This window comes from Vigna unguiculata, chromosome 1 (assembly GCF_004118075.2).
Source record: "Vigna unguiculata cultivar IT97K-499-35 chromosome 1, ASM411807v1, whole genome shotgun sequence".
Lineage (NCBI taxonomy): Eukaryota > Viridiplantae > Streptophyta > Magnoliopsida > Fabales > Fabaceae > Vigna > Vigna unguiculata.
The window spans coordinates 2,293,219-2,365,307 of record NC_040279.1 but is presented as its reverse complement, the minus strand read 5'-3'; the positions used below and the strand labels follow the sequence as shown (position 1 = coordinate 2,365,307).

At 29.1% G+C, this 72,089-nt stretch overlaps 7 protein-coding genes across 9 annotated transcripts in view; 3 read left to right on the top strand and 4 right to left on the bottom strand.

The window, feature by feature from the left end:
• LOC114178778 (telomerase reverse transcriptase) overlaps positions 1–9,742 on the top strand; it is a 13,264-nt gene extending 3,522 nt beyond the window's left edge. Inside the window, exons 5-13 of the mRNA XM_028064870.1 lie at positions 1–80; positions 1,436–1,562; positions 2,027–2,171; positions 4,123–4,261; positions 4,518–5,636; positions 7,096–7,640; positions 7,961–8,233; positions 8,487–8,769; positions 9,514–9,742. The exon at positions 1–80 is cut by the window's left edge and continues 312 nt beyond it. Of these exons, the coding sequence (XP_027920671.1) occupies positions 1–80; positions 1,436–1,562; positions 2,027–2,171; positions 4,123–4,261; positions 4,518–5,636; positions 7,096–7,640; positions 7,961–8,233; positions 8,487–8,760 (2,702 nt within the window). The 3' untranslated portion in view covers positions 8,761–8,769; positions 9,514–9,742. The remainder of the gene's footprint in view (positions 81–1,435; positions 1,563–2,026; positions 2,172–4,122; positions 4,262–4,517; positions 5,637–7,095; positions 7,641–7,960; positions 8,234–8,486; positions 8,770–9,513) is intronic.
• Positions 9,743–10,735: 993 nt separating this feature from the next.
• On the bottom strand, positions 10,736–14,568 carry LOC114192015 (ATP synthase subunit O, mitochondrial). The gene is made up of 6 exons (XM_028081551.1): positions 14,338–14,568; positions 14,129–14,179; positions 13,487–13,730; positions 11,567–11,679; positions 11,177–11,263; positions 10,736–11,080 (listed from the first exon to the last, which is right to left on the bottom strand). The coding sequence occupies exons 1-6, from the start codon at positions 14,449–14,451 to the stop codon at positions 10,952–10,954; spliced, it is 738 nt and encodes a 245-aa protein (XP_027937352.1). The 5' UTR covers positions 14,452–14,568; the 3' UTR covers positions 10,736–10,951.
• A 6,053-nt stretch (positions 14,569–20,621) lies between these two features.
• On the bottom strand, positions 20,622–23,244 carry LOC114178969. The gene is made up of 6 exons (XM_028065135.1): positions 22,993–23,244; positions 22,675–22,733; positions 22,489–22,547; positions 21,920–22,396; positions 21,528–21,705; positions 20,622–20,973 (listed from the first exon to the last, which is right to left on the bottom strand). The coding sequence occupies exons 1-6, from the start codon at positions 23,144–23,146 to the stop codon at positions 20,827–20,829; spliced, it is 1,074 nt and encodes a 357-aa protein (XP_027920936.1). The 5' UTR covers positions 23,147–23,244; the 3' UTR covers positions 20,622–20,826.
• Positions 23,245–26,677: 3,433 nt separating this feature from the next.
• On the bottom strand, positions 26,678–31,329 carry LOC114177597 (E3 ubiquitin-protein ligase BIG BROTHER-like). The gene is made up of 7 exons (XM_028063011.1): positions 30,521–31,329; positions 29,380–29,608; positions 29,088–29,122; positions 28,764–28,808; positions 27,822–27,949; positions 26,970–27,078; positions 26,678–26,892 (listed from the first exon to the last, which is right to left on the bottom strand). Exons 1-7 carry the CDS (start codon positions 30,662–30,664, stop codon positions 26,842–26,844), a joined length of 741 nt encoding a protein of 246 aa, XP_027918812.1. The 5' UTR covers positions 30,665–31,329; the 3' UTR covers positions 26,678–26,841.
• A 9,145-nt stretch (positions 31,330–40,474) lies between these two features.
• LOC114192141 (ADP,ATP carrier protein 1, mitochondrial-like) lies at positions 40,475–43,907 on the bottom strand. The gene is made up of 4 exons (XM_028081761.1): positions 43,842–43,907; positions 42,178–42,688; positions 41,598–41,969; positions 40,475–41,108 (listed from the first exon to the last, which is right to left on the bottom strand). Exons 2-4 carry the CDS (start codon positions 42,676–42,678, stop codon positions 40,812–40,814), a joined length of 1,170 nt encoding a protein of 389 aa, XP_027937562.1. The 5' UTR covers positions 42,679–42,688; positions 43,842–43,907; the 3' UTR covers positions 40,475–40,811.
• Positions 43,908–55,863: 11,956 nt separating this feature from the next.
• On the top strand, positions 55,864–60,933 carry LOC114175281 (protein N-lysine methyltransferase METTL21A). 2 transcript variants are annotated; one of them, XM_028060065.1, is made up of 8 exons: positions 55,864–56,062; positions 56,165–56,232; positions 57,552–57,653; positions 58,631–58,704; positions 58,793–58,853; positions 58,929–59,030; positions 59,475–59,586; positions 60,262–60,933. In XM_028060065.1, exons 1-8 carry the CDS (start codon positions 55,977–55,979, stop codon positions 60,380–60,382), a joined length of 726 nt encoding a protein of 241 aa, XP_027915866.1. In that variant the 5' UTR covers positions 55,864–55,976; the 3' UTR covers positions 60,383–60,933. The 2 variants fall into 2 exon arrangements, with proteins under 2 accessions (XP_027915866.1, XP_027915862.1); XM_028060061.1 differs by having other exon boundaries at positions 57,534–57,653.
• Positions 60,934–62,143: 1,210 nt separating this feature from the next.
• LOC114177853 (Holliday junction resolvase MOC1, chloroplastic-like) lies at positions 62,144–66,863 on the top strand. 2 transcript variants are annotated; one of them, XM_028063435.1, is made up of 6 exons: positions 62,144–62,593; positions 63,724–63,835; positions 64,825–64,877; positions 65,170–65,301; positions 66,062–66,134; positions 66,646–66,863. In XM_028063435.1, exons 1-6 carry the CDS (start codon positions 62,195–62,197, stop codon positions 66,732–66,734), a joined length of 858 nt encoding a protein of 285 aa, XP_027919236.1. In that variant the 5' UTR covers positions 62,144–62,194; the 3' UTR covers positions 66,735–66,863. The 2 variants fall into 2 exon arrangements, with proteins under 2 accessions (XP_027919236.1, XP_027919243.1); XM_028063442.1 differs by lacking the exon at positions 66,062–66,134.
• Positions 66,864–72,089: the final 5,226 nt, after the last annotated feature.

The following is a 72,089-nucleotide window of genomic DNA, read 5'->3' as shown; positions in this document are numbered from 1 at the left end:
AAATGCAAAAGCAGTTAACCCTTGAAGAAAATAATATAAATATACAGCCAGACACCAGCAGCTTAAGTTATCATGCAAAGGTGATTAATTGTTTTGATGAAATATTGTAGAATGCCACATACAAATATATTTCCTAAAATTTTGGTATGTATTTGATTAATTTCTGTATAAAACTTGTATTCTTCATGTACCCCACACTTTTTTTTACTAGCATCAGTGCAAAATATTGATAATTTTTGTTGTAATAATTTTTATAATTGTATGGATTGATAAGAATGAAGGAAATCTTTATACTGTGTTGCTTCTTTTAGATTCAGTGCATAGTGCAATAGTGATAGTAATTATTTACTCTTGGCAACCATTCAGCCTTTAGAGTAAGTTAAACTTCTGTAGACATTTCATCGTAATTTGATATTGTAGGTGTTAAGATGTTCAACATTGACTAGGAATATGAATATAGTGCTCCTTATGAGACTAGGGAAATATCCTTCGTTTAGCTAATGTTTTAGTTGAGTACTTGAGTTGGCCCAGTTCATTTCTAACTGGAGGAAATAAAATCTAATCTATTTCAATTATAGTTGATATTTTTTTTTATCTTTGGTCTTTGTTGATGGAATCACGTCATATTTTTACGTATGGTTCACATAGTCTGCTACATAATCTAATCTATTTCAATTATATTTGATCTTTTTAACCTTTGGTCTTTACTGTTCATAGAATCGTGTGATATTTTTATGAAGTGCTAGAATAGTTTTAATTGTCTGCTTCCAATAACCATTTGCATCAATAAGTGGTATTGAAAACAGTAATTCTCTGGAGCTAGAATCTGGCTTGTAGCAGTTTGTACTGTGGTTGAAGCCATGAGAAAAAGTAATTAATTACAATGACAAAACATGCAATAAATGCCCTCAAAGTCAGCATTATCTACCATAGACACAAGGTATTTTTTCTTCAAAATAGAAAAGTTCATCAAGATAGAAGGGAAGCATACAAATTTACCTCAGGTTACAAAGTAACATCATATAGGGGAAAAGGAATTTGCTTCGGTCATAAGATCTACTATTTTTCCTAGCATATTCTCTATTTTAAAATTCACTGAGCAAAATCTCACAAAAAAACAACGGAAAATAGCCTGCTTGATAAAAACTGTTGATGGACATATCTTCATTTCAGATTCTAGTTACTCTACAGTAAATCCTTTTTCAGAAGAATGCAGAATATAGTTTTGGAATATGTTGATGACGGAGTGTTGAGATGTTGATGGTCGGTTACAACTACGTTACAAAAAATATTAATGCCGAGTTACAAGAGGACCATGGAGTTTATTTCAATCTTCACCAACAGTAATCTATTAGTTCAATGCTGATTTGGCATAACTTATCTTCCAATAATTTTTTATCTTATATTCACATGCTCTTTTCATGTTTAGCTGCAGATGTCATTGCAATGTTCTTGCTGTTTAATCTTGCAATCTCTTCCAGCAGTTCCTAAGAGAACCAATATCCAAAGGCAATCTATTTTTTATAGTCTGGAGTCTTGTCGTTCAGTTCTTCCAAAGAAAAGTATCCTCCATGTTGGAGATATGATTTGATTACATTAAATAGGAAAATATCTTAGCACATTTCTCATTATTAGTTATTGTTTTTGTTTTTTATTACTATATCTCTTCATTATAAATAAGAGTACTCATGGGTACAAGACACACAATTACCAGCATTCCTCTCTATACACCAAAGCAAAGACCTTCAATGTTTCTTGTCCTTCCTGGAATGGGGTTTTTTGGGTTCCCTTCGTCATTGATACTTTCATAATTTATATATGGAATTGCTCTATATTTACCAGCTCGAACGTGAACTGTGTCATGAATTCTTACACAATTACTTGCTCTTCAAGTTCCTTATAGACATTGTTTTACCCTAGCATTATAGACCTTATTTTACCCTCTTACAATATTATCATAACAGCCTATTGTGTTGCTCCTTCTAATTCAAAGTTAGTATGCTATTCCTTCACTGATTATCTTCAGATATTTTATATTCCTTAAAGCCAAATTTGGCTAGTTCAGAGTATCTCATCGGCAATATTTTTGGCTTCTCGGATGTAAATGCCAGTGCTCAGCCAATGTCGTGTTTGCACAGCAATGACTCATGTCTCATTGACTCTGAATGCCTGTAAGTGCAGGCTGGCCCTTTTTATTTCACCACTTTCTTAAATGTGAATGTTATTACACTTTAAATAATTGATAAGGTCCTGTGTTATAGCCATGTAATATGTGATCATAATATCTTTGAAGTTTATTTTACTCTGCTATCCAATTATCTTTCTACTTTGCAACTTGAACTTCAAGATGCTGCAGGCATGATTTAAAACATTCCTACAATTATTTTAGAAATGATTTGATTTCAAGGTTCAACATTTTTCCTGATAAGTTTCTATCAAAGGGTTCTAAAAGTGTAAATGTTGTACCACACTTTGTTATATTTGGGTGTTTTCATGGCTATAAAAGAGGGGACCTCAAACCATTCAGCAGCCTACTTGGGCCCAATTGTTCTCTTTGAGTTCTCATGGCCTTTGTGGCCATACCATTCTATTATTGACCGCATGGACAGAACTATCACTAGTGGGTACAATTTATTAGGAGAAGCTTGAAGGGCATAAAATGGCTGAATCACATTGAAGGGAAGGCCTCAAGTGAGAGCAATCCAACGTTTGACATAGGACGATGAAGAATTTTAAATTATATCTTGGTTCATTTGTTATGGGAAAGGTTGTCAAACTCTAGAATGTATGTAAAACTTGCGTAGTTTGTGTATTGCAATAGTTTACTTAATATAAAGGAACAAGTCTACATCAGTTGATAAGGAAAGGAATAAGTCATTCAGCTTTAAGTGGAATGGAAAAAGGACCTTGTTCTAACCTATTTTGATGCTTGTGGTATTAACCTAGATCACTTACCAGTTGCTTTGAGGAAATCAAAAAGGTCTCATGCCCCTATTTCTAAATTGTCATCCTCTACACATTTCCTTTTAGTTCCATGGCTTCATTTCATCTATTGATTTTGTTGGAATCCCATCATTGTACAAGATGCACTTAAATATGACAATTGGGTTTCAACCATGTATGACTAGATGCAAGCTCTTGATAAAATTGGGATGTGGGTGATTGTTGAGAGGTTTTTATGAAAATAGTTTTTAAGTCTAACTCAACTTTGGAAAAACCGACTTGTGTGAGGGGACTTGTTGGAGATACCACGTCAATTAGATATATGGTCAAATTATAATATATAAGTAGGGTGCAAAGCTCATCTTATTTAGTTGGTTTTGTAAGGTTGAGTTAAATTTAAAATTCACTTTCATAAGATGGTATTAGATCCTATTCGAAAGAGGTTTGTTAGGTCAATCGTGTCACTCTTATGTTTGTATGTATGTATATATGCGAGTATGTGTGTTGAAGGGGTGTTAACCTTACCAAGCTAGTTTTGTGAAGTTGAATTAAGTTTAAAATCCATTTTTTAAGGGACACTGAAAGTTAAAGGACTAGTGATGTGTTTAGATGAATTTTAAAGTAAGACAACACTCTTTATAGAAACAAAACATAGCTAGTGCCAAGGGATACATCAAGAAGTATGACACTGATGATGAGATTTTGGTATTAGACATATCTTTAGGATATCATGGGATATTTATTTCTCTTTAGGATATTATGTGATATTTGTCTATCCTTTATATATAATGAGATTTTTGTTTCCCTATCGTTTGTTATTTCCTTTTTTAATCATTCATTTTGAAAATGAGATTGTAATTTTATAGTGCACTCAGTTAATATATAATAATCATTGTAAATATTACACCTGCCATATAAAGATTGAAGAAATTACTGTAATCATCACTCTAGGGTAGTGCAACTCTATATACACACACACGCACACACACACATGTACACATATACATCCTCCTGTACTGGTTTAACATAAATCAATTAAAATCATATTCTTTTTTACTCTCATACTTATTTTATACCTATGACTTGTTTCTCTGTATTAGAATTCAAAGTCAATGATGAAAGGTCTAATTTCTTATAAGTTGTAATTATTTGAAAAAAATTTAAGTTCTTCTTTTCCAGGTATCACTCTCTTGTTAAGTGGTTTAAGCATGTCATTCGTAGGACTCAGTGTTGCCAGCATACAAAACTCTTAAGTAAGCATTGTGTTTCTCCGTTATTGAACAAAAATACAATTAGAAGACCAAGCTCGGGACTTAAGGTTAGGTTTCTCTCCCTTTTAGATATGTTGGTCAATTCAACAAGTTTCCACTTCCTTGGTGAAGTTATGTATAACTTTACCTAGAGTTATAAGTTAATGTGCATGAGTACTTTTTTATTCGAGTTGATGATTCACACATAACTCTGAATCTCTAAAGTGCTTGGCAGTTTCTAGGTTTTTCCTAATAGTTATAATACTATTACTTTTCTATAATCAAAGAAATTTTGTATGTATTTGAAACAAAGTTTTATTGCAGGACAATAAACAATGTATTAATTCTTTGGAAGAAATGTCACAATTTGATGGGTTCAAGTTGTATTGCCCAAAAAATCAAGTGATTTCTTTTATATGGGCTGTCTCGAGAAGTTTAATTCCTTCAGAATTGCTAGGTGCTCCTCCTACATGGAGAATACTTAGGAAAAATCTTTCAAAGTTTATACACCTAAGAAGATACGAGACATTCCCCCTAAACCTCTGTATGCACAAACTTAAAACATCATTATTTCCTTTCTTATCAAATAAATATTTCTTAAAGAATAGGAATGATGTTGTGCATATTGTCAAACGCAAGTTGTTGGAGAAGTGGATCTTTTGGTATTTCTCTTATCTGGTTGTACCTTTACTCCAAGCAAATTTTTATATTACTGAGAATGGGAAAGGGAAACACGATATTTATTATTATCCGAAACCAATTTGGGAGAAGTTTATGACCAATACTATTGATCGCTTCGGAGACGGGAGATATAGTCACCTAAATGATGTGGATGTACATAACATTCTAAGAGCTAGACCATTTGGGTTTTCGAAGCTCAGACTTCAACCGAAAGAAAATGGTGTAAGGATGGTGGCAAATTTAAAAGGTTTTTCAACAATGCCATTGCCTTTGTCTAATATAGGAGTTCGGAAGTACAGAACTGAAGGAAAGGTAAACCATCAGAAAGTCAATTATAAACGTTATCCATCTGTAAATTCTGTTCTTCGTGATGCTCATATTATTCTCAAGAAAATTCTATTTGAGAAGCCTGACAATCTAGGTTCTTCGGTGTTTGATTACAATGGTGTTTATAGAAAACTATGCCCATATTTGCTTGGCCAAAAGAGAACACCAGAAATTTCATCTAAGTTATTCATCGTTACATCTGATGTGTTCCAAGCATTTGATTCTATTGATCAGAACAACCTTCTTGGCATAGTTAAAGATGTTCTCCTGAAAGATGAATATTTTCTTAAGGAATATGAGCAAATTGTTTGCACAAAGAAGTCTCTTTGGGTTCAAAAGCAATCTACGATGTTGGATGAAACAAGCAACAATGGTGTCACACAATTCACTTCATTTGCATCCTTTCATTCTCGACATTGTGTCTTTGTTAACCAGGTATTATTTTTCATAGAAGAAAGTCAACAGGGTGTGTATAATTCTGTTTCAAGCATAACTGTATAAATATGATCTTTCTCTTCCTCATATATATCATTTAACATGTGGATTTGGTATTGGAGATGTATATTAATTTAAACTGTGTTTTTCATACCATGTTGTATGTATGCGCATATTTTAGCTGAGAAAGGCAGATAAATTACTCCTATTTTAAAATGACATTTTGTTTTATTTAATTAACTTCATATACTAGATTCCATGGTCTAGGTATTGGCTTAGACACAAGACAACTTGAAGCATCCTTTTCTATTTAGTTAACATAATTAGTCAATTTGCCTATTTATTTATACATTAGAAAATTGTATAAATTTCTAGTACATAAATATAAATTATTTAACTTGTATATAAAATTTTGTAATAGTGATCGTCTCACCATTTGCTATTCCATTAAAGTTGTTTTGAGATCAGCTATTTTGTAACGCTATTCAAGATTGATAGCTATGATATTACTAGAATTGTAGGTCCCTGCCTAAAACTAATTAGACTGAATGCATGTTTGGTGTTGCCTTCTTTTTCTAGGAACCATTCTTTTCTTTAATGCTCTCTCAGGATGCTGCAAGTAAAAGTAAGCTAATCCAATTGCGTACTAATAAGCAATAACCCTATTATCATTTAATGCTCCCCATTCAAATCATATTTAAAAATCAAAGAATACCACAACTTAGTCATCTAGTACTTCCTGCAAATTTATGGAAGCATCCTTAGTAAATAGTTCCTTATTTCCCCAAAATACTGTTGCATATCATACCCCACATTAATGACCTTTAGCCCAGTGTAGGAAATTTTACTAGTGTTGACAGTCTTTTGTCAAAGTCTCAGCAGGAAATACAGTTTTGGAGAAAAAAATTTATAAACACCAATGCACTTGGGGTACCCAAACTAAAAAGCTAATTGTTAAAGGGGGAGAACCAAAAGAAACAAGACCTGGAACTACTAGAAAGGAGAGAGCAGACAAACAATTCTCATTCCCTCCCAAGAATGATAACTCAAATTTCTCATAGATTTTAATTATAGTGCAATCTCATGCATTTTTTTTCATGTCTTTAGTTTGCCTTTTCTTTAGACTTTGGTACTCTTGTCCAAATCTAGCGAAACATTATCATTAAGTGTCTATTGTTCTAATTTTTACTCATCTATCATTCAGAACAATAAGAGGGATTGAGATGTTTGTGGGTTAATTTAATTGTGTTTCAGGAATATTAAACGTATATGGTTGATATAAATATGGGGTAAGCCGGCCTAGTTGCCAAACTGTACATATTGCTCAAGCTTTAATGTATTTGTATTGCTTTACTTTTAAAGAAATTGTGTTAAATTCTCAAAGTACATGATTATTTATGCCCCACAAAATACTTAAAACATTCCTTTACTATAACTAATTTAAACTATGTTATATCAGGAACGATGTAAGCTTGTGAAAAAGAAAGATCTGCTCTCATATCTTACGGAGTATGTGAAGCACAATGTGTTGCAGTTTGATGGCAAATTTTACTTGCAAAATGTTGGTATTCCCCAAGGAGGAGTTTTGTCATCTTTGCTTTGTTCCATGTATTATGGACATTTAGAGAAATGTCTAATATTTCCATTTCTTGAAAAGATTCTTGAATCTGGTTGCTGCAAGGAGAATAATGATGAGCAAACCAGCAGTCATGATAAAGTCTCATCTTCCTCTTACATGCTAATGCGTTTTCTTGATGATTTCCTTTTCATATCAACCTCTAAAAAGCAGGCAGATAGCTTTTTCTCCAGGCTACAAAGAGGGTTTCGTGGTTACAATTGCTACATGAATGAGAAAAAGTTTGGTGCGAACTTTGATGTAGAATCGATATCAGGTTCCTCATTGAACAGGGTTTATGTGGGTGAAGATGGTGCTACATCATTTCTTCGATGGAGTGGTCTTCTTATCAATTGCTCCACTATGGAAATTCAGGCTGACTACACTAAGTTAATATTCACTCAAAGCTTTTTGATAGATCTTATTGTCATAATTAGCATTTTTGATAGATAGACATCTGCCTCTATGTTTATTTATCATTAATGTTAGTGTGTGGAGTTTCAAATTGTGATAAGATTGAGTTCTATTACAAAATTACATAAACAGATACCAAAGTAATTTTTCAGTTGATGGAAGAAGACATGTAGCAAATAACTATATACATCTTTTTTATTTCTACAGAAATGTGTTGAGATGTTTATTACTTATACTGTTAAACATGTTTTGGTTCTTTCCTTGAAATAAGTAGTTCCATGTGTTTGCCTAACAGGTACTTGGGTAACCATTTAAGCTCTACACTTACTGTTCGGTGGCAAGGTAAACCAGGCATTAATCTTAAGGAGAAGCTGTGTCTCTATCTAAGACCTAAATGCTACCCGATATTCTTTGATTCGAAAATCAATTCCGCAGCTGTTGTCAGATTAAATGTCTTTCAAGCATTTTTGTTGTGTGCAATGAAATTTCATTGTTATATTCGGGATCTTTCATTCGTCTGCAAACTTCCCAAACGATATTGTTCAAACATTATTCAGAGATCTTTGAGGTATGAAAGTAATATGATGATCTTACCTGACTACCTTTTCTCATTTTGGTTTGATTGACTTTTTCACTTTTCAGAATCAATAAAACATATTATGTAGTTTTCTTTCTGAAGTGTCTAACCTTTTTTCAATCATCAAACTAATGCTCTACAGGAGTTCTCAATCAAATGATTTTGTATTTCTTTCTGAATACTTAAACTCTATGAAGTACAACATCATTAATCAATTATGCTTTCTTTCATGATCAACTGCCAGATATATGCATGTGCTGATAAAGAGAAGGATGCACACCGTGAGACTTAATTCAGATGTAGAGCCGATTCTGGAGTTGGAGAAGGAAGAAGTGGAATGGCTTGGATTTCATGCTTTCATACAAGTACTCAAGAGAAAGGAATCACGTCATAAGGAGTTGCTGGCTATTTTGAGGTCAAGGTTGTTATCACATACAATGTCTGGGAGGGAGTCACCTGAACTTAAATATGCAATTGATACCAAAAACTCCTCTTTGCTTTGGAAGATCAAGTATTAGCTCTTAAAGGTTAGTTTCAATAATTACAGTACTTCAGTGTTGAAATTTTTTATTTGAAGTTCCATTGATGAACCCTAATCAAAACACCGCCTTTAGTTTGGATAAACTTATTAAATCAGGTATACAAGAATGTAACTAACCATTATTATGGTCATACTCACACAGTCGAACCAGTTGAGTTCAACCTGTCTGGAACTTCATTTTTTTCTTCTATGAATAATATTTCAAACTTTTAAATACATAAATACACAATCTGAAATCTCCTTATTTTTTAATTTAATTTTGTGTGTAAGTTTAAAAAAATATATAAATGTATACATATATGTACGTAACCAATATTATAACCTGGCCTAAATTTTATTGGTTTGTTTCAAGCTAGTTTAGTTTATATTATTGAGAAACCTAACCCAATTTGACCTGACCACAGTAAATTGGTTCGAGTAATCTTCCCCTTTACTCAGGTAATATAGCCTACTTCTACTATAGCCTGGCATTGGGGGATAATGCAACGTTTTACACTTGGTGTCCCTATTCAAAAATAAATTTCATTAATTTTGCAAAACTGAGTAACTTGTCTAAACTTGTATCTTTTTGCATGGAAAATGTGCATTTTAAAAAAATTGCTAGTATTTAGACGAAGTTGAACACTTTGGCAGCAAATTTTCAACATAATTAGTGACTAAAGTTTAAAGTGGAAAGAAAAAAAAATTACATGCTGATAATTGTTACTTTTTAAAATGCCCTTCCTTGCAGGTGAGAGTTAATCCGTCATGATAGGGCTATAAGTTGCCTCAGGAATGCTCATTCTTTCCATTTTTTGGGTACAGTTACACAATGTTTCTATTATATTTTCATCCTTGCTTGCTGTGCAATGAATAGTAAACAAGGAACACAACTTGTACAAATTATAACAAGAAATATCTATATATTCAAATGAAAATTAGAAAGGTTAGATGATGAATGCTCGAGCCTATGAACTTGTTCTACAGAATTGTATTTATTTTTAAAATAAAAGCTTTTATTAACACTTTCACTGTGTATATCCAAACATAATCTTAGTGAAACATAATAGATGTAACTTTTTATTGGAAAAAAAAATGAGAAACCAATAGTTTTTCGAATTAGATTTTGAACTTTTTTTAGCTTCCTGTTACATTTAGACATATAAATAAATGTAAACAAGTTTTAAGAAGGTTAATTTTCCAAGGAAAAGTGTGTTTTGCCTTTACAATAATTACATAAAACTTGAATTTTGCATTCAAATAATTAATATTGATAGATTGGTCGTGATATCTTGCAGCAAACTTAACTCTTATTTATAACTTAACTGTGTTACCACGCGCACAGAGGATAGCCATAACAATGCACAACAGATTTGGTACTATTTCTTCCCACTTTCGTACTCTTAAAAATATCAAGTACTCTTGTTACAAAAAATCCAAAATATACCGTAACAGAATAAAATTCCCTTAAATTTAGATAATTTGGAACAATATTTTAGATTCTATAATGCAAAATACAACTGTATAATCTTAGATTCTGTAAATTAGAATATAATTTGAAGTTACATATCACAATATGATTATTCTAAATTACGTGATTCATACTTATTCTAAATATATAGTACTAAATAAAGTTATTCTGAATCATGTGATCTAAAATATTTTATACAATTTTAAAATCTATAATTTAGCAAAGTTTCAGATGATATATTCAAGTCTTCTCTTTTTTTAGCAATCAGGTTGGTTTAATCTTTGCGCAAATTTTAACAAGGTAAGCCGTCATTAATTAAAACTATAGTACCCTACGAACTTTTGCACATAACAATTTCAAATTGATGAATACTTAATGTTTCGATTTATGCAAAACTAAAATCATGAAATCTTAGATGTTAGTTTGATACTTACTCATAGTACCCATCTACATACAGACTTGACTTCCTTTTGTATTATTAGGACGCAACAACTTCAGATTATGACAGGCAACACCCACTAATAAAAACCTCTTAAAAATTCCAAATCAAAATATATTCGGTTACACTGAGATTGCGACTAGGAATAACAAGAAGTTGGAAAGAGGTAGCTTTTATTTGCAAAATGATGGCATTCCATCGCATAAAAATCTGTATCCACACAATTTATAATGAACAAGAATGTAAGTTAAAGCATGACAACACACTAAATGTTGTCTTTTAGATGTTGGCAACGGATACGGGCTCTCGGAGGATCCTCTCCATCTGTTGTGCCCTCGTCTTAATAGACATGTCAAAGACCTTCTGGCTAAATTCCAGCACAAGACCACCAAGTATGCTTGGATCAATCTGAATAATCAAAAGGAAAAAAAATCCAAAATTAACAACTTGAATTCAGGAGACGCACGCACATGATCTCAGGTGGAAAAAATTTCATACTAGTACCTTCTGTTCAAGATGAACCTTTGCTCCAGAACCTATTATTTCTTGAAGAGTCTCCTTCAAAGCCTTTTCCTCTTCAGGGGGAAGAGCCTAGCATAAAAATATAGTTAGGTAAGGAAATAACTAATCACACTGTTGTTCAGCGACATAACTTCATATCACATATCCAACTAAGCATCCAAAAGCCAATCTTAATATAATTTTACAAAACACCAACATACCAACTACCAAAATTAGTATGAGCCTTTAGACAGTTTACAGCAGGAATTACTAACCAATAAAACAGCATTCATCTGTAGGTGTAGGGCATGCTAATATACTAGCTCTTGTTCAGATTCAATACGCTACAATTTTAGTATGTAAAAGTACTCTAAAAGGTATAACACTACTTACAACAACGGTGGTTACAGTCGCTTTCACTTCTCCCTTGTATGCCATTGCCAACTCCCTAAACCTCTTTGCAATGGTGTCTATGTTTTTAAGCCTTCCATTCTCAGCAACAATAACTTCACAACCAAAAAATAATAATCAATGAACAATGGTATATAAAAAAAAATGTAGCTTGCATCTAATTTAGTTCAATATAAATGAGACAGTTTGAAGTGCTACAAAAGTGGCACCAAAGTAACTAGTAGTCTCCCAAGACAAGAGTTCCAAAAAATACCATGACATGTACCATTGAAGACTAACACTATTGTAACATGTATTTTAAGTTTCAACCAAAATGCAAACAACCTTTTCTAATATTGCACCGTTTTTTATTTTATTAGTAATCTATTGTTCAGATTTATACATACTTTTTTTTTAGTTATTTTATGATTTATTAAGAAATTGAGATATAGATCATTTTTACATAGTATAAAGGTGGATGTGACCAAATTGATCAAGGCGGTGGATGGTGAATCGACCATGCGAGAGTTCAATTCCTGTTGTTTGCCCATCTCTATCTATATTATATTTAAATATTGATACATGCAAGAACCCTGATAACACAGCCACATCACAACCAAAGAAAAGATGCCCAGAGATAGGAAGGGTAGGGCATAATAAGAGAGGGAACCAGTGCCCAGAGGCAGAAACACAATTATTACTTGGGAAAGGGTTGTGCAGAGACATTAAAGCACAAAATATGCAAAAATTGGGCTATTATTGCACACCACTTGAATGATATAGCACCTTGGAGGAACAATCCAGATCATTCAACCTATGTCTGCAACACATCTTGACACTGACAGGAGGAATATCATGTATCATCAAACAAGTTGACATAATATTTTGACAGTAATGGCTGTCATACTTAACCAGAGACGGAGAGAGAAATTGTTATATTTCAGACCTTTTCTTTTTGTGTAACACTCCCAAAGGCGTCCGTCTTAATAGTATTATTCTAGATAAACTGGTATAATTAGCATCAAGTCAGCTAAATAGAACAGGTTCAGCTTGAGCGTCAGGAAAGTGACCTAAGATTAGTATCTATACTAGGAGAAATACAGTGTGAATTAAGAAAGGAGCACATTACTAAATTCTTTTATGTTTTCCTTACTGTTTTGGCATGATTACCATGACCCAAAAAGGGTGACAGCTAGCTCTAGAGGGGCTAATGAAGGTGAGGGGTATCTGGGCGTTCCTGTTGTTTTATACTTTTTCAGCTAAGGGTTTATTAGGCAGAGTATTTATTCTCTGAAGCACTTGCTCTGTGAGAGGAGGTTATAGTCTTGCAGTAATCCTCCCCAATTCCGTCTGTCAGTGATTAAATATTAGTATTTCAAAAACTAGAAAGTATGTTTCAATGTTTTATAACTCACATGCAGACGAAGCTAAGTAGAAAGAGAGCTCAGAATTCTGGTGATTCACACTTAAACTGTCAGTTAACAGTAAATTTAATATGACTGGAATAAACATTGGAGACAATTGGGTTATAAGGAGCTATATTTTAAGTATAATTTCCAATCAAGGGATGCAAATATAAATTCCACGGAAAGATGTGAGTGCTTAACAATAAGCTGAGATAGTTGCCACAGTAACATGAGAATGATTTCTAATGTAACAATAGTACAAAGAGAGCCGAGTTGCCCACAAAAATTAGCTTACACTCGCATAACATGTCCAAATATAGATATATAGATCAACGGGAGAGAAAATTTACGTTGAATAGCTAAAATATATTAAAAAGAAAATATGTGCAATGGTATGTGCATGTGAAGAGACAATATATAAGAGAAAAAACTATTACTTCTTTCAGGATTAATGCTCTACGGTCAAAACGAAATTCACACGTTTCATGCCAACTAGAGGTTTGAAGACTTATCTTACCGAGGAAGTTCTTCGTCACGTCTGAAAACTTAGCTTCTCCACAAACCTCCTGGATGACTTTTACTCTAACATCCTTAGCCACAGACAAATCCTTTATAAACTGTGAAAATTTGGAACTACCCTTTACTGCCTCAACAAATTGCAGAAGCTCAGACTCGACCTTTTCGATTGCATTAGCTTTGACAGATGCAATGTACAAAGCAGAGGCATAGTTTCCTGAACCTCCAAACAAGGCCAAAGGAACCTAAAAAGCAACAGAGGAGAAAAAAATAAAGGAAAAACGGGATCAAACCATGCAAAACAATAATAACAACCCCAACAGGGGAGAGAAACTTTGTACATACATTCAACCAGCACTATCTGAATACATGATAAAAGAGAAGATTATTTTGGCTACCCAAATGTATCTCCTTCAAGGAAATCCCGATCGACACACTAAATATAAAATATCACAACAGGGATGAAAAAATGTTTCGCGGCACTGTGAAGGACTATCCCCTTCTACTAAATATAACCACTCCTTTCAACAAACTATATTTAGCCGAAAATACATCGACGCACACAGTTTTCCACGCATATTCTTTTCATCAATGAATCACATACAATAAATCACAATCCAAGACCAATGAATTCGATTACTACCTTAACTTTATTGTCCTTTTCTCCGGGCACGTTAGCATAATTTCTGGAGGCCTGCACAAGAACAGGATGAAACAAGAGCAAGTTATGAATCAAAATATAAAAATGCAGAACAATAAGAAATCGCAGATTCAAAAAATTTCAAAACGAATTGAGGGCACGGAAATGAAACTAGAGGAAAAATTTGAGATTGTTCCGTTTATCATTCTTACGAGGGAAACGGAAGGGGCAACGAGAGATCGTTGGAGATTGGAACGGTGGGAAGTGAGGAAGATGGATTTGTTGAAGAGGGAGATTCCCGATCTGACGCGGTTGCAGAGTGCCATCACTGAAAAAACCCTAATTTTGTCGAGTTTCAGTGAGCGAGTTTGGTTCTGTAGTTTGGGAGAGAAACAGAGGCAAAGAGGAACTGAATCTGAATAGGGCTAATGAAGACTCAGTAAGTAGTAAATTTTAACCATTTTTTTTTTCTACTTTCTTTTCTTTTTTACACCTTCTTCGTTTTACTTTTAATGGATCAAAAAACATTACATCAATTTATGCATTTCATTAATTTTCGTAATTGTTTAAAAATACTACATTGAGTTTTTCAACCAATATATAGGTTACTTTAAATAGTAAAAAGTCTATTAATTAATAGTTATTATTAATTTTACAGTAGAAACTACAGTAGTGTTGTTTTTGTGTTTGGGTAGGTTTTCTTGTTAGTTAATTTTTGGGTGTTGGTGATTCTTTGTTAGATTTCTTTGTTAATATTATTTCTTGAAAGTTTGTTTTATTATATTAATAATTTGTAATTTTTATCTATTGAGAATAGATACTACTCCTTAAAAGAAATGCATTAGGTTTCATTTATAGTTTTTAGATTGGGAAGCAAAATAGCAAAATTTAGTGTAAGAGAAAACTGGAAGTGTTTCACATATATATATTTAAATATAAAAAACACAATTTCAAAAAAATGAAAAAATATATTGAAAAATAAAATAGGTTTACAATATAAAAAAAATATTGTAAATAGTATTTTTAAGATATTGCGTGCATCCTTCTTTAAATGTACCGTGTCAATTATATTTTTTAAAATAGTAATTGAAAAGCTTAATTATAATAATTTATTAATTAATTTTTAAATAATTTCATATCAGAATTTATGTATTTACATATATTAAATGTCAAGGGAAAAAATAAAAATAAAGCATAGAATATGAATTTAAATTTATAGTATATGTTGTCGCTACTTTATGGTAAGACGAAAAACAAAAGTTTAGAAATGATGAAGTTGTAATCAATATTTACTAAAAAGACAATAAAGAAATCAATTAAAAAAAATATTATCAAAATAACAGTGTAAATGAAGGGGAAAAAAGTAAAATATTCAAAAAAAAAATTGAAACTGAAAAATTATTGTTTATGGATGTAAAAGTTGAAAAATTATTTTATTTCAATTGATTAGATATGTAATTTGATTTGATTATAAGTTATAAGTTGTTTGGTTTGATGTACAAATTTGGAATTGAAACATGAGACTTTGAGTAGTATTATATTGATTTTCTTTAACGCCTTCATTTTGTTGGGTTAGTACAGACACAATTAGTTTTTTTATGTAAGTACTTAAAAAACAACTTAAGTAAAATGATTGTACTAATTAACGTGTCGGAAATTATGATTCTAGTTAAAATAAAGCTTCTAAATATAATGGGTTAAACTACAAATAGGTATTTTTCTTAGAAATTTTATAGAATCGATCATCTTCCTCTAAAAAATATTTTCTCTAAACTTTCTTACCCCTCTCTCTATGATATTTTTCTTGTTTTTCATCTATTTTACAATCATGAACCTTAAGTGTGATCTTTATGAGAGTTCTATGCCACCACCCAATCAAAGAGTCAATTAGAGTATCTCACAGTTTTGTTATCTTTTTAGGTTTTGAGACCTAAGGTTGCATGTGGTTCTAAAGTCATGCATATGACTCAAGGTTGTTTTCGATGACTCTTTGTTGTTCTCTGATCTTAATGGTGGGCTTAAAATTCTAATCAAGGTTTTTGTTGTTTGTCTAGGGGATCTTGTATGTTTTAGTCTTATAGACAATCCTTGTTTGAGGGAAATATTTTTGGCTAAGATTAGGGAAGCTAATTTTAGCTCTTTCATGCTTAATTTTGTTTTTAATTTTCTTTTGTGCAATGAAGTGTTGTTTTATAACCTATAATGTGTTGTTTCTTTTCTTTGATTTGAGTGGTTGGGTTGCATAAAACATGTTGAAGGTGAAATTTGTTAAATTAGTGTATTTTGACACCGTGAAATTTATGGAAATGTCTGAGATCCAAAGGTGAAAAAATATGGAAGGTTTGAGGTTAAAGTTGAGAAGGGTAAAGACCCTACAATGTATAAGGAAGACCAGTATCTGGTATTGAAGGCTTAGATGAAGTAGAGCTCAAATGATGTTTCCTAATTCAAAGAAGTTTGAGTAAGTGATTACACATTAGGGGTATGAGAGTGAAAACTTGATTGTATTTTTACAAATGGAAAAGGGTTAACAAATATTAAAAAAAATATTTTTGTCTTATAATTGTATGCATAAAGTATTTGATTGTCATGCATATAAAATCACATCTTGAATTTATATAATATGCTTGTTGGCGTGGTGTATGATTATCAACCCAAATTCATAATTGACATTCTTATATTAAAACATATTTTTCCTAATTGTTAATTATTTTCCTTTTATATTAATATCATATTAGTTTTATTTTCAACATCATGGCAGGTGGTAGAAAGGCAAAACACATAGTCCATTATTTTTAAGTTTTAAATTTCATTTGTAATATAACACTATTTTATTAAAATTTTATAATAAATTATATAAAATCATAGTCCATTATAATAACTTTTATTAAAATTATATATGTTATATTCTTTAGTTAAAATTTCAAAAAAATTAATTTAATATAAGCTCGGTATCTAAAACTCCAACCAAATTTAATATAAATTTTATTATGCTGATTCGTGAATTTGATCCAAATCCGATCTACCTATTTACGTATCTAAGTCATCATCACTAAAATCAACTTAAGATGAAAACTGGAAAAAATATTAAGTTACACCTAAATTTAGAGACCATCCATTTAAGAGACAAAAAAAAATTAATATTTTGATATACCTATATTTTCATATTATTTAAGTTAATAAATTCTTCAAAAATAATTTTTAAGAATAAAATGGTGAAACAAATCGAAACAGATAATAATTTACACAGATAAAAATGATCCTATCGATTAACGAGCCAGTATATAAATTCCTTATTTCTCTTCACTCTGGATTTAGGTTTCTGAGCAGTTTCACACTTTTTTTCCAACTTTTCACACCTTTGATCTCTCTTTTTCCTACATAAATCTCCCAAATTTGAATACCCTTTTTCATTCTGCGATCAAAGTTTTAAACTTTTGCTTTGTTTCGATTGATGTTATCCCTGTGTGAGTGGTGGAGGGTGTGGCAGAATTGGAAGGAAGAAAGAAACGAAGAAGTATGTCGTCTCTGTTCTTCTCGGTGGGTTTCTCAGCTATTCCTCTGATCCTATTTATTCCACCCATCAGAATCTTAAACCTCTTTGTAGAAACCATGGAAGACATGGCAAGAGAGTTAAGAATCTACACCAACAGGGTTTACCCTCTTCTGCATGTAGCTTGCACAAGGCTTATCAGTTGCATACTCTGCAGGTAGATTCTCACAGTTTTTTGTGTTCTTCCTCTCATCACTCTTGTGTAATAGAAAACATAGCAGAGAATCTAATTTGGCCTTCAAGCAGATCTAATTGTAAAAGTTTCATTTTTGTTTTCAATCCTGTGTATCTTCACTCAGTTGCTCTTGATTTCTTCATCGAGGAGTTGTTTCAATCTTTTTGATTACCACTATTGCAATATTTTGGTTTTTGGATGCTAAATTGTGATCCCCTTTTGTGTTTTTGAGTGTGTGAAATTGGGGTATGATACACATTAATTCACCCAATTTTCACTCAACGCCAATAAAATATCACTTTTATTTTAAAATATAAAAAGAATTTATGGTGAATTAAATAAAAAACTATAAATATTATCTTTTTTATTTGATGTTGGAAAGGTAGAGAAAAATAGAAAGGGATATAAATATTATGCTTTTTGCTTCATCTTCATCCATATATGTGTTCAGTTTCAGAGATTTGGTGGTGTGAAAGGGAGATGGGTATTTTTGATGTTATTAATATTTGGAAAATGTAATAAACTTACTTCCATTTAGAGTTAATAGGTTTAATTAGGTACAAAAAGAAATATTTAATGTTATTAATGTCTTTTTTAATTTTTTTTCTATTAGAGTTCCTATGGATCCTTTAGAATTTCTACCGTTTATTCTTATCTATTATTTTATGTTTTGTAGGTAATAAAAAATATATAACTTATATTATATACTGTTTTTTTTTTTAATTTAAATACTTCCCTGGTTTATTTTCTTATTTTATTTTATTTTTTAGTTAACATAAGTTGTAACTTGTAACCATATGTTTCTTTTAATTAAAAAGATGGTTTAGTAAGTGATACCATTTTGGATATGAAATAAATTAGAGGTTTTATGAAGTGACACTATTGTAGACATGGGACAAATTACGGTTTTTTTAACTTGAGTTAATTCATTTTTTTTTTTTGATTAAAATGTCATTCTAAATAAATATTAAAAACTAGTTGTATTGTTTCGGACTCAATTCAATTTAATATATTTATTAACCAAAGTAAACAAACGATTTTTCATGACAAAAATATTAAACATTTTATGATGAAAAATTCGCAAGTCTTTGCTATTATTCTTTTTCTATATAATAGTTAGAAACCACAATGCAAATTTGCTATCGGTATAAATATTTAATCAAATAATTAAATAACATTTAAGAGTATACTGTATTTAAATATAACGTTGCTAATTAATTTTAAACATATGATATTATATTTAAATATAATAAATGTAACAAGTAATTTGATCCGTTTTTTTTTTCAATTTAAAATCTAAATCAAAACATTAGAAAAAATAGTTATTTTATTGATTTTCAGTTTTGATTCATTTTTAACACTCTTATATTAAACAATATTTATTCGAAGTCCCTAACAATATTAATCAATGTTTCCAACTGGGAATTGTTAAAACAACTTGTCTTATTTATTTTATTTCCTAACCGTATTAATACAACTTGCATACACACACGCAAAATAAAATAAAATATATAAAAAAATAGAGAATAATTATTAATAATTAGAAAAAAAGAAAAAACATAGACATATACAATTTTATAAAAAAAAATTAATAAATAATTATATTTTAAAAAATAAAATTAATATTTTTAAGTTACAACTGTTCTTTTTATATATTTATTTATATATTGCCTCAAACATGCACCAATTCTTATCAAAATAATTTCTAACGTTGAAGATAATAAATTAAATAAAATAATTATAAATTAATAAAAAAATAGTATCTCGAGATAAATTAAGTATAAATTAATAAACAATATTAGTAATTGAATATAAATTAATTATCATAAATATAAATTGATAAAGAAAATCAATAAGATAAATTAAATGTAAGAATAAAAAAAATAAAGAAAATGAATTAAATAATATAAAAATAATGAAATCTTATATAAAAAATAAACATTTAATAATACATTTATAATACTTAATATATTTTTGTACTTCTTATTTTACTTTTTCTTAATATTTTCATTTTGCCTCTTAAAACTACTTCGATTTTTTGCAATGTTTAAATTTCTTCAGAATAAAAACATGAATAACTTTTAAAATGTATATTAGTTATGAAGTTAAAACATAATATTTGCTATAGATGAAAGCTCAAACCAACCCTTTTCTTTTAATTTTGATTATATGCTTAAATAATAAAGTGTAAAATATAATATTTACAAATAGAAGATCTCCTTATTAAGTCTCTTGTTTATGCAAGTAATGTGCCTCAACATATACAAGCGTTTTATTTACGCTACTTCTCTAATAAGCTTTTGTTTGTATATAAGTACATTATTATGTTTATTCTCCACTAAATAATGATATTTTGAAAACTTTTTCTTGAAACCAGCGGTAACATTTTTCAAGTAGTTTTAGAATATAAAGAAATAAAAAAAAAATAAAAGACACTTAAATGATGTCATTTCAGATTGTAAATGATATCACTTCAGATTGTAAAAAAAAATTATCAAACAGATATTTTTTGTCTCTATTAGATCTTTGTTCTCTCTCAATCTCATTTAATTAATTTATTTATTTTGATCCACAAACCAACATAAAATCTCGTGTGTTAGCATTTATTGGACAAAACTTTTGAAAATATGATTCAATCCTTTTTTTCTTTTTTGTATCTTATCTACTTTCCACAGTTTCTAACTCATATATTTATAAATTACAAGAGAAGTAAATAAATGATACCATCATGTAAAAGTAGGAGAGTTACAAAATGTACAAGTGGCTTATTAATAAAATGTTTGTTCCAGTTTGTGTTCATGTATTGAATCAATAATGGTACAAACAAGAATATGACAACAAAAAAGTAAGAAAGGATAACTAGAGTTACAAAGAATGAGTATGAACCTAAATAAAACTGTGTTGTTTTATGATTAGGAATATTGAAAAAACAAATGAAAGAATGACATAATAACCAGTTTCAAAAACTCAGCTTCACAGTGTGCAAGGCTTCAGGAACCAAAACATGTCAAGTGCTTTTGTTTCTCTTCCATCAACTATTGTAGTGCTTCTCATTTTCTCTGCAGGAGACTCCTTCACATTTTCCTTGTTTACTTCAATTTCTCCCAGTATTCCTCTCTCCTACAAAAAACAACCAGATAATTCAAACTTTTTTATGCAAATTTATAATTCAAAGTTTCACTTTTTTAACAAAACAAACCCATATCTCAGTCACAGTAGGATTGGAAAGGAAGTGCTGAAGTTAAATGCACCAGTGTGCAGCAAAACAAGAATAATTTAGTGAACAACATATAAATTGATGTTTTTTGAGTATTTAATAGGGTTTGGTAAATCATAATCAGAATGTGTGCAAAACAAAACCTCATGCATGAATTGGTATATTTTCACTAGCTTTTCAAGCATATTAGATTATAAGGAAAAAACATGCAGCAATCTCTTATATGCAGCAATTGCCTACCTTTTTAACCAAAAACATGTCTTAGCACTGTAGGATTGAAAGAAATTTGTTGTGCTTAATGATTTAGTAACAAACATGTCGTTTAATATCAAAAGAAGTTCTTAATGATTTTTACTAATCGGGATCAAAATGTATGCAGAACAAAACAACATAGCTTGATTTTTTTCAATCAAATGTCTTCTATCAATCTGAAAAAACTCAACCTTATCAAACATACCATTAGCCGGGATTTATTATAAGCCTTTGAAGGGGTAGGTTTGTTGAATCCACGTGCTTCAGAAAAGCACTGAGGAGAGGGAGGATTTGTTCGAATTTGCTGAAATCTCTCCTCCCTCTTGTGCTTTATATTCTCTAGGTCAATACTTACAGGCATGTTCTCTGCCTCATCAGTTCTTCTGCAGAATACAGTAATAACAATTGATTATCACAGGAAATGTTAGAATGTGGTGGTAACTTGCAGTTCTTGATAATCAAGTTGGAATACATTTTAAAGTTGTTTCAAGTGTTACCTACACAAAGATCTAAAAGCAAAACATAGTGTAGTTCTTGGAATTTCCAATAGAAACCATCATAATTGCATATGAATGCAAGGAAGAAGGATATGCTTACTTTTTTTTCTGTTGCTTCCCTTTTACACTTACTTCAAGCAGTGGCTTCCTTTCTGTCTCTTTTTTATGTGACTGTGCCAAAGGTTGAACAGAACATGGGGTCTTCTCTACTACCTCTTCACTCTCTTTGGGGATTGAATTTTCAGCATTTTCTCTCTCCGTAGCTCTTATTGCCAGTTTCTTCAATTCATTGCAGAATTCCGTGATTTGATTCAGAATTGGCCTTCCCGCAAACAAATTTTTGGCAGATAAGGTTGATCTCAAAGAAGGCACCTTGTGGTCCTCCAAGGTGTCATCAACCAAATTCTGCTTCTCCTCACTAGACTTAATTGCTTCCTTCATTGGGTTGGTTTTAGAAGTAGGAGGAGTGATGAACACATTCGGATCTTGGTTTTCACTGTCTTGGTTGAATTTAAATTTATCAGCTTGAGGTGAAGCTGAGGACACTGCAGGCATCCTTCTCTTGATTTTCACATCTCTGTGCCACCACACAAAACTGGTGACTTTCAATCCCTCAAACACAATCTTGAATTACAAGTTAAAACAATAAAGATTGATATTTACAAGTACCTTCTATTTTTGTCACTAGATGGAAGATTCTCGGAAACATAATCAGGACTAAAACCCTTCTGGAAAAGACAAAAGATTAAAAGAACCTCAGAACAAGATCAAGGTTAATTTTTTATCAAATAGGGAAACACCCAAGATTGATAATCTCACACAAAACAAGAGGGTAGAGAAAAGAAAGGGAAAAACCTTGGAAGGAGGAGTTATTGATCTGAGAAAATCCTCTGCGGTCTTGGGATGTCTGCAATCTGCAAAACCCACCAAAATTAGTAAGACAAGTTTTGAGATTCGCTACACAAGGATCATCTTGGCAACCATATCAAACCTTTTGGGGTCACAATGCAATCTACATTTATCCACAGTGTTTCACAACATCAACGATTACAAGAAAACTGTGACTGCAAAAATAAAAACTTTGACCACACCCACATGGAAAAGGAAGAAAATTCGGCCCACCCAGATGCAAATTCCGTTGAAAGAAAGAGAAAAGAAGCGGAAGAACGATACCAGGCTTGCAAAACCAAGCTTCATCAGCGTGATCATTGACGGAGTGGTCAAGGGACAAGAAGTCGACCCACTTGGGTGCGTTGATGTGCTCGAAGAGTTCGTCTTCCTCGAACTTCCACTCAAGTCTCTTCCAGTCAATTTTCGCGGGTTCCATGGAGAGAGAGAGAGAGAGAGAGAGAGAGAGAGAGAGATGAGTGAGTTGAGAGACCCAGAGAGCTTTGAGTGAGTGTCTGTGTGTACGCACGTGAGATAGTGAAGAGTGGAAATGTGACCGTTATGGATCAGAGGGAAAGGAACAATGAACGTTAGGAACCGACATTGGATTCCTTTTGACCGTTGGAGGTCTTTGTTGATCCCTTCATCATGAGTTATAACTAATTAGTCTTTATGGTAGAAAAAATTAGAAAAAAAAAATCATGTTACAAAGATACAAAAGAAGATAAAATAGATGTAGTAACTATGATATAAATTTGTACAATAATTAAAAAAAAAGAGTCTAAAAGTAAAGAGATTGTAGTAGAAATAAATAATAGATAAATCTAAAAATTTCAACCACAAATTATAGTAATTCTAAAAGTTAAGAAAATTTAGAGTGATGTAGAAAATTATTATTAGAAGGGTGAAGTTTATAACTAAGCTATGTCATTTATTGTGACGTGTTGAAAACTCAATAAATTCCTTTCAAATTACTCACATCTTTGAATTTATCTTTTAGAAGATATAATTATTACATTAGTGTATTCTGAACTTATATAAAACAACGTCTAACTTCTTTATGTTTCTTAAAATTTTAATAATGATATTAGAGCTAAGTTTCATCATTTATAAGGCAAAAATATAATACTCAACTTCACCAAAATTTTATTATATTTTGTATAGTATAATAATCTCGGGAAGAAGTGATGGAAGATCGAAGAACAATTATTTACTTATATAAAACTATATTTTTCACCAAAATTTACTCTTAGATGAGTAAGATCCTTGGTGAATATATATAAAACATGAAATATGGTAATGTTTGAGGCAAAATGCTCAAAAAAAAATAACAAAGCAAGAGTTAGAAGAGATCTAGACAATAAAAGAAGAAATATATATATATATATATATATATATATATATATATATATATATATATATATTTATTGTTAGAAACTTGTAGATCGTCTACGTGTAAATGATGTCACTGGACTTAAATAAGTTTTAAAATAAAGCTCATTCTTGATAATGCCATACAAAAAGAAAAAACAAAATTACTTGATACATGATATTTACAACAACCTTAATGAAATATTTGTCCCAACTACTTACCTTGATAAAATTAGAGCTTTAGTAACTCTTACAACATGAAAAGGTTAAAGTATTCACCAATTGAATATATAATTAGCCTTTCTAAATGGTGTTTTTGAAGAGTACATCAAGTAATGTCAAAGGTAATGAAAGCAAAGTGTCAAGACTAAAATGTACTCAATAAGGTTTAAAGTAAGTTCCTCAAGTAGGATATAACAAAAATATGAGTACATATCGAATTAAGATTCAGAAGAAATAAGAGTGAGTCAATATTATACATTAATACTCAAGATTAATATGTACTCTCTCTCTCTCTCTCTCTCTCTCTCTCTCTCTCTCTCTCTCTCTCTCTCTCTCTCTCTCTCTCTCTCCTCTCTCTCTCTCTCTCTCTCTCTCTCTCTCTCTCTCTCTCTCTCTCTCTCTCTCTCTATATATATATATATATATATATATATATATATATATATATATATATATATATATATACATACATATATGTATATATACATATACATATATGTATACATATATGTATGTACATACATATATGTATATGTATATATACATATACATATATGTATGTACATACATATATGTATCTACATACATATATGTATATGTAGATACATATATATATGTGTATATATATATATATATATATATATATATGACGATGATGGAATCCAAAGAAGATAACGAAAACATCAAGATGATTGACCTTGACTTGAAGAATTACTTCTTCAGCACAAAGATAAGACAATAAAAAAAAAAGGAAATATTTATCTTTCTAAAAAGCTATGAGATTTTACTAAAGAAGTTCAATATGTAAGGTGCAAATTTGTTGCTATTCGACAATGACAAATGAGAAGCTACAAAAAAATGATTGAGCATCGAAAGCAGACATATGACGCAACGAAAGCTTAATTGGAAGCTTACTATTTTTAACACGCACAAGATCATATATTATGTATGCTACAAGTCTTCTATCAAGGTTCATGCAAAGATTAAGTCGAATTCACTTTGGATTAATAAAAAGAATTTTAAGATATCTCTAATGTACAAGAGAGTTTGGTATTCTACAAAACAATGACAAGCTCAAAATTTCTTGGCAACACCGTTAATAAGTAGACAAGATCGATAATGTACAAGTTTGATACATTGTACAAAACCATGACAAATTTAAGACTAATTAACTACAATGACAATGATAGATATGATTGACAAATGAGATAAAAAGTAAATAAAGTTATGCATTCTTTTTTATCTCTCTTAAGATTCTAACTAGAGGAAAGAAGACTAAGAAGTATTTTCCTTAGAGAGAAGTCTATATTCATAAAGGCGTGTCGAAAGAGTAACCAGAGAAACTTGTTTCGATCCTTAAATCCAAACAAACTATTTTTTGTTTTTTGTTTTAAAATTCAACATTTCATGAAATGATTATTTTGATAATAGATATTTCAGTAGATTAATGAAAGAAAATATGTATAAATTATCCAATGACCACATAAGGTTCACATGCCTATTTAATTCATTTTCATATCTAAAATATTTTTTAATGTATTTTAATATGTCAAGTTATTCACATATATCTCCTTCGAACGTTATGAGCTGTTCCTTCTATGTTTTCGTTAAAATCAAACATGGGAGATACTATTTCCACATTTATTTTAGTTACGACTCAAAACAAAAAATAATATTAAACAAGTATTTGCATACGAAATAAACTCGAAACAAAAAAATAATATTAAACAAGCATTTGCATATGAAATAACGGATTTAACATAAAGGACACTAATATTTTTACGCCTCTTTTTTTTATTATCATTTGACATTATCCCTCATTACTATTTATTTTATCTTTCTTTTAAAACTATAAAAATTAAATTTTATATTTTATCCCTAAAAAAATTATCAAATGGTAGTCAAAGTCAAACAACTCTTTCCCTTAAAAAGTTTTCCCAAAGAAACAAAGAGGGGGTACTGTTACATCATTATAGATTTCGGAGGGATTTTGCAGACCGAATGATAAAGTAATTGCGGACATGGTATTCCCTAAAACAAAGCAATACCCTGTAATTTACTCAAAACTATATTTAGGAACTTTAATACATATAATTTGTAACATAAAATATAATGCATCATATATTTGCTTTAATTAATTTTAATGTCAACCATTCGTGTGAATTATTTAAACACCATTTGTTTCTCACTTTAATCAACTTACAACATTACCATATTCGTTCAAATGACCTCCTCTTCTCATTCATTTTTCACTACAACCATTCAGATGATTTTACTTTTTTTTTTCAAATGCTGATCAAATGCACAGGTTTCTTTTCAACATTCTTATACTATGATCACAAAGTTAGGAGCTCAAATAAGAGAAGAAGCACGAAAATGAAACTAAATTAACCAATATAATATATTACCATTCAATGTTTCTAGTATCAAACTGTAAACAATTAAGATTGGAAAAAGAGCTGGATGAAATAAGGGAAAATATTAATGGAGCAAGAAGGAAAATGAATTTGCTTCTGTATCTTTTTTTTTTCCATGTTGATGCTAATTAGATGAATCCTCACCAAATACCTCAATGTTACAAACTGGGCACTTCTGAAAAAACACAAGGTAAAATGAGATGCTGACAAAGAGACAAGGCATAAAATTCAGAATAACATATTAACTCCGACCTTGTTAATGTTAAGCCATCTTGTTATGCATTCACTGTGGTAAACATGGCTGCATGGCAATTTTATTTGCTGGTCACCTCTTCTATAAGACATCTGACAAATCACACACCTATTTTCCAAGCATTTAGATCAAGGCAAAATATTGAACACGCAAGAAGGAGAGAATAGACACACAACAAGAAAAGCAATTGCATTTCATATATCTTGTTTTGGGTCCTGCATAAATTAAAAATAATACGGAATCATAATGTTTTTTCTTATAATTCCTTAAACAGTGAAAATAAATGTTACTAGTTCCCTTAGTCGGTACATGGATAGTTAGCAATTTGGGTCATATATATATATATATATATATATATATATATATATATCTTGATATATTAAATATGTAGATACGAACAATATTCTAATGTGATAAAGGGGGCAAATTATAAATATTGAAATTAAGTAACTGATAGAATTTCTATAATGGGTTATGGTCCCCCATCTGTGAGCACAAGATGTATTATTCATGTTCTTTTCTTTTCTTCCCATCAGAAGAGTAAATCAAGAAAGAACCTTCAGGTGCTCTTTTACGGTTGGAAGATCATGTACCAATCTTTCATCAATTGTTCTCAATTATCAAGTACGCTTCTGTATTCTATTCCTTAGGGGTATTGGGAACTACTCAATGGAGTTTATTGCCTTTTTGTGATTGATCTTGTTTGATTCATAATCTAACATGGATTAGATGTGCTTAAACATTAAGTTAAATATTCTAATTTTCATTATCCGCCTATATTCTCCTCAGTCTCTTAAACGGTTTAATATTCCAACAAAAAAACAAGAGTATGAAGCACAACAAAATGTTACCTTTTCGCAGAATTTTTTCTTCTAAATAAGCTCCCAAAATTGTACTTTGAGGTTGGAAGTGTGTCAATAAGTTCTTGGGAAAGACCACGATTATGAGTTCCCACTGCCTCACCCAGGTCCAGTAGTTCCTGCCACATTAGATAGTATTTTTGGCCAACAAAACCTTAAGGTTTCAAAAGTCTTCTAGTACTACTACCCAACATTACACAATATAATTGAAGGTCAAAATATTAAAATTTGTTAATAATTGCCAATTCAACTAAGGAAAACATGCCTGTACTTGGAATAGGCTCTTTCTACAATTCAAACATTCTAAATATTATTGGATTTAGAATAAACTTAAATGAATTAGCCGTAAGAGTCTTAACAGTAGTTAATGAATTAGTCGTTGTGGGTAGTTAATGTATTAGTCGTTGTTATTTATAGTCGTTTTGAGTACAATGATAAAAAATAAGTCTATAAATTGTATTGTGAATTCTATGAATGAACAACAAGAAGAGATGAATGTCACAAGAATAGATTGTTGTTGTCTACAAATATTAGGTAATACCTATTTTTTGTTTATTGCTTGATGTTTCTTGTAATCGCATTTTCTTGTTGAACTGGGAAAGAAGAGTTTTTTACAACAACCAATGTTTAAGACATCAATACAAAATGGTAAAAGATAACCAATCAGAGGTCAACTATATAAAATAGATGATAACTTCACTGTCCCTATTGCCTCACATCAAAAGATCGCATGAAAATGAATTAGCTATACCAAAAACAAAGTAGAAATAACCAAGTACAGAAACACATTTTTTACTGTGACAGATACATGTCAAATTTGTCTCGTCTTCTGCCTTAACATTTCAAAATATTAACTGCTTTTCTTAGTAAGATATTTCTGAACCCGATATAACGCTTGAGCATATAGTATATAGATTTAGCAGTGCATCTCACCTCATATGTCATATTATCTGGATCAATGTTGTCTTGCCACATGACCTACATCGCAAATAATGGATTGGAACCTTATTGCCACCTTCGTATACCAAAATAATGCAGTTATTACATGAAATCAGTTCATGCAATTCAATGATCATTTCAGAAATCATATTTTGCATTTTTTAAGAAAGAAAACTAGTTTCAGTGAATCAGAAGAACAACTTTGATGCAAGCACACCCTGCTATAGTCTATTTGGTAGAAATATGGAGGATACATGTTAAACCAAGAATTAAGTTTGAGACATTCAAATAGACCTTCTTAAAAATAAAGCCTCCTACCTCGTTACTACTGGATTCTTGATGATTTGGACTGCCTGAAAAACAAGCTTAAGAGGTTAACAAATTATTGTAAGAAACCTACCATCCTAAATATAACCATAAGATATCTAAGTATTCAAAGAAAATAAAGAGCTCTTGTCTATGCTTTTCCAACACTTTTCACAACACAGGCAACAATTTGATACCGACATGACACTATTAAATAGTTGTAAATGTGTCTTCGATCCCAAAAACAAAAAACTGCAATTGTATGTTACCGTAGGCTACAAAAGAAAATACAGTTTCAACTAACATTCTTCCGGGATTGTCTGCATGCTTGTGACTCCATCTCTTCCAGATGGAGATTCAATTGGAGTTGGTTCATCCACGACTATTGTTGAAGGGTATTCCCACTTTCCCCTATCCATCTCCATTCTTGGAAAATGATCATTTATCTCGTAAGAACCATAATAGCATGTAGTTACAGGGCCAGACAATCCAAACTTGTAAGGGTTCATGTTCATTGTCCAGTAGATACTTTCCTGGACAGACATTATAGGACCAGACATGTTATTATCGGTGTTTAATTGATAAAAGGCATACAAAATTGTGTAAAGACACATGCTAACCAGTACAGCCCAGAATTTAAAATAGAAAATTCTCCTAAAAACATGTCATTAATGCGTTTTTAATTATAATTTTCAACATATTTACAATGTCAATTTCAATAAGAATTTTCTTGATCAATTATTTATAGTACATTGATAAGACCCTTAACCAAATAGGAAAAGATGACAATTCAAATAGGAGAGGTTCAATATACTAACAAATAAGACTAATGTCAAAAAGAAAAAGACCAATTTCACATTGAAGGTACAAATGGATTAAAGGGAGGCGTTCTTGTGACACTTTCACTGTAACATTGTACTACTACTTGATCTATATAGCCCCATTAGAAATATACTCTTTTTGTTTCATTCTTATGGTTACATTAGTATCAGGATTGGGATTTAAATCAAACTCAGTCTTATTTTGTTAATATTATTTATCTGTGGGTGATCTGCAACACACTCCAAGCGTAAAGTTTACAAGAACGAACATCTTTCACTGCTATGATAATAATCCACAGCACGCAACTCAATAACTCCAACAGCCACAAGTAGTATCAGCTTAAATAATATCAAAAGTTGAGTTTAGGTCTAACTTATTTTCAAGTGTTGATTCAATGTTCTATGTTTCAAACATATCATTAGTAGAGGGAGATGTTATTCCCAACCCAACAAAACCAGTGTGCGATACGGGACAAGAAAAAAAATGAATGAATCCTTGCAAAAACAATTCCCAATTCATTGAATATTATGCACCTAAAACCTCCAAACCAGACTAATATCATGAATTCTTCTCTAGAAAAGTTATGTTCAACAACAAAAATTCAGAAGCAGTGAAAACAAAACCTGATCGAGCACTGAGCCAGCGTGAGCATAATTGACAGGCAAGTGCGTGGTGAGGCATTGGAAGAAATCCATGAAGCTTTCAGAAACAGTATAGGGAAACCCAGTATCTACATACTGCACCCCCATTTGCCTACCATCATTCATTTTGAAGATTCAATGCAATCACCACCTCACTCTGACAAACACACCTTAATCACACATCACCAATAACAACCTCTCACCACAAATTTACACAACCTTTCAATAAAGGGAGAGAAGAAAGGATAATGGCGATAGCTAGAATCGCGTTTGGGCGAGATTATTGAGAGGCAAAGAGATGTTTGGGTGCAAGAACTGACCTTGGAACAGAATTAGAGAAGCCAGAAGAGAACTGAATTGGAGGGTTAAGAAAACGCAGAAAAAGAAAAGAGAAAGAAGAGTGAGAAATAATAATAATAAAATATTATCTTATCAAAGACATATTTAAAACAAATAGTTTTCCATTATTACAGACAATCTCAAACATTGAATATCAGAATGTCTGACTCAATGTTACAAGATCCAGGAACCAGAGAAGACCTTGGTTGCAAGCAAGGAATTGTTCTTGCTTTTGCTGAGAAAATAGTATTTGGAAACACAAATTTAGGTGAGAGCTTGAAAAGCTGGTCAAAGTTAAGCAAAAGCAGAAATTGTGGATCATTAAAGTGGCAGCTAGCTATGTAAAGCATTAACTATTCCAAACTGGTTCGGCTTCAATGTGTGATTTGTTTCTTCTTAGATTCAATGGAGTTTCCTAGTTTGAAATGAAGATGATAAAGATACTTAGAAACATTGTTTGAAAATTGTATATTTAACAAAAAGAATAATATTTTTCTAAACTTGTGATCTGGTTGATCCAAGTCACTTTTGTTCACTCACTTTAATATGATTCCATATAAAATTGAAACACAAATTTTGGAAGGTAAGGATTAGGAATTGAATCAATTTAAAGCTTTGGAATTGAAAATAAAACTAAAAGAAAAACCTTAAAAACATGAAGGTGTCACAAATAAGGTTTGATAAGTTTAAGAATGATTGTCACAAATAATTGATGATTTTTTTATAAGATCACAAGACAGAAAAGAATCCTAGTAGAAAGATATTCTCATTATGTTATCAAAATCATTTGTCACAAGATAATTAATATACCCACTATAAGAAAACTCATAAAATATTTTAAAATGTTTTTGTTTCAATTTCAATATGATTTTTATTTGGTGAGTTAATTATCTATATTGAAAAGGCAATATCAGGTCGAGTTAGGATGAAACTAAGTTTTACTTTTTTTAGGTAAAGTTTCAATTGGATTTTCATAAAGAAAATACATTAGAAAAGAAGAATTTTATTGAAAACAGTCAATTAATTTGTTAGGTACAGAGTAATTATTGAAAGATACTTCACTACAACATCATAATAAAAAATAAAGAAAAAAAATTGTTTTCCTTATTTATATATAAAAAAACATATAAACCAAAGATAAATATCATATCCAATGTGTTAGCTTAAAAAAATGATACTGAATTAAGTTTTGAAAATTGTTTACACTTAAATTTTTTTTATTCTTTTAAACATAATTTTAAATGGAGAGAGTAACAGAAGAAAGAAAATGACAAACAATTCTTACATTAATTTATTTCAACACAAAATTAACTTGGATTGTTGAAGAACTTAAACTTCCACTGAAAATAATTTTACAGCAAATATTGTTGAAAATTACTTTGGACTAAAAGCTAAAGTATTTGTTTACTTAATTTTCAGATCATTTATCTCAAATATTATTTTACACTGTGAGCTCTTCAGATTTGTAGCCTCTCCCAATACATAACTAGAAAGATCTTATATAACTCAAAATATCTAAAAAATTGAATATAAAAATATGAAAGCAAACAGATAGTTAGCTCAGTTATGTTTTTCATGCTTGCAGGATCTTTTACAAGTCTTCAAAAGACAGTTGCTACCAGATAATCTATTACATATTGAAAAAAAAAAATACTACCAAAATTACTATAATATTTATTTTCTTTTATTGACACGTGTCATAAAAATTAGTTTTTTCGTCATTTTAAAACTCTGATACAAAAGGATCCGGGTTCAAATCCTACAAAAGTCAATTTGTTTTTATTTTTTTCATTTATTTATGATTTCATTTATAATATTAATTATAAATAATATTATTATTTGTATTACTTTTATAAGTATTAATATTTCTAATTATTAATAATATTATTTATAGTGATAGTAGTAAAATTATAAAAAATTTTAGTATTATTATTATATGTTACTATTATATATTATTCCTATTAGTATTATTAACATTATATTATTAGTAGTAAAGTTGTTATTCTTATTGGTAATATATAATATTATTATTATATATTTTTGTTAGTAATTACATCTCAATTTTTATTAGATTATGATAAATTATTTTTTTTGTCTTAAACTTAAAAAAAAAATACGTATATTGATAAATATATGATTAGTTTAAAATTTTACTCCAACATTTCATTGTTGATATTCATACCCATTCAAATTTGAAGGATTTGTCGACCTTTATTGAATTATGTCAATCTTTGACAAAAACAAACAAATTAAAGATGTTTTATTTGATTAATTGTCTAATTTATTTTATTTAACTCTTATGTTTCATTTTCTACAATGAAGATTATCAAAACAAAAATCGGAATAAAATGAAAGATGAATTTCTTGAACGCAATATGGTTATTTACATTCAAAAAGGAATAATTGGAGATTTTTATTCCGAATAAATTATTGATGAGTTCAACGTTTTTTACTATATGATTTCAACTATAATATTAATTATAAATATATTATTATTTGTATTATTTTTATAAGTATTAATATTTCAAATTATTAATAATATATTATTATAAATATTATTTATAGTGATAGTAGTAAAATTATAACAAATATTAGTATTATAATAATAATAATAATAATTATTATTATTATTATTATTATATGTTACTATTATATATTATTACTATTATTATTATTAACATTATTAGTAGTAAAGTTATTACTGTTATTTGTAATATATAATATTATTACTATTATATATTTTTGTTAGTAATTACATCTCAATTTTTATTAGATTATGATAAATTATTTTTTTGTCTTAAACTTAAAAAAAAAGGTATATTGATAAATATATGATTAGTTTAAAATTTCACTCTAATATTTCATTGTTGATGTTCATACTCATTCAAATTTGAAGGATTTGTCGGTCATTATTAAATTATGTCAATCTTTGACAAAAACAAACAAATTAAAGATGTTTTACTTGATTAATTGTCTGATTTATTTTATTTAACTTTTATGTTTCATTTTCTACAACGAAGATTATCAAAACAAAAATCGGAATAAGATGAAAGATGAATTTCTTGAACGCAATATGGTTATTTACATTCAAAAAGGAATAATTGGAGATTTTTATTCCGAATAAATTATTGATGAGTTCAAAGTTTTTTACTATATGATTTCAACTATAATATTAATTATAAATATATTATTATTTGTATTATTTTTATAAGTATTAATATTTCAAATTATTAATAATATATTATTATAAATATTATTTATAGTGATAGTAGTAAAATTATAACAATTATTAGTATTATAATAATAATAATAATAATAGTTATTATTATTATATGTTACTATTATATATTATTACTATTAGTATTATTAACATTATTAGTAGTAAAGTTATTATTGTTATTTGTAATATATAATATTATTACTATTATATATTTTTGTTAGTAATTACATCTCAATTTTTATTAGATTATGATAAATTATTTTTTGTCTTAAACTTAAAAAAAAAAGGTATATTGATAAATATATGATTAGTTTAAAATTTCACTCTAATATTTCATTGTTGCTGTTCATACTCATTCAAATTTGAAGGATTTGTCGGTCATTATTGAATTATGTCAATCTTTGACAAAAACAAACAAATTAAAGATGTTTTACTTGATTAATTGTCTGATTTATTTTATTTAACTTTTATGTTTCATTTTCTACAAAGAAGATTATCAAAACAAAAATCGGAATAAGATGAAAGATGAATTTCTTGAACGCAATATGGTTATTTACATTCAAAAAGGAATAATTGGAGATTTTTATTCCGAATAAATTATTGATGAGTTCAACGTTTTTTACTATATGATTTCAACTATAATATTAATTATAAATATATTATTATTTGTATTATTTTTATAAGTATTAATATTTCAAATTATTAATAATATATTATTATAAATATTATTTATAGGGATAGTAGTAAAATTATAACAAATATTAGTATAATAATAATAATAATAGTTATTATTATTATATGTTACTATTATATATTATTACTATTAGTATTATTAACATTATTAGTAGTAAAGTTATTACTCTTGTAATATATAATATTATTACTATTATATATTTTTGTTAGTAATTACATCTCAATTTTTATTAGATTATGATAAATTATTTTTTTTTGTCTTAAACTTAAAAAGAAGGTATATTGATAAATATATGATTAGTTTAAAATTTCACTCTAATATTTCATTGTTGATGTTCATACTCATTCAAATTTGAAGGATTTGTCAACCATTATTGAATTATGTCAATCTTTGACAAAAACAAACAAATTAAAGATATTTTACTTGATTGATTTTCTAATTCATTTTATTTAACTCTTAATGTTTCATTTTCTACAACGAAGATTATCAAAACAAAATTCGGAATAAGATGAAAGATGAATTTCTTGAATGCAATATGGTTATTTACATTCAAAAATGAATAACTGAAGATTTTTATTCCGAATAAATTATTGATGAGTTCAAAATCTTTTACTATAAATTATTTTGACTCCTCCAAAATTATTGGTCAAGATCCATCACGGGTTATTATTATCAACTATAATTAATAATCATTATTACTAATAACTATAAATATTATTATCATTATTATTAATTATAATTATTTCTATTATTATAGTACTAATATTATTATATTACTATTATTATTATTAAGAACTATAATTATTATAATAGTTATTATTATTATTTTTATTATTGTTGTTAGATACACATTTTTAGGGATGTCAACAGGTCGGGTAGGGTACGGGTAGTAGTTCCCCCATACCCTACATGCTGGATAAATATCTGTCGTGTATCCGTATCCATATCTGTCAGGTACCCACTTATTTTTTTTCATATCCGCGGGTAACCACGGATATCCGCGGATATTTATAAAATTATTTAAGAAAAAAATATTTAATCATAAATTGAAATAAAATAAAATACATCACTGTCATAAATTTTAAATATAAAATTCAAATAAACTCAAGTTCATACAAGTCCAAATAATTATAAAAATAAATATAAAGTGACCTTCAACACAATGAAAATTCTTTAATTAGTGCTTTGATCAATCAACTCACTTTCTCCCAAATAATAAAATTCAATTGCCACGTGTTAAGTATTCTTATTTTGATTCCATCATTTGACAACAAACATACCATACACTGTCTATATAAGGTTTGATGTATATGCCCAATTTCAAAGAAAGGAAAGAGAATAATGTCAAGGGGTGTACCTAGAAGAAGACAATGTACCAATACTTGAAGTTGGAAAAATGAAGATAGAAGAAAAGACAAGATGTGCAACTTATAAAAAATTAGGTCACAATGTTTTTTACTAATATATATATATATATATATATATATATATATATATATATATATATATATATATATATATATATATATATATATATATATGTATATGGGTATTTTTATGAATTAAAGTTTAGTAGGTACGGGTATCCACGGGTACGGATACTATGATACTCGTACCCGCCCGGTTAACATGCAAGTATCAAAAATATCCGTACCCGTGGGTATCCATTTTTAATATTCGTTTCTTACGGTTGCGGATACCTGCGGGTACATATTTTTTTGACATCCCTAGACATTTTACTTTTACTTACTATGTAGGAATCATGTTTCAATTACTTATCATTTTTATTTGTTTTGTGTTCATTTATCTTTCCATTTGAACAATTATTTCAATTTAAAAAAAAAATAGTTACTAAAATTAGTAAAACAATAAAACTGAAAAATAATTTTTTATTATAAATAATTATTTAAATTTAAAATATTCAAAAGCAGCAAGAAAGCGTAGCGAGGTAGGTTTGAAATCTCACTTCCTACGTTCCTTGATTCTCCGGTACTAAAAAGAAAGTCTCATTCGACAGCTGTTAGAGTCCTTCCCTTGGGATATAATAATTAAGAGGATAAAATTGATAAAATAAAAAGGACACCAAAGATGTTTATCTCTTTATATATGTAGTTGTATTAATATTATTATTATTGTTATTATTAGTAGTAGTAGTAGTATTAATATTTTTTTTTTATCATTACGCGATATTATTATAGTGGTATTATTATTATTATTATTATAGTTAGACACATATTTTATTTTTATTTACTATGGGATCATATTACAATTACTTGCTCTTTATATTTGTTTTGTTATTCATTTTATCGCTATGTCTTGGTATTTTTTGAATTGAAAACAAATAGTTACTAAAATTAGTAGAATAATAAAACTGACAAATAATTTTTTATTATGAATAATTATTTAAATTTAATAAATAATTAAGAGGATAAAAAAGTAAAAACAAAAAAAGGACATAAAAAATGTGTATCTCTTTACCTATTTAGTTAGTGTATTATTATTACTATTATTACTATTATTATCACTACGGGATATTATTATAATGATTATTATTGTTATTATCACTACAAGATATTATTATTATAATGGTATTATTATTATTATTATTATTATAGTTAGACACACATCTTAATTTTATTTACTACGAGATCATATCTCAATTAGTTGTTCTTCTTAGTTGTTTTGTTGTTGTTGTATATATCTTTATATGTAATTATAGATTATTAGTATGTCAACATTAGCCTTGGTATTTACATTGACATTAATATTTATAAGATAAACATTATTATTATTATTATTATTATTATTATTATTATTATTATTATTATTATTATTATCATTATCATTTGTTTGTTATTATTAGTATCATTATTATTTTTATTATTAATATTATTACTATTCATAGTGATGTTATTAGTATAAGTGTTTTTTTAATTATAAAAAATGTTATTATACTAAATACTTTTGTTAAATAGATTTTTAATCTTTTAAAATTTTTATAATTTATATTAATATTATTATTATTTTAATGGTTAAATAAATATAATTACAATTATATTATTATTCTAAACGTATTTGAAATAAATAAAAAAATGTGGATACACGCACGAGTCATATACAATTATAATTATTTTGTAAATTGTGATATTAATTTTATTTATTATATTTAAAACTGAATTTACAAATTCATTTAATTGTGATAATAACATTTACAACAATATAACCTAATTTTCATGATATTTATTATTTTATTGTTATTATTATCAATTATAACTCTAATTATAGTTATTATTATTATTATTATCAGCTCTAATTATAATAATAATTATTATTGTTATTATTATTAACTATAATTATTATGATTAGTATTACTACTAACTATAAGTATTATTATTATTATTATTATTATTAACTACAACTTTTTTATTATTATATTACTATTATTATTATTATTATTACTATTGCGCATGTGTATACGCATTTTTTAAATATACGTGATATTATAGTAAGTGATAATAATGTAATGTTATTAAGTTATAATATATAAAATAAAATTATATTTATTAAAAATAAAGAGAAATATATCATAAAAAATAAAAGAATAACGATTGATAAACAGAGAAAAAGAAAAGAGCAGGGATAAACAATTTTATGAAAAAGTTTGTAAAAGTAAGAGTCAATTTTCAAAATTTTTATAAATAATTATATTTTAAAGGGTAAAATTGGTATTTGAAATGTGGACACAAAAGAGATAATCTCTTTATATATTGTTATAGATTATTATTATTAATTAGAACTATAATTATTATAATAGTTATTATTATTATTAATTATTGTTTTTATTATTATGTTTACATACACATTTTACTTTTACTTACTATCTATGAATCATCTTTTAGTTATTTGACTCTTTTATTTGTTTTGTTGTTTATTTATTTATCTCTTCATATATGTAGTTGTATTATTATTATTTTTTCACTACGCGATATTATTTTAGTATTATTATTATTATCTATTATTATTATTGTTATTATTATTATTATAGTTAAATACACATTTTACATTTATTTACTACGTGATCATATCTCAATTACTTGCACTTTTTATTTGTTTTGTTGTTCATTTTATTTTTATATTTGTGTAATTATTTGAATTATAAAAATAGTTACTAAAATTAATAAAATGATAAAATAGACAAATAATTTTTATTATGAATAATTATTTTAATTTAACAAATAATAATTAAGAGGATAAAATTATATAAACAAAAGAGGACACAACAAATGTATATATCTTTATATATGTAGTTATTGTATTATTATTATTTTTATCACTATGAGATATTATTATAATGGTATTATTGTTATTGTTATTATTATTACTATTATTATTATTATTATTATTATTATTATTATAGTTAGACACACATCTTAAATTAATTTACTACGGGATCTTATTTCAATTACTTGTCATTTTTATTTGTTTTGTTGTTAATGTATATCTTTATATATAATTATAAATTATTATAGTTGACATTAGCCTTAGTGTTAGCATTAATATTAATATTTATAGCATAATAATAATTATTATTATTATTGGTATCATTATTATTATTATTATTATTATTATTATTATTATTATTATTATTATTATTATTATTATTATTATTATTATTATTATTATTATTATTATTCATAATGGTGTTATTATTATAAGTGTGCTTTTCTTAATTATAGAAAATTTTATTATACTAAATACTTTTGTTAAATAGAGTTTTAATCTTTTAAATTTTTATAATTTATAATTTATATTAATATTATTATTAGTATTTTTAATGGTTAAATAAATATAATAGCAATTATATTATTATTCTAAAAAAATTTAAAATAAAAAAGATAAAAAAATGTTCACTCAATTAACTATATTATATTGTGATATCAATTCTGTTTATTATATTTAAAACAGAAATTATTATTGCATCACTTAGATTTACTATTTCATTACTTTAATAACAACGTTTATAACAATATAACTTGTCTCGTGCGTATGCACGGGTCAGTATACTAGTTATAACAAAAGAGATATCTTCAAGTATAATCTTTGTCCATAGATGTTACAATGCATACAATTTTTTAAAATAATATCAAATAATATTTTTTTAGCCTATTTGGTCCGATTATATTTCATTTTATATATATACAGAGATAGACAATATATATATATATATATATATATATATATATATATATAATATGGTATAACAGATAATTTGCAGGCTAATTGTCTGTAATGTACTATGCTAATGTTTCATCACATTAAATTTGGCACTGTGGAAAGAGAATGATTAAAGAGATACCACGTGATTTGGTACTAAGAAAGTACCATGGTTAATTTTGCCTACTCTACTTACAATTTTCTAAACATGAATGAACCAAACAAAAAGGACCAATTATACACCTTAGTCATACCCCACAAGAATATATTCAACAGTTTGTTCTGAGAAAATTTTCAAGTTACCAATTATACCAATAGTTACTTTATTCGCCTGCCCAAAGAAAGATGCAATATGCTACTTATTTAGTAATGAATTGCCACACTTTTGTAACTAAAATGACAATATAAAATAGCAAAAGCAAAAGTAAAATGCAGAATCCAAATAATACTGGTATAACTAAGAGCTTACTTTTCACCAATATCAATAATCATGAAAGCAGAACTTTCATCTGCACTTTATTCTGAAAAAGAACCTTGAACATGTATCACAAATTTTAAAATCATATAAAGAAAATGGAATTCCAAGTGACAGCCTCTTTCCCCGCCACTCAAATAAATCATACTCTTTTTCTGAAGTAAAATCTCCACCATGAAATATAAAAAGGGTTTCTGGGACAATGTCCCATCATCTAGTAAATTTATTAAACAAAATTTGTGGCTGCAATTAGTCTAAACTCTCAGAACCGAAAGATTTTTCATCGCCATCTAAAAAAGAAAAAGACTCTTTGAGCACCACCGAGGAACTCTTAGGCACCACCAGAACCATACTTCTTGCCGAAGACAAGAACCTGCAACTTGTCATACCCAGCAAGCACACCAGCACCTGCAACAGCCCGGAGGATGTTGGCACCAGCACCCTTGAACAGGGACTTGGCACCCTCATTCTTGATGATTTGTTGGAATGCATCCAAGGAATTCTTGTACTTCACTGCTTCACCAGAGGTCATCATCATTCTTCTTCTCACAGTGTCAATTGGGTATGATGCAAGACCTGCACCATTGGTGATGAGCCATCCAAGGGCAAAGCTGGCGAAAAAGCTATCCTGAAATCCATACAAAGGAAATTGAATTAGACTTCACTACAATAAAGTTTCAAAGAACATTATTAAGTAGATCATGAACAACTTGATTATTTGAAATGTAAATGGTAATATTTGTTTTTCATCCTTAAAATTAGATCTCATTCTGAATTTTGACATTTTAAAGTTACTTGATGGTGTTCATAGAAAATATATTTACTCAAAATACAGGACCTTCTAGTCATTGAATTAAAAAATAGACTGACTAAAGCATTTCACTTTAATAACTAGGATTATTTGGTAACTTTATTGTACACAGAGTGAATTATGTTAAAAATAATTACGAAACAAAGTTAAGTATTTATTTACTCTTAAAATGAAACAACCCACCCAATCCAGTTATGTCAGGTAACATGGTTAACGACACAACACAACACATATCACCACTAAGTAACTACGACGCAACACAACACCATATATGACAAATAGCAGTAATAAGGACAGAACACCAACCTGCAATGATCCAGTGAGGACAACTGGTTTCACGGAATCGTACAATCCAAAATACAGACCACGATACACGATGATTCCAACACATGAGAGGTTAAAACCACGGTAGAGACCGGCAATACCATCAGATGCCAATGTCTTCCTGTAGACATCAACAAGACCCTTGAATTGTCTCTCTCCTCCCTTCTTTGCAGCCTTAGCATCATTGGCAAGACGGGTACGGGCATAGTCAAGGGAGTAAACGAAAAAGAGGGATGATGCACCAGCAGCACCTCCAGAGGCCAAGTTGCCAGCAAACCACTTCCAGTAGCCATCTCTGTCCTTCTTGAAGTTGAATAGCCTCTTGAAATAGTCCTTGAATGCAAAGTTCAAAGCCTGATAGAATTCAAACAGAGAATTCAGTATCACATACAATATTATATAACAACTTTGAAGCTATTCAATCGTAATTGAAACTTATCCAAGGTTAAATGTCAACATAAATTTCTATGGTAAAGATCTAAGCTGATTGAAGAACAACACCAATCAAATCTCTATAGGACAGTGTCTATTTTGTCCAAACGAAAATTACGAAATAACTAACCTGGGTGGGGAAATAACGGATGACATTTGCAGTGTTTCCTCTCCATAGAGAAATAGCACCCTCATCCGCCATTGTTCTTTTAAAACAATCACCAATACCCTTGTAGGGCTCAGAAAGCCTTCCAGTTTTGATCATCTCATCCTGGTTCTGGATCAAAAGCTTAACACGCTCAATGGGAGCAGCAGCAGTTTTTGAGACAGCTGCAGAAACACCTCCCATGAGAAAGTCAATAAGAAAATGGCCTTTCTCTGCTGGGGCTGCGGCAAAAACAGGGGAAGTTGTTGTTGCAGCAGCAGACAAATCCATAGTAGTTTTGCATGAGGACATCACAGGATACTGCAATGCAGCATTTGAGTAGTTCCCAAAAGAGGGTCTTTGGTACATGGCAGGGTGGTGGAAGGCTCCATCATAACTCTTAATACCAGATGAAAAACCCGAACGTAGATGGAGCTGACCAGCAACCTTGTCCATGATTGAAGGGTGTTGGACCTGATCAACCATGGTGGCTTTCCTGAAAATAAGTGTCCAATGTTAAATGAAGTTAGTAAATTTAGCACTCTGAACATGACGGTATAAAGAAAAAGCATTGACCATAAGCACTACCATTAACTAATGAAAATCCACATTTAATCAAAAATCACTTAATGAATGTTTGATGGTCAAAAAGTATACACGGAAAGTTTAGAACCGAAGACACCAGGAAACCCAAATGTTCATCAAAAAACGAACAACTGAGTCTACCTATAGTAGACGAAGTCCATCCCCAACATGACATGCAAAACGCAACCACAGTGATAATCAGAATAAACATAGGGATGATCGGTATATTTAGTTAATAATGATTAGCCATGCAAAAATAATTTTTACAGACTGAGGTTCTCAGGCGGAAAGGTCAAGTAAAACATGCGCTGCAATTGACTTGGAATACAATTTTTCAGTATATTCATGATATGTTTTAAAATTAGTAAAATCATAACCAGTAAAAAATAAAAAATAAAAGAAGAAAATTGCCTTTGTGGGAGTACAGATGGCATAGATCTCAAAAAGCTATATCCTTTGAGAACAGATCCACATTCTACTTCCAAAACCAGAAAGGACACTAAGACAGATAAAAGAAAAAAAGAAAGAAAAAATCACGGGTTCAAGGTAGATCCATGCAATACGTCAGATTTATATCCGACCATAAAACATAAAAAGTCGTCCTAAATTCAATAAACTCGCATGCACCATTAAAGAAAAGAAAAAAGACCCATCAATCAAACAGGAAAAAGAAAAGACCTGTGTACTAAAACCTTAATCACAAATCTAAAACCCTACTCAAACAGCGCCAGCTTACAGATCAAGCGCCTTCGTGATCAGGTCACGTGAAAACAAACCAACACAGATCTCTCTCTCACTGCTTCAATTTTATGAAGAAAACAACAATGGCCGAAACACAAGAAATAACTGATCAGATCGAACAACAGAACATCAGAAGAAAAAAAAAAAACACCCAACTGTACAAAGTTGAAAAATTGAAAAATGAAAGATCATGGGGAAAAAATGAATACAAGACAGCAGATGCAGCATGCAGCAAAAGATCTGAAGAACACGTCGAGAAAAGAACAACCAAAAACACTTCCGATCGAAAGAAAGTATAGAGGAAGGAAAAGAGAAGATTTTACCTTTCACAAATCAAAAGGGTATTGAGAATGCGAAAGGATGAGAGAGGGAAACACGGCGTGCTTTGAACGGAGCAAGAAATAACATAGTAGAGTTTTTATAAGACCTAAGTCTGATGGAAGCAAGCACATGGAACACGTGTCGTTTTTTCGTTGGCCCGCCTCAAGTTGGTCATATTCCGACCCTATTCACCGTCCAAAAGAGACATGGGTGCTGCTAGAAACTTCCAAAGTCAAAAGTGACAATTCAATAAAAGTTAAAAATAAATAAATAAAATTATACATTCAATACTTTTATGACAAAATATATTATCTGTAATAATTGATTTAAATTTAATTGTAGGACTAAACATTTTTTGAGATAACAAATAAAATTATCCTGTACGAATTTGTTTCGGTTTTAACAGGAAATTCTGTATCGACAAGAAATTTTATATCGACCTATATAAATATCAGGAATTTCTGACTATTTTAGTTGAGAATGAAATGTTTATATTTATTTTGTCTTAGTCTCCACACTCATCATAATATTATTTTCTTTTTATATTTTTTTCTGTTTAAATTATTAAAATATCACAGTTAATTAAGTAATATATATATATATATATATATTATTTTTATTATTTATTTCTTCTAATTATTTGGTTTGTCATGAAATTGATTCGTATCTTCATTATGTTTTTTCATTTGATCATAACATTTATATAATTATGTTCAAATGATATATGTCGATTAAATATTTATGTCTTAAATATGAATATTTTTATTATTTTTTAATATTGTTATTTATTGTATATTTTTCTTTCACACGAGAGTTTAAAACTCTCAATTTAAGTGTTTAATAGCATAAACATTTCATTTACTAAGTAATATATAAAAAATTTATTTTTTACTTGTTATTATTAATTTTCATTCCATTTGAATGACTTTTTTGTTTCGCTAAAACAATTTTCAATATTTCTCAACCATTGATATATATATATATATATATATATACATATATATATATATATATATATGTTAATATTTGAAAAGTTTTCTTATATCTCTAAAATATTTTTCATCTTATCATATCCTTAAGTATACATTTATTTTCTCTTTGTGTGATTTCATTCAATAGTCTCACAAATTGTTCCTAAGTTACACATTTGTTAATTTTTTAATATTTTTATTTGTTGTTTACTTTCATCATGTAAAATATTATTTTTGATATATTTTATATAATTATTTTTTTATTTTCTAACTTATTATCAATCATATTGTAATTTTGTTAGTGTAATTCTATATATAAATTTTATTTACTACAATATAAAAATTTAGTGTAATTGTCATGATTTTTTTTATCACCATCCAACATATATTAAAGTTCAAAAGATACAAGATATATGTTAAAATTTTATTTTTATCACTACAAAAAAAAATTAATGGAGATTTATTAAAGGAGGTTATAAAACCTCCGGCAATTTATACACACAGGGGATGTTTCTTAAACCTCTGATAAGTACTAGGGGTTTTATGATGAACCCCAAGAAAATTTTATTTCCCTCCATATCTTTTTTTTTCCAAACCCTTTTATATATTTAAAAAAAAAAAAAACATTTTTATCACTTTCTTCGTATGTTCGACAAAATAGACACAGTACCAACGTCCGAATAACTCACCTAAGATACAATATCCTCAAGCTTCACCTGGCTACGCTTTTTCTCAATCTCAATCTTAGTAAAACCATTTGCATCTGCAGTTGTAACTCGCGATTTTGTTCTAATTTTCACCTTGCTTCCAAATGATAATGGTTTCCCCTTTCTTTTCTTTAGGTTTTCAAATTTTTTCATTTTTTCGTTCAATTCTGACTTTGAAAACCTTGATGTTTGTTTCTGTTAAGAGATCCAATTATAGGTGTTGTTTTTTCTGCAATCTACAATGCATCTCTGTTGCTCGTTTAGTGGCTTTGTATCTCCATTGCGGGTTTGGTTGATTATGGTTACTTCATACTTCCTTTGCGTGTTCATAGTTGCTATAACATTTATGTTTCAATTTCAGGTGGAATGGAGTAATTGGTGCATGAAGCAATTTTGATTGTAACAGTACTTACTATATATAGTGGAAGAATGTGGACTGATACAATCAACTATTAGGTTTTTGTGCTTCTCTCGAACGTGGTTTCAGACATGGACTAGTACAATTATTTGCGTCATTTTTTATCAAATGATGTATTATAACTTTTATTAGTATATAAAAAAATATTCATTAGAATTTAAAAAATTGAAGTAAACAAACATTTAAAATATAATTTAATTTGAATCTTTGTTTTTCTTTTATATATTTTTTTAAATATTTTTAAATTTTATCAACTAGGTTATGTTAATGTTTGCAAATTTAATAAATATTTTGTTTCTAATGAACTTTTATTTGGTATTCTAATTTAAAATGTATACAATTATAATTTTTTTCAAAATATTTGATATCGAAGAAACAATAATTATATTAATATTGAATATTTGATAATATTATGTTTCATTTACGGTTGTTTTTATTATTTTATAAATATTATTTAAAATTAATATTGACGTAGTAAGAAAATGGGTACAGGTATAGGTACAAGATTATATCGTTATGCGGTGAAAATGATGACGAGACAAAAATTTGATATCCATTGAGTTTGAGTACATGATGAAGATGAATTTTTTCTATGAAATGGATATGAGATAATAAAACTCATCCTCCCCGTATTGTTGCCATCCTTAAATGTTTCATTCAGTAATTAATTAAAAGTTAGCATAAATATAGTTTTTAAAATATTATTACGAAAATCAATAAATCATATATGTATGTTTATGATAAAACATTTTTTATCTGTGATGCATAAATACAATACGTGTATCAGATACGATACGTATCTGATATGTTGATACGTTTATTTTAAAAATAATAGGATACGATACGTAATAGATACGCGATATATAAATATTGAAAAATGTACAATAATTCTCAAAAACATAACAAATATATGATTATTATTATATGAATCCAAATTAAAACTATATTACTAAAGTTGTAAACATAAAAAATATAAATTATTATCATCATAAAAGTACTACTACAAGAAAATTCTTAAATAATGATCAATTTTAGTAACAAAAAATATGTTAGAGACCAAATTTTATGGTAGCCAGAACCTTGGTAACTAATGTTAGTGACCAATTTAGAAACCAATTATTTTGATAGTCAAAACCTTGATAGCTAATATTAGTGAACAATTTAGAAACAATTCATAATAAAGACTATTTTACTTATCAATTTAGATACCAATTATAATTTTTATAACTTTTTTAATTGTCAATAATTTTTAGTTTTTAAATTGGTACCCAAATTGATTACTATATAGTTACTAATTATTTGTTGTTACAAAAATTGATCATTATTCAAATATTTTATTGTAGTTTACTACGATTTTATAAAATACAGTTTGTATATAATATATAGTAGTACTTATCCATTTAGAAACCAATTACTACGATTACTATATAGTAGTACTTATCAATGAAGTTTGTATTTTATAAAATCGTAGTAAACTACAATAAAATATAAACTTCATTGATAAGTATCGGTAAAGTGTCATAAAATATCGGATACAGATACATATTAAACACGGATACATGACCCAAGTTGAAGTATTGGTGCATCATAGTTTTTTATTATCGGTTTGAATATAATTATTATATATTCTATAAAAATATATAACTGTTTTGTTAGGTTAAACGGTTTTATTCATTTATTTTTTAATTAATATTTTTAAACTAAAATAAATATTTTTAATAAATAAATTATCTAATATTAAATAAAAAAATATTTATAATAAAATTTAAAAATGTATTCATATTTATTTTTAAAATTAAAAATATAAATATATGTGCATGTGTTTTGATGGGTTTAATGTAAAACATTTAATTATACTAATTAATTTAGAGATAATTAACTCTTCTAAAATAACGTTCAAGACTATAACGTTAATAGATAATAAAGATTCCCAAATTATTATAAGTCTTATTTCTTAACTGTTAATTGACTTTTCCATATTACTGAGTTGTATTTTTAACTGTTAATCAATTGATTTCATTAATAGAAATTTAATGAAATTATTTATAAATATAGATAGATTAAAAATAAAAACAGTATATATTTATTTATATAAATGTTGAAACACCCATGTGCAAGTGCAGCTGATGGGTTTATATATTACATTTGGGAATTAGTAATTAAGGTATCGTAGTTCTATATAAATTTATGCATTAGTTTTTATATACATTATTTTAACCAAAAATTTTAAAATAATATATTTATCAGTTTTTTATTTTATATAGTATTTAATTTATTTATTTTACTCAAGGTAAGACTATGGTTCATACTTGAATTTTTTTCAACAACAGCTATATTTTATTTTAAGGATGTATTGTATATATTTTATTATCCTTTAACACATTTCTTGATATTTTCATACTTTTGAAAATTAAAAAAATGTTATATCATAAATATATTTTGAAACTCACCAGAATTGAGTTCATTTTGCTAATATTAAGGTGGTATAAAGAGTATTTACTATCAAGTTAGATGTATCTTTTTTCTTCTTAATCATCATTTGAAGTTTTATATAGGTGATTATAGCAAAATGAAGTTTTATATGTTTATATTTTTCTTTAATTATCATATCTCCCATACCCATCATCTTTAAATTTTTTATGGATATTTATTTATTTTTATTTATAATACAAGACGTTGTGGATAAAAGATAATATCTAAAATATATTAAATATTTTAAGTTAACATCTTTACAAATTATATCATTTATTTTTACTGACTGTCATACAATAGAACCTAAATTAAATAACTCACATCCAAGTAATATCCAAAATTAAAAGTTCACAACCTCACAATCTACAATTTATATAATTAATTCACGAGTTTAAATACTCACCTTTAAGTTTAATTATTATTCTTTATAAACTAAGAATGGAAATCAAAGTTTGTATTATTTGAATATTAAATTATTACCGGCCGGATTATATATCCACGAACCAAAATGATTCTATATCAAATAAAATTAATAATTAGGTAAAAAAAATCATCACCATGTAAAATTAATTAAAAGTAAACTAATAAGTAATTATGAATGATTAAGTTCACACAAAAATTTCCCTGATTACTATTACTAACTACAATATATATATATATATATATTACGCATGAAACTATTCAATATATATTATTAGCATATTATATTTTACACTTTAAAAAATTATTCTAAAGAAAAAATATTTGAACTCTGAAAATTATTAGCAGGTGTATTTTGGTTGGTGGTAGGATTCAAATGAGGTGGCTGATGACTTTTCCATATGAAAAATTGACTTTTAAATTCAAAGTACTATACTTGGCCTTTCTTAATTTAAATAATAAATAAATAACACATTCATCCAAACTAATGGAATTCAATTTTTTATAATTTACTCAAATTTACAAAAAATTTGTATGTTGTTTTATTTTGATAAAAATCTTGTTAACAAGTAAAGACAAAATGCAAACACATAACGTGGAGAATGCTCAAGTATACTTTGATATTTGGAATCAACACATATTCTAGTTTATTCATGTTAATAATATATGCTAAAATATTGACCTTAAAAACATATATTAAACTATTTTAATAAAAAGTAATTCTGTTTTGCTTGGATATATAAAATCGTTCATATTGGATAGTTAGTCTTAATAAACTGTTTCTATTTCAAACTTGAAACATAAATTTGTCTTTTCCAAAATAAATTTAATGATTTAATGTTGTATTGTATATATTACATACTTATTATTTTAGTTTCTATGTAGTTAAATATAACCTATATATAGTAAAACACTTTTAGCAATACAGAAAAAAAAATATTTATATATAAACAACATCGTTACACTTAAGCGAGACTGAAAACAGAGAGTACTTCGAGTTTTCGCTCAAGCTAGCCCATCTCGCTCAAGCGAGAGGCCTTCGCTCAAGCGAGCACTCGAAACTAAAAGGGGGCGAGTTACTGCCATTCTCGCTTAGGCGAGAGCTTCCCGTTTGGGCGAGAAACAGCTCGCTTAGGCGAGCATAGCAAATCTCACATGCTCTCACGCATGCAGAGCCAAAAAATCCATCCAGAAACAATACACCAATTATTTTCACACCATCAAAAGCACATCAAATTATCAAGAGCACCCAACAGAAACAAAAAAAAGATACATTATTTATAAAAGCATGAAAGAATCCTAGCTTCCCTCACCTGGACAGATGCTAGTGGAAAGCACAGGCACCTACGGCAACGAACCCAACAACTTCAGGAGCATACTCAAGAGGTGGAGCAGAGAATGAGGTTGAGCTGACTTTAATCTAAATGAGCTTCGAGCCCTAGCAGAGCACTGTTTGAGGGGAAAAGAGGAGTAAAATGGCTGCTTTTGCAAAGTGGGCAGAACATGAGAGGGTTAGGCTGGTTTAAGGGTTTTGGGATGCCCTATGGGCCAGCCTTAGGCCCAACTGACTAAGAGAGGCCCTTAAATTTTAGGACAAAATTAGAGTGGGTCTTACATTCTCCCTAACAACAAAAATTTTCGACCTCGAAAATTCACGGACGAGATGGGAAGAAAACTACGTTTTCCTCATTTCATCGGACAACCACCACTTAGACATGACTAATAAAATGACTCCAACACCTATAGTAACTGGAAACTTTGCCTCTGTGCTAAGCAATATGTCTTCAACTGTGTAGATTGATTTAGTCACTACTCTCGAAGTAACTTCCAACCTACAACCTTAAAATTGGGATGCTCCTTCTTACATGTCCAACCAACTTGCATTTGATATACCGACTCATCTACCATATGCTCTCCACTACCTCTTGTAGGTTTTCATCAAAGTCTTAGATGACTTCAAGTCTCAAACTAAAGCATGTAGTTATCACTTCACATCACTTTGTTCTCTCCTTTAAGCATCACTCCACTAACTTGATCACTTTTGAGTTCTGGCCTACTGCCCCACCATCAACAATTTTGACCACTTTTACGTATAACGACACTCATAAGATCTTACTTCCTTTGTTGGCTTCAACCAAGGCAACAAAGTTCTCTATCGAGTTATTCTAGTTCCAATTTAAAACTATCAACTGATTCCATTGCCATATCGTTTTGGCATCCTGTCCTCATTTTTTTATCCCTTAACTCGTCACCATCATTCCACTAAACCACAGAACCATAACTTCCATTGACTCCAAATCTCTAGTCTGTTTTGCACCAAGAAACTCTACGATACACCTCAAACTAAGATTGCCCGATTTGGCTTTATTTTTTATCCAACCTCTTTGAGAAACTCACTCGTCCTAGTCGAATAACTAAGCCAAGGAAATCTTTTCACTAGGTTATGAGTAAGATAATTCTTCTCACGCACCTCTTACCATTTCTAAGCATCATCTGCCACCATCCCGCTGCGCTACTCTGATTCATACACAAGGTCACTTGTTTGTTTACTCAAAATAATGATTCTTTCGTGTCCGCCATGACAAGGAAGCAATTGTCATTGAGAAACCTTCCTCGAGACCCCTATAAAACTTGCAGAACCCCTTTGAACTCCTCTTTTGATAGCCTTAGCGTTCCATTTTCTCAACAATGTATCTATCCTTTTAAAACCATATTCCTTATTAGTCACTCCAACCTTAGTCAATACTCTTCTTGAACGGCTTGACACACCACAACTTCTTTTTGAAGATTCACCAAACTTGTAGTCATCTTGGTGATTATACTGAGTTTATACCATTATGTCTCCAACAACTCTTTCACTTGTTTCTCTTACTTCACAATCCTAGCATAAATCCTCCAATTAGAAGCTATTAGCACAAGTTCGACTTCAAACCCAAATGCAAAAGTGAACTTCACCACTCGAAAGCGAAAATTCTAATATTTACTTCAGAATAAATCTATAACTCTTCTACCACTGAGATTCCTTGCGTCTATTTTTCGCTTGCCGTTGTCATATAACTCTAATTCACATGACACCCAACCCTCATCTTTCAGCTTGATCCACACTTGTTGTACTACTACTGACTTATCTCTTTAAATCAAAGGATACTACTTCGTTGGGGATCACATCTCCTAAGAATGAGATTAAGAAAATAATCAATTCACCCTTGAGATTGTGTCCCAACCTTGCAAAGGAAACAATTCAAATTGGCTTTGAATTTAAATCCTTTGGTCACCATGAAACATGAAACACACCCGAGTAAACTTCATTTGACCGCAATTTTAGCAAACCACCATCTCAACCCCAACTCCCTCTTGCAGGCACCCATGACTTCTCTACCATATGGGCGACACCAAGAGGTATACGATCCCGAACAAAACCAAACCCATATCCCAAGCACCACTTTTATACCTTGTATCCTCGAATTTGATCATTCGCGCTAATCACTCCAACACCAATTATCGTATACACCATTTCAATTTCTTCAGACTTTTCTTCTCCTTTCATTCTTTAGTGTAATTTGCCCCCACTATTTCTTGCCATTCCTACAAGATCCAACACTTAGGTTTCTTGGTCTCAGCCCAAGGTCAATTATTCTGCTCATGTGAATTACTTTTCCTTGAAACATCCTTCTATGAACTCCAAAGACCAAATCATCTCCTTCTGACTATCCAACCTAGTACGAAACCTTTATGCCACTTCATTTTTATCCACATATTATTTTTCCCTTTACTTAGGAAACATCATCTCACTTGACTGATCCATAAGCTCTACTCCATCTTAGCCTCAACTAGAGATTTATTTTTACACCCCTATGGTCTTTATCTTTCTCAGTTTGCTTGATGCCAAGCAATTTCATTATTTTCTACAACCCAGGATATTGCCAATTGCTTTTCTTCCACCAATCCAAGAAAAAACTAGATATGGCCATACGACCATATCTAATGACACTTCTCTTAACATCACATGTATTTGTAGAACTCTGAATTCTGGTATTGTTGGAATGTAGAACCAGGTTGATTTTCCTCAAACGTTGTTACACTTGCATGCACTGATATCTCCCATATGTTTTAACCTTTAGATTCAACTCATTTTGGAAAACTTGTGGTATTTGATCCCAAACTTGTCCTTGAAGCTCCCTTAGTCCAATCGTTGCTAAACTCCAACATCTTTTCTCAAACTATTAACCCAAACTTAGCTTTCCTTGCTCAACGGTATATATCACATCAACTTCCTATCTTTGAGGCAAGAAGTTGTCTTAGAGACCTCATCCAACACTTTTAAAGGAAAGCAGACCAAGTTGACATTGGATCTGCATTCCCTCATTTCTATAGACACCAGACACAGAGTACAGAGGCATAACAAGACAAACTAGAACATACGAAGCAACACTCCATCATCTACAAACAACCAAACCCTTTTGTCTGTCACCCTTCTTTCCCTAGCAAGTATAATTAAGAAAGGAAAAACAACCCTTAATCTAGTCGTGAGTGTGCACCCTCATTACGTTATCAAGGCATTTTTCTGTTCTTAAAGCTTTTGGTTTTACTGACACACTCGACTAGACATGACTACTCACGCCCGTGAGGCATGACAAACCTATAACCTCAGGTCATCCTAAGGACGAACTGCTCTGATACCATTAATGTAACATCCCATTTAAATAATAATATAATTAAATGAAATCTTACACCGGATAATATAAAGAGCCAAGTTGCGGAGTATAAAGTCACTCCTTACAGTTATCCAAGGTACTTAAAAAGGAAATACTAAAGCTCACTACAAAGCCTACAACCCAAGAGGAGTAAGAGATAGTCGGTATTCAAAATAAAGCCTTAGGGGTAATACAATACACGGGCCTTAGCCCTAAAGAAAAGCCCAAATAAAATCCATCCAGATCTCACATGCTCTCACGCATGCAGAGCCAAAAATCCATCCAGAAACAATACACCAATTATTTTCACACCATCAAAAGCACATCAAATTATCAAGAGCACCCAACAGAAACAAAAAAAGACACATTATTTATAAAAGCATGAAAAAATCCTAGCTTCCCTCACCTGGACAGATGCTAGTGGAAAGCATAGGCACCTACGGCAACGAACCCAACAACTTTAGGAGCATACTCAAGAGGTGGAGCAGAGAATGAGGTTGAGCTGACTTGAATTTGAATGAGCTTCGAACCCTAGCAGAGCACTGTTTAAGGGGAAAAGAGGAGTAAGATGGTTGATTTTGCAAAGTGGGCAGAACATGAGAGGGTTAGGCTGGTTTAGGGGTTTTGGGATGCCTTATGGGCCAGCCTTAGGCCCAACTGACTAAGAGAGACCCTTAAATTTTAGAACAAAATTAAAGTGGGTCTTACAGTTTAAGAAAGTTCAACCATTTTTGCTGAAATTTGAGTTGGAGCAACATTCAAAACTAGTAGCATTTAACACTCAAATTGGTAAAAGGAAGAAACACCTAATTTTTTAAGGAAGATCCAATGACCATAATGGAATCACGTTGGAAAATACTACTATTTATATATTTATATATATGAATGTTACTTTAAATATAACTTAGATGTATTATAACTTAGTTATTATCAAAAATTCATTTGATAATATACTTTATGATAAGGTTTAGGGTTAAATATGTTTCTGATCCCTCAAATTTTAGTGAATATTTAAATTAGTCATTCTTCGAAACTTTATATCAATTTAGTCTTTCATATTTAAAAATGCGTGAATTTAGTTATTCTTATTAAATTCTGTTAAGTTTATTTAATATTTTAAACGCATTTTATGATAACATTTGTGTTAACATTGATGCGAAAATGTGTCAAACGTTATAAACAATTCAAATATTATCATGAAATGCGCTAGAAACGTCAAATAAACTTAACAAAATTTGGTTAAAATGACTAAGTCTACACATTTATAAAGATGAAGAACTAAATTGGTCAAATTTTTTTAAGAGAAACTAATTCCAAAATTCACTGAAACTTAAAACATAAAAAACATATTTAAGGTTTATAATATTATACCCAAAGATTTTTAGTCATAATCACTAATCATTAACCAAAAAGAAAGATGAGAATTTTATGAAACACTTTTACAAGAGGGTTACTATTTTATTCCTCATTAATTTTAGTAAATAAGCATTATTTACAAATACACTTTCATAATGTGCTCACTCCATGTAAAAGATGTGATGACTATGTGTTACGATCCAAAATATAATCCACATATAAAAAGGATTAGAAATTTAATTTCATTAAAAACTCAACATAAAAATACTAAAATTTCAAGAAAAAAGGATTTTCTTATTGAAAGAATACATTTAAATTATGAACGTCAAATACTCGACAACTTAAAATCTAGGAGAATAATTAATGTGAAAATATTGAAAGAAATAAAGCCCTAAAAAGTAAGAACTTCACTAAATGTGTAGTAAGACTCTCAAATTTTGTAATATTGAATAAAATTTAACCAGTTATTTTAAGAAGGTTTTTTTTTAGAAATATATTTTTACTATTCATCCTGTTATATTTAAAAAAGGTGCTATAGTCTAGAATAAAGACAATTCATTAAACTAAATTCGTGAATATGATTGATGATCTCAACAACGAATAGCTTTCGAAATGTTAATAACTATATTCTTAGCATTTTATAAACTTTCTATTCCAAATTATAATCTTATTTTTTATATTTGAAACTTGTAATCCATTTATTTAAATAATGAATAACGAATAAGGAATAGTCTTTGTCAATAAAGAAAATTAAAGGAAAAAAATTGCCATTTTATTATTTTACTCGCAAAGTAACCGTGTTAAAATTGAAGAGTAACACGTTTATTTTATGGAAAATTAATATTTTGATATCTAGTTTTTTACTAATATTTATAAGAGAAAAAAAATGCCAGTGATTACTATTATTATCTTTATTTTATTTTAATTTTTGGAGTTATTTTGGCATTAAATATAAACGGCATCGTTTGGACGTACATAAAAAACAACCCAACTTGATTCTTCTTTTCCCTCTTCCCTGCAATTAGGAGGAAGCAGAAAAACAGTGTAACACTACGGCAACTGTAGAGAACGCCGTCGTTTAAAGCTCCGAACACTGAACATGGAAGAAAGAGGCACTCAACACAAACAGGAAGAAGAAGAAGAAGAAATCGTTTGCTTAGACGCATCGTTCTTCGTAGATGACAAGTAATTCCTCAATTTCTCTCTTTCTATATCCACCTCGTTCTCAATTAACGATTCTGATGATTATTTTTTTCTTGTATTTATTTATTTATTTTGAATTTGAAGTTACCAGCTGACAAATTTCACTTTCGGTTCGCAAGATATTCAGCTCTTCTGTCTGCATTCTGCTTCTAGTGAGTACTTTTGTTAAAGTTTAATTTAACTTTTAAAATTTTAAAAAGACACGTGCTTGATTATGTGTTGTGCAACTAGTTTTGAGACAGTTTGATTAAAAGTTTGTAATTTTTATTTTTAAATTTGGTTAGTGTTTGTTTCTGAATCTTAATGATAATTTATAAGAGGGTTAATAAAGTAAAATATGTTTATGTGAAGTATACATCGAAAGTAAACAAGAAATTCAAAACTAGGTGTTGAAAAATGGTGTTTTTGAGAGAAACTGCTTGCATTTGTTATATAATACAGATTTTTGTATTATCTAAGTGTTAATTATCGCATTCACAGTCAATTAATGAGTAATCAGGAACTAATTTGTAGCTTAGGTGTGCCTAACTATTAGCTAACAATTTGGAGCCTTTGCTGTTACAATTGAGCTGACAATGCGTACTCACAAACAGGGAATGAGATGCATGATGTTGGGTGTGAGACCCGCATCATTTAGTGAGTCTCAAATGAATTTCGGTATTTCATTCCACAACAGATTGTGTGTTACCGGCATTTCTTCTCTTAAATATGTAGACTCCAACACCTATATTTCAATTCTTCACATATTCACTTTATCGGCATGTACTTTGTTTGGTTGGTATACTGTCTTGTGTCTGTGTTTTTTAAATTTATTGACTTCGGTAACTTGGGATTTCTAGTAGGTGGCAATGCTATACATTTGCTGCATTGACTCCTCACGAAGGAACTTTAATGTTCTTTGAGTTTGATATATGATTATATGGCTTGTTGCGAAGTTTAAGTATTTGGTAAGCTCAATTAAATATTTTTCCACCTGTTCTTCACTAAAGCTATTATTCACTTGACAGGCTTAGGCTATGAATGAACACTGATTCTCTATCTAGTCTTTCAACGGAAAGCAATAAATTGGTACATGTTTTTCATCTGATAGAAAAGTTCTTATGAACTGAAATTATACTAACAAACATATCAAATCTTAAATTAAATTGTGTTTGAAAATATATGTAGCCAAGTGCCCCTTACGTTTGAAAGGGGTCAAATTGGGTGTATTTAAATGGGTTAACAATTTGCTATTCAATCATTAAAGAGTGTACCAAATAGAGTTTGCATTGAAATAACTGTTTACACAGCAATTGGAGTTGAACATGATGTGACAATGCGTAATCGGGAACTTAGAATCTTTTGTATGTAATAAACTAGAGTGAACACATCGTGCCCCTTATGGTTGACTTCTATTTTGCTTTCTGTATTTTCTATTAGCTTTGGTCGGAATACTAATTATCTTTTGAATCAGCTGATTTTGATTTGACAGGGCAGTTGGTGTGGCCTGGAGCCATGTTGTTGAATGATTACCTTTCAAAAAATGTTAAGATGCTTCAGGGTTGTACTGTTATTGAATTAGGTTCTGGTGTTGGTATGTATGTGTTCGTCTTTATACTTAAATATCATTTATTGTATTTGGATTCTTTGATGTTTGAACGAGATACAATATGTCTGTAATATATTATTAGTTTTGTAAATCAGCAGTGCATCCTTAATCACTCGTTGTTCATGATTAACTTGCCTTGTTCTACAAAATGAATTACTTATCTTTGTAGTTACTTTATTAAATCCAAAACAGGGTACGTAAACCCTATAACAGTAGTCAAAATCACATGATGAGTTGTAGGATCACATGATATTGCTTTTCATTTGTTTGAGTAGATTAGCTGAGTTTGGTCATTCTTATTGCGGAAATGGTGGGATTGGACTGGACAATACCACTATGATGGCCATATTGCTCATTTTTAATTTTAATTCCGATGGCCTTAAAGGCATACAAACCTTTTCTGTCATGCATGGGACCATTGTCCTATGACCTTGGGTTCTTTCCAGGTTTGTTTTATCTCCAATCCATGGGAGCTTGGGTTCTTTCCAGGTTTGTTTTACACCTCGAGTGGTGGTTTGAGATTTCCAACTTACTTCTCTCCTCCAATCTGCTTCTGGTTATGGTTCAGAGGCTTGCTGGTGTATAATTGCTGCTTCATCCAATGTGTATACTTTGGTCATCAGTTATGGACTTTGTTCTATGAGCTGATTGTACTCATGTCTCTTGTGAAGATGCCACCTTTGAGTTTTGTGTGTCATTGTATTTTATTTAATGAGCTATAACTTATAACTTGTGTCCTGACATGATTTCCAATTGGAGTTTTAACACTTAATTATGGTTGTCATACTACGGTGTTTTGGTAAATTTACATTAATACATTCAAGGATCCTTTAATTTGAGTACAATTTCATGTTTTATGTGTTTCTACCCCCTCCTGTCCTAAGTAGGATCCCAATATACCCTATCCTTATTTGTATAATGTTAGACCTTGATGCTATGGATTGTTGTGCTTTGAATCTCAGGTATTACTGGAATACTTTGCAGCAGATTCTGCCATAAAGTTGTGATGACAGATCATAATGAAGAAGTGCTTAAGGTAGGGTTGTGAGAATCTGTTGGTATGACGCATGGTACACATCCCTGGTTATCTGTTATATATAGTTTAATATAATGTCTCCTATCAGATCTTGAAGAAAAACATAGAGCTGCATTCATGTCCTGAGAATGTTAACTCTATTTCTCACGGTGAGTAAAATTCCTTCTAAAGAAAGAATAAAAGATACATATTTGATTCACTGAAATACATCAATGTACATGCAGAATTAGTAGCAGAGAAACTGGAATGGGGGAACACTGGTCAGATAAATGAAATATTACAAAAACATCCTGGAGGTTTTGATTTCGTACTTGGAGCTGATATATATATCCTTTATGTATTAATTCCATTATTATCATACTTAAGAACTGTGCATCCATGTCGTTTCTTTTTAAAATCAGTTAAATTCTTGTTTCTCATACATGAATTAACTTTATGATAAAATCAAATATATATTTAGTTTTAAAATCAAATATAATTAATTTTATAATAAAGTCAAATATATATTTCAAAAAATCTAAAATTAATTATAATCCCAACCACTGATTTTGTTATCAATAGTTATTACAACACTTTATCTTCTCAAGTGTGTTCCCCTCACTTGGCTAAATCCGATTCCAGGTATTCACTGAAATGAATTACAAGGTAAAATAACAAATGTTGCAGAATATTGTAGTGCTTGCAATAAAAATGTTTATTTTATCAAGGTTCTTTGTAAAAGTATTTCAGTTTCACTAAAATTTGATTTTAAAAACCTTGACAATTCATACGCTTTCAGCAGTCTAGCATACCTATGCTTTTTGACAGTGTTAAACAACTACTGCTGGCCAGAGAGGGAAGAAAGTGCACATTCATCCTAGCCTATGTGTCAAGAGCTAAGACGTATGTAACCTTGCTTTCGTCCTTCTGTTTTGTGTTTATTTGTGTCTAAAATGTGGGGAATAGATATTCCAGGGGTGTCCAGTCAATATTCTTTGCTCCTTTTTGTTTGCTTGTGAACATACTCATCTCTAAGGTTGACTCTGCTCCGTTTTACCTTTTGGATTTAATGTGAAATGTGTAGCAACATATCGCTTTACGAGTAGATAGTACAGGTGTGTTTTTATAACTCAAACAGGTTCGAAACTGATTTATGTGTGTAACGAAATTTTAAAATCAGTGCAAATTTGTGTTGTTTCTAAATTATTCTTAGTCTTTCTAAAGTTTATTTTTCAGTTACTTTCAATGCACCACGTACTGTTTGTAATTTTCTGTGACTTCGTATTATCAAATAAGAATGGGTTCATTTCAAAATTTTACTGGTTAAAATAGGTCTTCTTTCTAAGTAACCCTTGTGATCTCAAATGTGAATGCAGCTTCCCCTGCCTCCTAGTTTGGCCCCAGTTAAAGTCCCAATTTTATTCTGAGCTTATACGTTAAATCCAACAAATTATTTAGCGCAAGCACTGCATTATCTGATTTTTAGAGTGTCATAGCTTATGTAGTCTGCATAGCTATTCCTTTGATTGGTCAAAAGAATTATTATTGCTCTCACTTATTAAATTCCCCTCCTTGCAGCATGGATTCGATGATTATCATTGAAGCTTCCAAGCTTCGAATGAAGATGAAAGAAGTAACTGGAACTCGATGCATTGTTGGGAATCTTGAAGGAGTCGTCTTTGAAGTTACTCTTGAATAAAGCACTGAATATGTGGTTTTTGGTTTTCAGAAATAGACATTACATGTGACAAAATTTATTTGGGGTGAGCAATGCTTGGTGTTTATATTTCCATTCATAGCTACTCCTCTGCAGAAAGCATGGTGTTGATGACTCAGGCACCATGGGCTTGATATGGGGAAGATAAAGAATATGCAAGAAAGGGAGTATATCTTTCTTCTTTCTCCATGTACGAATTTCGTCTCTTTCTTCTTGAACAGAAGGAATCTCAGCCTGGGTCCCCCAAAATATGAAATGATGAAGTTGCTCCTAAGGGTTTTTTAAATTTAGATTCCTGCACCCCTCAAATTTCATTTGTTCTTGACAATCAACTCCGGAAAGAAATCAACAACCCTTTCTGAAAGATTATTTATTTGAAAAATTTAATACCCTTCCTGAAATACCATTCCAGAAAAAAAATTTAATTCTTTTGTGGAAATACTGTTCTTTCGGATTTGGATTTTCTAGACAAAACGTTCAAAGAATTTGCTTAAGCAATTTTGGAACATACAATTTGGAATTGTATTTGAATATTTAGAAGGAATTATCTATTATTCTGAAATAAATAATCTACTATGGTTATTTTACTGCTGCATATTACATTTTATAATGATGTTTATCGTTATTGTATAAAACTTTTAGAGTGTAACGAAGTACGTTAGATTGGTCATCTGATGAGTTACTCCAACAAAATTGAAGAAGCTATCAACTTTGTACCAAAACAACTCAATCAAGAACCTTGTGTACCTCTTTGAACAAGAGGAAAAAACAAGAAAAACGGTGGAAATGGACAAGGTGAGAAGAATGGAAGAATATGTCACCTTGAGATGTATAAAGGATAAGTGTATTTTCAATTCATAATTAGAAGAAACTATTCAATATAAAAGCTTAGGTTTAGAAAATCAAACTTTTATTTAAACTTTGGTATGGTAATAGAAATAATATTTTTATAATAGAAATAATTTTAGATACAATAACTTTTAGTTTATAATTTGGTATCTAAAAATTTTCTTGTTGTGTTTTTAATTTTCTTTTTGTCTTTAAAATTGATTGGTATTTAAATTTTTTTAGTATTTTTAATATTATCATGTGAAGTTAAATTTAATTAATATTTCTAGACTTTAGTGCTATATTTTTTATTTCTGGGACAAATGATCTTAAATATCACATTGTTTTGTTTTGTTTTCAAATTTGTTAGTAATTAACTTACTATGCCATGGCCCGGTGAAAGAGTTAGAAAACTATTTCTCTCATAATTTTTTTTTTCAAATTCAATGAATAAGAGATTATTTAAAAGTGTTTTAAAATAACTCAAAGAATAATTAAAAAAAATACAAATTTAATTATATATATTTATAACTGTAGCATTCTACATTTTTAATTTCCATTTGACCAAATATTATAATCAATATCACCGCACATTTTTACTCAAATTTTATGATTGAAATGGTTTAATATATAGTTTAGTCATATTAAGTAATTATAAATTATTTTTATAATAATATTTCACCTAACATATACTTGGAACAGAAAGTTAAAAGGTAGTAATACATTTTTATTTAATAAAAGACAAAAAAATTACAAAAAAATATTCAAATTTGCCTTCATGCCAATTTTAGTATCCTTTGAATTTTCTACCTTCTCATTCTCTTTTTTACCATAAAATAGGTGAAAAAAAAAAACTCTTGCTCCAAAAAAAAAGTTAAAAAATATATTAATTTGATTTTGTTTTGGACCCTTTTCTTCCCTCTCTTACATCTCTCAACCACTGTTTCAGTGTATCTATGTTCTTTCATGGAATCCCTACAATTCACACCGCATTACCACCAATTCCCAATCCATTTTACTAACAAACTCTCTCCCAAACTCAAACCCAAAATCTTCTTCAGGGCCTTTTCTGTTTCTTCTTCTCATTCTGTTTCTTCTTCCACTCTCACCCAAACCCAGAATCTGAGTGACCCTCCAATCGTAGTTCCTGAGAAAAAGCGCAGGGTTAAGGTTTCTGATACCCAATTCAAAGAGAATTGGTTAGCTTCACTCTCTTACCCTTTTCCAGAAAAGACCCCTCTTTTGAATTCTGAGCATGACCCGACCCAACAAAATGACGGGTTCAAATGGGTCCTTGGAATTGACCCAGATGTCTCTGGTGCAGTTGCACTGTTGAAAACTAACGGTTCCGTTTGTTCAGCTCAGGTATCGTGTTTATTTTCGTCTTTGTTGGTTAAAGTCCTTTCCTTTTGTTCAGCACGGTTCTGTTGCATTGATAGCGTTACTCAAAGTTGCTGTCATGGTAGAGATTTTGTTGCAATTCTTCAAATGCCTTTATATTTTGGTTCCAATGGCGGCAGAGGAGTGTTGTTTTAAAATCTTATCAGGGTAAATAAGAATGAAACTTTGAAGTGATACACCCTGTGCCACTTGGGTTTTTTCCTGAAGATTTGTCGGGGTTAGGTGTGGTGGAGTAAAAGCAGTGTTAATAGAGTATCAGTAATATCTCTAACACCTATATGCTGGTAGATGTTGTTGCAAATTGACTGGTAGAGATTGTGCTTTGTGTTTTTGGTGTTTGTAACTTGTGCCCTGTTATGCTATTTACTTGTTTAATTGGAAGTTCCGTTGAGGAAGAAGGTATACATCTGAAGTGAATAGTTGAGTTCTACCGGGGATAGTTTACTAGATATATAATGGCACATTTTTTCTAAAATGCATGCAAAAGGATCCTAGATGCTTAAGGTAGTATGAAGGATGGGATTATGGATTTGTGCCTAAGTTTTGAGGCTTGGACAGTTTTAAGCATGCACAGTTACGCATATCTGGTAGCAAGAAGAGATGGTAATGATACATAGGTATATGAAGAAGGGATGATGCTTATAGTAGTAGAAATGTGGTTTGGTATTAAAATTCTGAGAGGTTGTATTAAGGTAAGTAGTACAGTGCATAAAAACTTGTATCCTCAGTAGGAGTCAAAACGAGTGATCCTTTGCTATCATCATAATGAAAAAGAAACTGTCAGGAAAATGTGGGGACGCATCCCTTAGATAAAGAATCTTATCAATTAGGTTTTGTGGGGAGTAATTGATAAATTACAATATGGCTGAGGACTAATGGTGTGTATGGTATTACACCTAGGTTTCTGCATAACAAAGAAGCAACGGAATCCGGATGAGGATTGATCTTAACAGTAAATTATATTACTTTGTATTTTTGTGAACTGTTTTGGCATTAGATCCTCTGGGCCTCTTGATTCATATTTAGAAAACAGCTACTAGATTATGTTTCTGAACATTGTCTCTGTATTCATATCATTACTCTGACATGTGCAGGTATTTGACTCTCCTCATGTGAAAATACTGGTTGGCCAGAAAAATAGGACTCGAAGGCGCTTAGATGCGAAGTCTGTTGTTCAGTTAGTTCGTAGTTTTGATGCTCCAATTGGTATATTGTATTTTTTTTTATCTCAATATCTCTACATGTGAACCTTTTTCTAAACTTCCTTTTTTGGGTTATGTGCTTTTAGTAACTATTTCTGGCTATTTATAATAATGGTAGAAAACGAATCATTATAGAATTTGGTTCAATTATCTGTTTTTGTCATTTCGTAACAGTTATTAGTCTGCATGCTAAAGTCTTGACTTATTTTTTTCTATTTTCTTGTTTTTTGAGACTATTGTAATATGCTGATACTTATATTATGATCGTTGTAAGAATCTTATTATGATCTGTTGAGATTTTGACTATGTTATACTGAGACAAGGGTGCAGACTTTATTTATCGTAAGAATCTTTATCTTCTTGTGTGTGTGTGTGGTTTATATTTTATTTATCAATTTCTTTAATGCAAAATGTGGATTTAAAGGAAACTGTATGTGGACATAGAGTACTTAATAAATAAAACAATTAGAGAAATCAATATTATTTAGATTTATATGATCTTAGTGCAATAGAGCATAAATGCTGTATTTACTTCTCTCCACTTGACTGTCACAGTTTCTTGCAACATTTGTTGGGACTTGAAACTGTGAATATTTGCATCAAGTTAATAATACCCAGCATATTTTTCATTTTTGCTTTTGGCTAGTTTCAAGTAGAAAAGTCACTAATGTAAGAAGTCACAAGTTTATGATTTGCATCAGAAATGTTAAACTGATATTACCATTTTTCACGTGCATTTTCTGAAAATATTATTGGACCTTTGGATGAAGTATCAATTGATATTGTATATCACATTTCTCAATCAGATGGTTAGTTATTCTGGGATAATGATGCTTACTTATTTTTTATCCCTGGCAATGTAATTTATTATTGAGTACTAGTTCTCAAGTTTGCTACAGTAAGTTTTGAATTATTTTGCACTTCTCATATTTCTTTTGAAGGTTGACACTGTTTATGGTTCGCTATTTGGAAATTGACTCTTGATTTCATCAGGAACCACTGCGTATATAGAGCAGTCGCTCCCTTTTCCACAAGATGGGAAACAGGTTGGCATGTTTGCTTTGAGTATAACGTGTTTTGTAGTTTTCTAAAGATTTCAACATGTTTGTGTTAAAAACCATTTACTTTCTTAAATTGCTCATTCATCCTAATGATTCGATCACCTGGTCTCAACATTATTAATGTTCTTTAGGCTATCATAGTTATTATTTAATTATATATTACAATTGGGTAGTGTCAGAACTGTCTTTTAGTTTTGTTGTATTAATATTTTGAAAAGTGTTTTTAATTTTTTTAACTTAAACTAATATTATATTCCCCCCATCTTTTGCATTCAAGGGCTGGTGGAGTGGAGGATTTGGATATGGGCTATGGATTGGCATCTTAGTTGCCTCAGGGTTTTCTGTTATTCCAGTGCCATCTTTCACTTGGAAAGCAAAATTTGAACTCTCTGGAAGCATGACTTCTAAGGTTGGTTTGGTCCCAACTGTACAGATTAAAGTGGATTCTTTCCAATTATTATGTGCAATTTTGCTTTCAGTTTCAAAGTTTATTATTTCCAAAAATATGATGTTAGTTTTTTACCAAAGAAAGCAAAAAGATTGTTAGTTGAGACTAATAATGTTTAAGTGAGTACTTAATGATTTGCACATCATATTTCTTATAATCTGGGTTTAGAATAGGGTTCGATACAAAATTATGATTCAAGAAATAAATTTATGATTCATTATTTGAAACTTGATTCGGTCATATGTGTTTGGTTCAGCATTGGAGAATTGATTTTAGCTGTATCAATTTTCTAGCACAGAAGGAACAATTAGTAGCTTCTCATTTAACGTGAATTTTTTATTCTTTAACTGAATTTGGAAGCTAAACACTTATTGATTCTGCATTGGAAAATCAATTCTAACCAATTCTTGATCACTTTGACGCATAACCAAACATGCTAACCCTAGTTTTATGAGCATATCAAACAATACATCAACACTTTGTAATACATCTTAGTGAATATAATGCAATGTTTCATTATCTTTAAGTATCTTCCTCACTCTCTACCCAAAACCCAAAATTTTCAACACATGCCATCTCTCAACATTGTTAAAGTAAATGAAGTTTGAGCAACAAGTTGACATTTATCCATTCACTGTATTGTTCACAACGCTAGTGTATTTTCCTAAATCTTTTTGAGTCTGCTTTGTTAGTAATAGCATTTGAATATTTTATACTGCAGGATGATAGCAGGAGACTTGCATCCACATTATTTCCATCACTGACTTCCATGTTAAGTAGGAAAAAAGATCATGGTACTTGTCTTGACTTGTTTTATATCTAGTTAACTATCATGTCGGTGCTTGATTATCATTAATGTCTTCAAAAGGGTTCTTTTAATCATGTTAAAATTTATCCAAGTGCCTTGTACTCCAGTAGTACAGATTTATTACACAACTGAAAAGGTCCTTCCAGTTTCATGTTGTGGATAATATTTCTCTTGCTTGGATTCCTCTTTTTTTAGAGAAAAATGTGTTTTTAGTCCCTTGTGTCAAATGTGATCAAGGTTTTTGTACTTCCACTTTGATGATTTTGGTCTCCAAACTTTTGAAAAAACACGCATTTTAACTTTATAAAACACGATCAAAATTGGACCTTCACTAAATTATCAATGGCTTATCAAGTGTGAAACATCCATGAGCCATAATTGTAGGTTTTCTTCCCAAGGTACACTGTTTCTTAAAATTTGTTGAAAAGATAGTGTTCTTGGTGATTGATTCTTGCTTCTAAATATGCTTTGATTTTAACGAATTTGTGATGTTTTAGGAAGGGCAGAGGCTTTACTAATTGCAGCATATGGTCAAGATCAAAGCAAAAGCTTGGAATCATCTTGTTGTGACAAATTTGAAACCTGAAAATTGGCATATTCAAGAGCTTCAGTTCTCTTCTTCTGCCCTCTCTTTCCATTTTGTAATTTTGGCCTAAATAGTATTGTATACTTTTTGTTTGTTATCTTATTACCATGCCAATATTTTCTCTTCAAACATTTGATTCTACTTCTGAATATAATTAAGGATAACCATCACAAAAGTGTATGCAAATAAGGTAAAAAGCTTGGTTGATTTAAAATTCAATCCAGAGAAGACTTTAGGGAATTAAGTGAAGAGTTTGATGAATAGAAAAAAAAGATATGATATAAAAAAAAACACAATGATTATTGTCAATCTAACTAATCATTCAACCACGAATCATGTTAAAAGATAACTTTTACCCTTTTGGATTTAAGGATCGATAGTTATGCATAGTTTGATTTGAGATTTGAATTAAATATATTAATAACAAACATCAATATCTAAATAGACAAAACTATCATTTTTATAGATACATGAATAACAGACAATAATAATTCAAAATAGCGTGTATAACATGATATAGTGGGGTGTTTGAGATTCTTGGTTCATTGTTTTATGAAACTTTATATACTTTTCCGACAGTAGCACGCAATATATATATATATATATATATATATATATATATATATATATATATATATATATATATATATATATATATATATATGGCTTAGGAAAATTTAAAATAAATAAATATCATATTTAATGATTTATTAATCGAAACCTTTTGATTTAATGTATCTGTGGAAAAATGTTTTATTTCTATACATTCTATGTACATTCAGACTCCGTCGGAAGTTTAAATTAAAATGTTCTTTTTTCCATCCAAAAATATTAAACCTAAAAGTAATTTTCACTATTCAAGATATATTTATCTATTTATTTTGGCACCTTCAAATTGATCTTCCTCATATAATTTTTTATTTAATAATTTTATGGTAAAATCATGTTTACTTCATACTAAATAGTGAATGATCACAACCACCAAATTAAAATTACTTTTGAATTTTTTTTTTTATTTGAAATGTTAAAAAACTTTACATCAAAAAGATACAATAATACTCTTATATCTATAAATATTTAATCTCATGCTTGATACCTTCATTCTTAGGCATAAATATATGTTAAACATCTCACGTTGATTAAAAAAAGAGAGCGAATTGTGACATACAAAAAATAGACTTTTATTGGTCGAAATAATTTATACATATGAGATGATTTAGGATGATTCAACCCATATACAATCATATAATTAGAAAAATAAAAAACCAACCACCTGAAAAACAGTTATAGGGTTTCTTTCATAAAAAATACATAAAACACACTAACATATTATCATAAGAAAGTACAATTCTCAACTTACAAGTCAGTTTTATAAAATTGAATTATATTCTGGAAACCTGTTTCCTAACAAAATTCTTTTGGAAATGGAATATCTACTTTTAGAATGATAGGTCAAATTGTGTATAAGAATTTGTCAAAGTGAAGCAACATTAAGAATATTCTCTGCATTCACACAAAATCAAAGAATAAGGATTAGAATTGTGAAGAGGTAAGGTATGGCCCCATTTCATGAACACCATCCAATCATGGAAAATGCTTCTTCTTTAAGCTTCTCAACTTCTTAAAAGAGGTCAATTTCTCTCTAGATTTCCGGGATATGTTCATTCTTCTTTAATGCCAAACCTCTTCTTTGCCTGTCGGTAACTCAATTCTTCAACTTCTCACACAAAATAAAATGCATTCCCATTTATTACTTTCAATAATATTTGTGAACTTCTACATGTTAATTAATTCATGGATACCAAGAGGGAAAAGGAAGAAGAGAGAATTATATGTGTAAATGGTAATCAAGAGACAAAAAAAAGAGTAGATAATTAGAAAAAAAATAAAGGAGAGATCTCAAATTGGTGTTTATAATATTCTTAGGGTTTCCTTCTATCCTATATTTTATATAGGAATAATAGAGTGGAGATAATCATGCATTGTGAACATCTCAATGCAATCACACATTTAGAAACCTAAGATAGATGATTGCAATAATATGATTGTCTCAAATAAATTTTGACTAGATTATAAATTAACATGTTTGATAATGTTGAAATGAAATCAATGAACTTCATTGCTTAATAGAATATTATCTAAAAGATTAAAATTTGGAGAAGGGACAACCATTCATTATCATATTGACATGAGTATTGAAATATTTTTTTGTGGGAGTTATTTTTGAATCATGCAAAATTTATCATTTTTTAAAAATGAGTAAAATTATTTTATAAGTCAATTTTTTCTAGTTAAATTAAATTTAAATTTTTTGTTTAATCTATAACAATATATAAAGAGAATTTCCTATTTTGTGTCCACATTTCATAATACCAATTCTACCCTTTGCAATATAATTATTTATTAAATTTTTTAAAATTAACGGTTACTTTTATCTATTTTTTATAATTTTTTTATTCATCAACAATTATTTTCTCTATTCATTTCACTTTATTTTTAATAAATATAAATTTATTTTATATATTAACGTAATAACCTTACGTTATTTATCACCTACTAATATAATATTATTCATATTTAAAAAATGCGTACACATAAGTGCGATAACGTCTGTGTTTACGCTAGTATGATATTAAAGTCTATTTCAATTTGTTGAACCTATCAAAATAATTATGAATTTAATAGATTTTTCATGTTACTATGTGTAGATACACACTACATAGTATAAGAGAGCATCTTGTAGAAAATATCCATAGATACATTCATGACTTTATATCATTTTGTGATTAGATGGTTTGAATTATAGGGGATTGGTATATATATTAAGAGTTATTTTCTTGTGAGAGGTCCCTATTATGTGACTCCATGTTCTCGATAAGAAACTTATGAAATTGAGGTTGAAGTGAAGGTGTCTCTATCAGCTTTGTATTAGTGCTTTTATTTCAAGCTTCATTTTCTGCCTAACTTTTGCTTAGATACTTCTTCAAGAAAGTTGCTATATGTTCTCACATGGACAATACAAACCATAGTCACCATGCTCTGCATCTATCCCTTCTCATAAATATTTAAGGATTAAATATGTTTTTATCCTTTAATTTTTAATGAATTTTGGAATTAGTTCATTTTAAAATTTTAAACTAATCTAGTTTTTTATCTTTCGAAATATGTGGATTTAGTACGCATATTTAGAAATTTAATTAAAAAGACTAAATCCACGTATTTTAAAAGATGAATGACTAATAAATTAGTCCAAAGTTTTGAAATGAACTAATTCCAAAATTAACTAAAAAAGTTAAGGACGAAAATCATATTTAACTCAATATTTAATTTTTATTACTTACTTTCTGTAATGAAATAAATGCAAAAAAAAAAAAATCACTTATCCCTTCTTCAAATTTATCAAATGCTATTCTTGGATTTGAATGAATGATGAACAAATTCATATAACACAAAAAAATACAAACTTTAACCTAAAATCTTAAAAAATACTTTACGATTCTTTTTATTTGTATATTATTTATTTTACTTATTTTAAACTATCGTGGAATTTCTATCTCACATTGAATTCCTAACGTTCCATTCAAGAAATCACATTATTTGTTTATTTTCAAATAAGTACAAACAAAAAATAAAAACACCAACTTTAAAATATTAGATACGTGAAAGTATTTTTATTTAATAGGATAACAACTTAACCTTCGATTGTGATTTGATTCTCATGACTTACATTATAAGAAGAAAACTCGACCCTCCAATTGTGGATTTCTTTCTTATTATAGACTACTTTTAAACTTTATTGATGTAAGTAGATTATTATGATTTTTTTTTCTCAAACTAAACTCTTTTACGACTTAAGTACAATTTCTGTTTGTAAAAGATTAAATTCTCATCATATATATATATATATATATATATATATATATATATATATATATATATATATATATTTTTTTTTTTATTTTTTTTAATTTTGTAGGTTGTTTACAGATGTAATTCTTATTTTTTAGAAATTAATTAGCAATAACTTTTTCTAGTTTTATAAAATTTGTATATTTATTTATAATAAATTACTTTATTAAAAATCCTATAATTTTGTATAAAATCATGTGAATATTAATTTTTATAATATATTTAATTTAATATTTATAAATTAATTGAGAATAAAAAACTTTAAGAGAGATTATAATAAATAAGATAATTTAAATATATTGTAATTATGATAATAGAAAATTTATCATAATAAAATATTATAATTATGGTTGTTTTTTTTTTAAAATTAATTTTGATAAGTGAATATTTATTTGGTTAAAATAATATTTTTTTGTGTGTGATAAGTTAGAAAAATAAAATAAAATAATAATATGATTGTAGGTGAAAATCTTTGAGCGTTTGTTTTCCTACAGGGCACTGTTCCCACTTACAAGAAATAATATGATCAATTTCCTTAATTCATCTTATTATTATTATTTAAGATATTTTCACCTACAGAAAATAAATGTCGAATATTTTCAACTACAATTATATTATTATTTAATTTTAATTTTCTAACTTAGTATATAATTTTTTTTATTATATAAATGATTTTAACCAAATAAGTATACATTTATCAAAATTAATTTTATAATAAATAACTAAAATTACAATATTTCATTATGATAATTTTTCTATTACCATAATTACAATATATTTAAATTATCTTATTTATTGTAATCACTTTTCAAATTTTTATTCTTAATTATTTTATAAATATTAAATTAAATATAGTTTTAATTATTTTATAAATTATAATTTTTAAAGAAATTAATTTATTATAAATAAATATACAAATCTATAAAATTAGACAAAAATTTACTAAGAATTCGTTCCTAAAAAAATAGAATTCCACCCGCAAACAACTACAAAACTAGAAAAAATTTAGTCTTTTACAAAAAAAAACAAAATTGCACTTGTACAGTAAAATGGTTTAGTTTGAAATTCTAATGGTCTACTCACGTTAATAAAACTCAAAAATAGTTCACAGGAAAAAAAAATCTCAATCCATCATATTCATCCCTTTCGACACATTTTCTTTGGTAAGAAGAGATATGTTATTTGTGATTAAATATATTTAGCGATTAAATACTTACCGTAGTAATATTTTAGCAACTAAATTAACGATCAAATTAAATATTGTATTAGTCATTGAAAACTTGGTAATTGCTAAAATATATCTAATATGGTCATTTTGATCACTAAATGTAATGTTTTAACTATTACAATCAAAATATATTAATCACCAAATTAACAACATAAAATGTTAGATTAAATGTGTTTTTGATCCCTTTCAGTGAAATTCGAAATTAGTCCCTCTTCAGA

Coding starts and splice junctions, on each gene's coding strand:
- LOC114192015 (XM_028081551.1), bottom strand. CDS start 14,451: ATGGCACTCTGCAACCGCGTCAGATCGGGAATCTCCCTCTTCAACAAA. Junction 14,180..14,337: donor TTGCCCCTTCCGTTTCCCTC/GTAAGAATGATA, acceptor GTTCTTGTGCAG/GCCTCCAGAAATTATGCTAA. Junction 13,731..14,128: donor AAAAGGACAATAAAGTTAAG/GTAGTAATCGAA, acceptor GTTGCTTTTTAG/GTTCCTTTGGCCTTGTTTGG.
- LOC114178969 (XM_028065135.1), bottom strand. CDS start 23,146: ATGGAACCCGCGAAAATTGACTGGAAGAGACTTGAGTGGAAGTTCGAG. Junction 22,734..22,992: donor AGCTTGGTTTTGCAAGCCTG/GTATCGTTCTTC, acceptor TGGGTTTTGCAG/ATTGCAGACATCCCAAGACC. Junction 21,706..21,919: donor GGGAAGCAACAGAAAAAAAA/GTAAGCATATCC, acceptor TGTATTCTGCAG/AAGAACTGATGAGGCAGAGA.
- LOC114177597 (XM_028063011.1), bottom strand. CDS start 30,664: ATGAATGATGGTAGGCAAATGGGGGTGCAGTATGTAGATACTGGGTTT. Junction 29,123..29,379: donor GCAGACAATCCCGGAAGAAT/GTTAGTTGAAAC, acceptor CTTGTTTTTCAG/GCAGTCCAAATCATCAAGAA. Junction 27,950..28,763: donor CAGATAATATGACATATGAG/GTGAGATGCACT, acceptor CTAATGTGGCAG/GAACTACTGGACCTGGGTGA.
- LOC114192141 (XM_028081761.1), bottom strand. CDS start 42,678: ATGGTTGATCAGGTCCAACACCCTTCAATCATGGACAAGGTTGCTGGT. Junction 41,970..42,177: donor TCCGTTATTTCCCCACCCAG/GTTAGTTATTTC, acceptor GAATTCTATCAG/GCTTTGAACTTTGCATTCAA. Junction 41,109..41,597: donor TCCTCACTGGATCATTGCAG/GTTGGTGTTCTG, acceptor TATGGATTTCAG/GATAGCTTTTTCGCCAGCTT.
- LOC114175281 (XM_028060061.1), top strand. CDS start 55,977: ATGGAAGAAAGAGGCACTCAACACAAACAGGAAGAAGAAGAAGAAGAA. Junction 56,233..57,533: donor CTGTCTGCATTCTGCTTCTA/GTGAGTACTTTT, acceptor CTTTTGAATCAG/CTGATTTTGATTTGACAGGG. Junction 58,854..58,928: donor TGTTAACTCTATTTCTCACG/GTGAGTAAAATT, acceptor ATGTACATGCAG/AATTAGTAGCAGAGAAACTG.
- LOC114177853 (XM_028063435.1), top strand. CDS start 62,195: ATGGAATCCCTACAATTCACACCGCATTACCACCAATTCCCAATCCAT. Junction 62,594..63,723: donor GTTCCGTTTGTTCAGCTCAG/GTATCGTGTTTA, acceptor TGACATGTGCAG/GTATTTGACTCTCCTCATGT. Junction 66,135..66,645: donor AAGTAGGAAAAAAGATCATG/GTACTTGTCTTG, acceptor GTGATGTTTTAG/GAAGGGCAGAGGCTTTACTA.